The 60,592-nt window shown below is 42.0% G+C and overlaps 1 protein-coding gene and 1 non-coding gene across 2 annotated transcripts; one reads left to right on the forward strand and one right to left on the reverse strand.

The window, feature by feature from the left end:
• The first annotated feature begins 9,522 nt into the window (after positions 1-9,522).
• Positions 9,523-9,595, forward strand: trnav-uac (transfer RNA valine (anticodon UAC)). Its single transcript has one exon. It is a non-coding gene; the product is annotated as a tRNA-Val (tRNA).
• A 7,429-nt stretch (positions 9,596-17,024) lies between these two features.
• si:dkey-251i10.3 (uncharacterized protein LOC553498 homolog) lies at positions 17,025-53,687 on the reverse strand. Its single transcript, XM_067997004.1, has 14 exons — positions 53,475-53,687; positions 49,749-49,824; positions 46,149-46,219; positions 45,535-45,599; positions 43,972-44,120; positions 43,143-43,298; positions 40,856-40,975; positions 39,062-39,156; positions 37,739-37,862; positions 34,325-34,402; positions 30,909-31,784; positions 28,174-28,364; positions 25,432-25,531; positions 17,025-21,711 (listed from the first exon to the last, which is right to left on the reverse strand). Exons 1-14 carry the CDS (start codon positions 53,531-53,533, stop codon positions 21,454-21,456), a joined length of 2,418 nt encoding a protein of 805 aa, XP_067853105.1. The 5' UTR covers positions 53,534-53,687; the 3' UTR covers positions 17,025-21,453.
• Between the last annotated feature and the right edge of the window lie 6,905 nt (positions 53,688-60,592).

Here is a 60,592-nt window from a genome sequence, read left to right on the forward strand (position 1 = left end):
AGACACCCACATCTCATGAACGAATAAAAAAAAAAAAAAATTCCCATTGAATCCATGCCGGCTCTATGCAAGAGCAATCCAGCTAGTCCCACTCCCCCGCCCTATCCCCATAGCCCTGCAATTTTTTTCTTTTCAAGTACTTATCCAGTTCCCTTTTGAAGGCCATGATTGAATCTGCCTCCACCACCCCCTCAGACAGTGCATTCCAGATCCTAACCACTCACTGTGTAAAAAAAGTTATATCTCATGTCACCTTTGGTTCTTTTGCCAATCATCTTAAATCTATGTCCTCTGGTTCTTGACCCTACTGCCAATGGGAACAGTTTCTCTCTATCTACCCTGTCTAGACACTACATGATTTTGAATACCTCTATAAAATCTCCTCTCAACTTTCTCTGTTCCAAGGAACTCCAGTCGATCCACGTAACTAAAGTCCCTCATCCCTGGAATCATTCAAGTAAATCTCTTCTAAGGCCTTCACATCCTTCCTAAAGTCCGGTGCCCAGAACTGGACTCAATACTCCAGTTGTGGCCGAACCAGTGTTTTATAAAGGTTCATCATAACTTCCTTACTTTTGTACTCTATGCCTCCATTTAGAAAGCTCAAGATCCCGTATGCTTTTTTAACCGCTTTCTCAATCTGCCCTGCCACCTTCAATGATTTGTGTACATATACCCCCAGATCTCTCTGTTCCTTTACCCCTTTTAGAATTGTGCCCTCTAGTTTATATTGCATCTCCACATTTTTCCTACCGAAATGCATCACCTCGCATTTTTCTGCATTAAATTGCATCTACCATGTGTCCGCCCATGCCACCATCCTGTCTACATCCCCTTGAAGTCTATCACTATCCTCCTCACTGTTCACAACCCTTCCAAGTTTTGTGTCATCTTCAAATTTTGAAATTGTTCCCTGTATACCCAAGTCCAAGTCATTAATATATATCAAGAAAAGCAGTGGTCCCAGCATCGTTCCCTGAGGAATACCACTATACACCTCCCTGCAGTCCAAAAAATCTGTTTCCTGTCAATTAACCAATTCTGTATCCATGTTGTTACTGCCCCCTTTATTCCATGGGCTGCATTCTTGATGACAATCCTATCACGTGGCACTTTATCAAACGCCTTTTGAAAGTCCATATATATCATAAGAACATAAGAAATAGGAGCAGGAGTAGGCCAATCGGCCCCTCGAGCCTGCTCCGCCATTCAATAAGATCATGGCTGATCTGATCCTAACCTCAAATTTAAATTCATGTCCAATTTCCTGCCCGCTCCCCGTAACCCCTAATTCCCTTTACTTCTAGGAAACTGTCTATTTCTGTTTTAAATTTATTTAATGATGTAGCTTCCACAGCTTCCTGGGGCAGCAAATTCCACAGACCTACTACCCTCTGAGTGAAGAAGTTTCTCCTCATCTCAGTTTTGAAGGAGCAGCACCTTATTCTAAGATTATGCTCCCTAGTTCTAGTTTCACCCATCTTTGGGAACATCCTCACCGCATCCACCCGATCAAGCCCCTTCACAATCTTATATGTTTCAATAAGATCGCCTCTCAATCTTCTGAACTCCAATGAGTAGAGTCCCAATCTACTCAACCTCTCCTCATATGTCCGCCCCCTCATCCCCGGGGTTAACCGAGTGAACCTTCTTTGTACTGCCTCGAGAGCAAGTATGTCTTTTCTTAAGTATGGACACCAAAACTGTATGCAGTATTCCAGGTGCGGTCTCACCAATACCTTATATAACTGCAGCAATACCTCCCTGTTTTTATATTCTATCCCCCTAGCAATAAAAGCCAACATTCCGTTGGCCTTCTTGATCACCTGCTGCACCTGCATACTAACTTTTTGATCTTCTTGCACTAGGACCCCCAGATCCCTTTGTACTGCTGTACTTTCCAGTTTCTCGCCATTAAGATAATAACTTGCTCTCTGATTTTTCCTGCCAAAGTGCATAACCTCACATTTTCCAATATTGTATTGCATCTGCCAAATCTCTGCCCACTCACCCAGCCTGTCTATATCCCCTTGTAGGTTTTTTATGTCCTCCTCACTCTCTACTTTCTCTCCCATCTTTGTATCATCTGCAAACTTTGCTATGTTACACTCGGTCCCCTCCTCCAAATCGTTAATATAGATTGTAAAGAGTTGGGGACCCAGCACTGACCCCCTGCGGAACACCACTGGCTACTGGTTGCCAGTCTGAGAATGAACCATTTATCCCAACTCTCTGCTCCCTGTTAGATAACCAATCCTCCACCCATGCCAGAATATTACCCCCAATCCAGTGATTCTTTATCTTGAGCAATAATCTTTTACGTGGCACCTTGTCGAATGCCTTCTGGAAGTCTAAATATACTACGTCCACTGGTTCCCCTTTATCCACCCTGTACGTTATGTCCTCAAAGAACTCAAGCAAATTTGTCAGACATGACTTCCCCTTCATAAAGCCATGCTGACTTTGTCCTATTAAATTATGTTTATCCAAATGTTCCGCTACTGTCTCCTTAATAATAGACTCCAAAATTTTACCCACCACAGATGTTAGGCTAACTGGTCTATAATTTCCAGCCTTCTGCCTACTACCCTTTTTAAATAAGAGTGTTACATTAGCAGTTTTCCAATCTGCCGGGACCTTTGCCGAGTCCAGAGAATTTTGGAAAATTACTACCAAAGCATCCACAATCCCTACTGCCACTTCCCTCAAGACCCTAGGATGTAAGCCATCAGGTCCAGGGGATTTATCCGCCTTGAGTCCCATTAATTTACTGAGTACCAATTCCTTAGTGATTTTAATCGTATTAAGCTCCTCCCCCACTAGAGCCCCCTGTTTGTCCAGTGTTGGGATATTCTTAGTGTCCTCTACCGTAAAGACTGAAACAAAATATTTGTTCAGCATTTTTGCCATCTCCATGTTTCCCACCATTAATTTCCCGGTCTCATCCTCTAAGGGACCTACGTTTGCCTTAGCCACCCTTTTTCTTTTTATATAACTATAGAAACTCTTGCTATCTGTTTTTATATTTTTTGCTAATTTATTTTCATAATCTATTATGATATATTTTCATATCACATCAACTGCATTGCCCTCATCTACCCACTCTGTTACCTCATTAATAAACTCTATCAGGTTAGTTAAACACGATTTGCCTTTAACAAATCCGTACTGGCTTCCCCCAAATCAATCAACATTCGTCCAAGTGACTGTTAATTCTGACCCGGATTATCGTTTCTAAAAGTTTCCCCACCGCCGAGGTTAAACAGACTGGCCTATAGTTGCTGGGTTTATCCTTATGAGAATCCCTACGTGGTCAGTTTTCGGTAAAATATTAAGATGCCTACGTGGCAAAGAAGCAGAATGCAAAATGGTTAGAAAGGGTTAATTAGTTAGTAACTGAGATTGGTACAGGTGGCCTGGCCTCCTGCTGGGCCATATGTTTGCGTAGTCAGCAGGTTTGCATGGTCTTAGCAATGTAGAGTCTTTGATGTGATTCAAGGACTGGTCTGAATGTCTCCATGTTTATGGCAGATCAATATAGGTAACGAGCTTAGCCAAAGTTGAAAGACATTCCAGGTTGGGAGATAAGGAACAGAAGGGACAGGGAAGAACATTCCAAGTTGGAAGGTGAGGAAGTATCCCCTTTGATGTCTAACAGCAGCATGATCAGCACATGGACGATTTATGATTGCCCGGAAATAATGTAACCTCGCATGGCAACCTATGCCCGGCTTATGATTGGTGTTGAACCTCGTTAAGTATGTTCCAACCCTATTGATTTGTATAAAAACGTGTGGATTTCTGTATGTTTCTTGTTCTTGCTCTGCCAGCATAGAGGGACTCTATCAGGAGTCCAAATCAATGCTGCAGACTAAGAACTCTGCTATTAAAGTTGTGCTGAACTTTAAAATGTATTCGACTTCAGTTTTTACTGAACCAGACTGAGGGGAAAGAATCCGGATCGTCACTTACACCCTTTTTTGAACAAGGGAGTAACATTTGCAATTCTCCAGTCCTCTAGCACCACTCCCATATCTAAGGATGTTTGGAAGATTATGGCCAGTACCTCCGTAATTTCCACCCTTAATTCCCTCAGCAACTTAGGATGCATTCCATCCAGACCGGATGACTTATCGACATTAAGTACAGCTAGCCTTTCCAGTACCTCTTCTTTATCAATTTTTAGTCTGTCCAGTATCTCAACTATATCTTCCTTTACTGAGACTCTGACAGCATCTTCTTCCTTGGTAAAGGCAGAAGCAAAGTATTCATTTAGTACTTCGGCCATGCCCTCTGCCTCCATGAATAGATTACCTTTTCAGTCCCTAATCAGCTCCACCCCTCATTTTACTACCCGTTTACTGTTTACATGTCTGTAGAAGACTTTTGGATTGCCTTTTATGTTGGCTTCCAGTCTATTCTCATACTCTCTCTTTGCCCCTCTTATTTCCATTTTCACTTCTCCTTTAAACTTTCTATATTCTGCCTGGTTCTCACTTGTGTTATAGAGCTGATAACTGTCATATGTCCCTTTTTTCTGCTTCATCTTACTTTCTATCTTTTTTGTCATCTAGGGAGCTCTGGCTTTAGTTGCCCTACCTTTCTCCCTCATAGGAATGTACCTAGTCTGTATCCGAACCATCTCCTCTTTAAAGGCTGCCCACTGTTTAATTACAGTTTTGCCTGCCAATCTTTGATTCCAATTTACCCAGGCCAGATCTGTTCTCATCCCACTGAAATTGGCCCTCCTCCAATTGAGTATTTTTACTTCAGATTGGTCCGTGTCATTTTCCATAGCTATTCTAAACCCTATGATACTATGATCACTGCTCCCCAATTATTCCCCCACTGACACTTGCGCCACTTGGCCCGCCTCATTCTCTAGAACCAACTCCAGCAATGCCTCCTTCCTCGTTGGGCTGGAAACATACTGGTCAAGAACGTTATCCTGAACAAATTTCAAAAATTCCTTCCCCTTCTTTGCCCCTTATTTTATTATTATCCCAGTCTATATTAGGATAGTTGAAGTCCCCCGTTATCACTACTCTATAGCTTTTGAACCTCTCTGTAATTTCCCTGCAAATTTGCTCCTCTGTCTCCTTCCCACTAGTTGGTGGCCTATGGATTACATCCAGTAGTGTAAAGGCACCCCTATTGTTTCTTAACTCTAATCAAATAGATTCTGTCCTTGACTCCTCCAGGACATTCTCTCTCTCCAGCACTGCAATATTCTCCTTAATCAATACTGCCATCCCCCCACTTTCCTTTCCTACCTTTCCTCAACACCTTGTATCCAGGAATATTTAGTACCTATATCGCCCTTTTTTGAGCCAAGTCTCTGTTATCGCCACATCGTCGTATTCCCATGTGGCTACTGGCGCCTGCAGCTCACCAACCTTGTTAACCACGCTTCATGCGTTTACACACATGCGCTGCAAACCAGTCTTAGACTTTCTTGTACTCTCTCTTAATACCGTACTATTTCTTGCTCTAGTGCTATCTTTCTCTCCCGATCCTTCGTGCCCCTTGTTTCTCCTTTCCAATGCTACAACTTGGTGCCCACCCCTGCCAAATTAGTTTAACCCCCACCCCCCCCACAGCACTAGCGAACCTCCCCGCAAGGACATTGGTCCCAGCTCCGTTGAGGTGCAACCCGTCCGGCCCTGTACAGGTCCCACTTCCCCCAGAACTGGTCCCAATGCCCCAGGAATCTAAAGCCCTCCCTCCTGCACCATATCTCCAGCTACGCATTCATCTGCTCTATCCTCCTATTTCTATACTCTGATTTTAGAATTCACCTTACCGTGTTTGGTGAGGTGAGGAGAAGGAGGTTGTTCAGTTCGCCTCACAAATCTGACTTAAATTCACCTACTGGAACTTGGTCATTCTGACACTGCTTTTAGTGCTATCAGCAACAGTCCCTGCATTGTGGCAGTAAAAGAAACAAGGTGGTCTCCAGAGAATCCAAGACTCTCCAAAAGAAATGGTTTCTGTGGCACATGTGGAGGCAGCGCCAACACTGTTGTTTGAGGTGGATTGATGCCAGGTGCGAATTGAGAGTACCGGGCACGAGGAGCTTAAGTGCAAACTTTTACTCCCAGGTTCCCAGCAGCAGCGCCCCGGGAGATCAGTTATGAATTCCTGGAGACTCCCAGACAATCCGGAAGGGCTGGCAATCCTAATGTCGAAGGACATGGTTTGTTGTGGAAAAGAGGAGTTTGGGGTTCCTCTTTGTCTTCTATTCTCTAGTAAAAGGAGGGAGGTGGAGAGGCAATAGTGCTGGAGGTGACCAGTCAGATCTGGAAGTGGACACATTTTACTAATACTGAAAGATGCAGACTATATCACAGATATCACAGATAAAACTGTTTACTTACCACTTGACAAAATTTGCTTAAGATGCAAGAAACTTTCTTTGTTTCTCCCTCCCCAAAGCTTCTTATTCCCAGATATTTGTCCTTGGTGTTGAAACTACCCAGAGAGATGAAACCATTTTCAAGTCTCCAATGACCAGGAACTCAACAGTTGCCATGGTATGGGCCAGGCTGAATGATTAACTGGGCCACGATATCTAAGTTCAACATTAAAGCAACTTATAAACTCTGGCCCTGGTGCAAACATCAACCCCACCCCCTGCCCCATGATCCCAAACAACACCGTTACCACAGAATTTTTAATTAATATTTAAACTGTATGTATGTTGAAAAAGCTGAAATCTTTTTATTGGGTTTTTTCTGGCATTTGAGTTGCAAAGTTGTGATTTTAAATTTTCTGATTAGTTTCAGTACACCTTGAGTATTGCATTTTCACAGTAACAAGATGCATAGCACAGCTCCTTTGCCTTTCCACCTCCTATTGGATGAACTTCATTAACCTCAGCATAAACGACCCTCCATTTATACAGTTATTGCCAACATGAGAGATTGTTTCCCCTGGCTAGAGAGTCTAGAAATAGGGGGCATAATCGCAGGATAGGGGGTTGGTCATTCAAGACTGAGATGAGAAGGAATTTCTTCATGCAGAGGGTTGTGAATCTTAGGAATTCTCTACCCCAAAGGGCTGTGGATGCTGAGTCACTGAATATATTCAAGGCTGAGATGGATAGATATTTTGACTCTAGGGGGATCAAGGAATAAGGGGATCGGGCAGGGAAGTGGAGTTGAGGCTCGAGGGGCCATATTTTTTTTATTCGTTCATGGGATGTGAGCGTCGCTTTTGACCCAGCGATGATGAAGGAACGGCGATATATTTCCAAGTTGGGATGGTGTGTGACTTGGAGGGGAACGTGCAGGTGGTGTTGTTCCCATGTGCCTGCTGCCCTTGTCCTTCTAGGTGGTAGAGGTACTGGGCTTGGGAGGTGCTGTCGAAGAAGCCTTGGCGAGTTGCTGCAGTGCATCCTGTGGATGGTACACACTGCAGCCACTGTGCGCCGGTGGTGAAGGGAGTGAATGTTTAGGGTGGAGGATGGGTGCCAATCAAGCGGGCTGCTTTATCCTGGATGGTGTCAAGCTTCTTGAGTGTTGTTGGAGCTGCACTCATCCAAGCAAGTGGAGAGTATTCCATCACACTCCCGACTTGTGCCTTGTAGATGGTGGAAAGGCTTTGGGGAGTCAGGTGAGTCACTCGCCGCAGAATACCCAGCCTCTGACCTGCTCTTATAGCTACAGTATTTATGTGGCTGGTCCATTAAGTTTCTGGTCAATGGTGACCCCCAGGATGTTGATGGTGGGAGATTCGGTGAAGGTAATGCCGTTGAATGTCAAGGGGAGGTGATTAGATTCTCTCTTGTTGGAGATGGTAATTGCCTGGCACTTGTCTGGCGCAAATGTTACTTCCACATCAGCCCAAGCCTGGATGTTGTCCAGGTCTTGCTGCATGCCATCAGCGAACCTCCCCATTTCTGATCTTAAGATGGAGGGAAGGTCATTGATGAAGCAGCTGAAGATGGTTGCACCTAGGACACTGCCCTGAAGAGCTCCTGCAGCAATATCCTGGGGCTGAGATGATTGGCCTCCAACAACCACTACCATCTTCCTTTGTGCTAGGTATGACTCCGGCCACTGGAGAGCTTTCCCCGATTCCCATTGACTTCAATTTTACTAGGGCTCCTTGGTGCCACACTCGGTCAAATGCTGCCTTGATGTCAAGGGCAGTCACTCTCACCTCACCTCTGGAATTCAGCTCTTTTGTCCATGTTTGGACCAAGGCTGTAATGAGGTCTGGAGCCGAGTGGTCCTGGCGTAACCCAAACTGAGCATCGGTGAGCAGGTTATTGGTGAGTAAGTGCCGCTTGATAGCTCTGTCGACGACACCTTCTATCACTTTGCTGATGATTGAGAGTAGACCGATGGGGCGGTAATTGGCTGGATTGGATTTGTCCTGTTTTTTGTGGACAGGACATAACTGGGCAATTTTCCACATTGCCGGGTAGATGCCAGTATTGTAGCTGAACTGGAACAGCTTGGCTAGAGGCGCGGATAGTTCTGGAGCACAAGTCTTCAGCACTACAGCCAGGATGTTGTCGGGGCCCATAGCCTTTGTTGTATCCAGTGCACTCAGCCGTTTCTTGATATCACGTGGAGTGAATCGAATTGGCTGAAGACTGGCTTCAGTGATGGTGGGGCTATCGGGAGGTGGCCGAGATGGATCATCCACTCGGCACTTCTGGCTGAAGATGGTTGCAAACGCTTCAGCCTTGTGTTTTGGAATCACATGCTGGACTCTGCCATCATTAAGGATGGGGATGTTTGCAGAGCCTGCTCCTCCTTTAGTTGTTTAATTGTCCACCATCATTCACGACTGGATGTGGCAGGACTGCAGAGCTTTGATCTGATCCGTTGGTTGTGGAATCGCTTAGCTCTGTCTATAGCATGTTGCTTCCTCTGTTTAGCATGCATGTAGTCCTGAGTTGTAGCTTCACCAGGTTGGCACCTCATTTTTAGGTACGCCTGGTGCTGCTCCTGGTATGCTCTTCTACACTCCTCATTGAACCAGGGTTGATCTCCTGGCTTGTTGGTAATGGTAGAGTGAGGAATATGCCGGGCCATGAGGTTTCATGGCCTACTCCCGCTCCTATTTCTTATATAGGCCCACCCACCTCCCTACCCATATGCTCCTCAACTTTTGCCCACACCATACTCTGTTGTGTTTGTCATTCTCTGGGGACAGGTGTGTTTCCGATAATTGCCCTATAACAACCCCCACAGCAGTTCCGGCATCTTATTCCTAAGGCTTCTAATGTTCCTGTTAAAGACATTTTATTCTAGGTATGCCTCAACTCCTTGACGTTGAGCGCCCGTTCACGTACGTACCCGTTCTCCCCCCCCCCCCCCCCCCCAGTACCCTGACCTCTCTCTCGGTTTCTCCGCCATATTGTGACCGCTTGTTGACCATCTCCTAATCTGCTCCCATCTGCGATGTCCCCACGCAGCCTCAGTAGCTGCTGTGCGTCCTCAGTCATCGCGGTGACGCTCAGCTCCCTGACGGGTGGAAGTTCCTCTCTGGCGGGTGGTGTCCGTGACTGGTTCCATAGTGTAGTGGTTATCACGTCTGCTTTACACGCAGAAGGTCCTGGGTTCGAGCCCCAGTGGAACCATGTTTACTTTTGTCTTACGAAAATGCAAATAAAATAGGTTAAAAATCCTTGAAATGCACCAACAGCTTTAATATTTTCGGGATACTTCGACGATTCAATATTCAGGATGAATTTATGTTCCGCCCAGTTCTGTATAACTGCACAGCTTCTTGTGCCATTACCTATAAACGCGGCTCAATAATGTAACAGGAAACGGGGATCGGTGCGTTTGGAGGAGTTTGAAATTGGACTTGAAACATAGCACCCGGACAGTCAGCATTTTTCAGGGTTTAAACTGCACGGCAAGTGTGACGGGGACTGGCTGTGGGACTTGGGCTAGTTTATAACCCGCTCTAATGCACAAAGATCAATGCAAAACTCAAACGGAACACCAGCCCTGTGAAGGCGGCGCTGCGTTTTTTTTTGCTGCTGACAGAAACATTTACCACTCTGCATCGGTCCCGGGGTTTGTCTCTCTCCCCAAATTAAGAAAGGGTGTGCTTGGTGTTGCCTTCTACCCCCACTACCAGTGTATGAAGGGAGGGGCTGGGTTGCCCCTTCCTCCCAATGTTTGGAGTGTGGTGCTGGCTCCCTCCCCCAATGTTTGGAGTGTGGTGCTGGCTCCCTCCCCCAATGTTTGGAGGGTGGTGCTGGGCTCCCTCCCCCCAATGTTTGGAGGGTGGTGCTGGGCTCCCTCCCCCCAATGTTTGGAGGGTGGTGCTGGGCTCCCTCCCCCCAATGTTTGGAGGGTGGTGCTGGACTCCCCCCAATGTTTGGAGGGTGGTGCTGGGCTCCCTCCCCCCAATGTTTGGAGGGTGGTGCTGGGCTCCCTCCCCCCAATGTTTGGAGGGTGGTGCTGGACTCCCCCCAATGTTTGGAGGGTGGTGCTGGGCTTCCCCCCAATGTTTGGAGGGTGGTGCTGGGCTCCCCCTCAATGTTTGGAGGGTGGTGCTGGGCTCCCCCCAATGTTTGGAGGGTGGTGCTGGGCTCCCCCTCAATGTTTGGAGGGTGGTGCTGGGCTCCCCCTCAATGTTTGGAGGGTGGTGCTGGGCTCCCTCCCTCAATGTTTGGAGGGTGGTGCTGGGCTCCCTCCCTCAATGTTTGGAGGGTGGTGCTGGGCTCCCCCTCAATGTTTGGAGGGTGGTGCTGGGCTCCCCCTCAATGTTTGGAGGGTGGTGCTGGGCTCCCCCTCAATGTTTGGAGGGTGGTGCTGGGCTCCCCCTCAATGTTTGGAGGGTGGTGCTGGGCTCCCTCCCTCAATGTTTGGAGGGTGGTGCTGGGCTTCCCCTCAATGTTTGGAGGGTGGTGCTGGGCTCCCCCTCAATGTTTGGAGGGTGGTGCTGGGCTCCCCCTCAATGTATGGAGGGTGGTGCTGGGCTCCCCCTCAATGTTTGGAGGGTGGTGCTGGGCTTCCCCTCAATGTTTGGAGGGTGGTGCTGGGCTCCCCCTCAATGTTTGGAGGGTGGTGCTGGGCTACCCCTCAATGTTTGGAGGGTGGTGCTGGGCTCCCCCTCAATGTTTGGAGGGTGGTGCTGGGCTTCCCCTCAATGTTTGGAGGGTGGTGCTGGGCTTCCCCTCAATGTTTGGAGGGTGGTGCTGGGCTTCCCCTCAATGTTTGGAGGGTGGTGCTGGGCTCCCCCTCAATGTTTGGAGGGTGGTGCTGGGCTTCCCCTCAATGTTTGGAGGGTGGTGCTGGGCTTCCCCTCAATGTTTGGAGGGTGGTGCTGGGCTCCCCCTCAATGTTTGGAGGGTGGTGCTGGGCTTCCCCTCAATGTTTGGAGGGTGGTGCTGGGCTTCCCCTCAATGTTTGGAGGGTGGTGCTGGGCTTCCCCTCAATGTTTGGAGGGTGGTGCTGGGCTTCCCCTCAATGTTTGGAGGGTGGTGCTGGGCTTCCCCTCAATGTTTGGAGGGTGGTGCTGGGCTCCCCCTCAATGTTTGGAGGGTGGTGCTGGGCTGATGGCTCCAATTAGTTTTACAGGATTCCTCAATCTGTATTCCTTCGTTTTCGGGCAATGCTCCAGCGCCTCCCACTGGTTGTCCACTGACAGTGCACGCTGGTCCCCCGCGCAGTCGTGGAGTTTCCCGATGCCACAATCCTGCATTCTTTGCCGTTTCATATATTGTGCTGGAGGTTCTGCATTATTATTCGTGGGGAAATGTGATATCACTGAATCTTTTTCTGCAGAATATGTGAAAAAAGTAATACAACATCTTTTAATTTTAATGCAGAACTGCTCTTGTAAATATCACCAGGATCCATGTATAGAACTGTCACTCTCCATTCTGTTTTCTCTTGTGTTGTATTTATTGTGCATTATATAACAGGACGCTTTAGGAACTAATTAGCAATAGAAATGATTGTTCCAACAGATCAGGTAGTAAAGACTGCTTGCTCGGGGAAGTAGAGGAAGGCTGCAGATGAGAAGCATGTTTGTGTCTGTGCTTTGCGTTATTGAATAATGACTGCATAAACAATGACTTTTTAGCGGGGCTGAGATAGTTAAATGTCTTAGGCTTTGTCCTAGGGTTGAGGGAGTTAAAAAGAAGTTAAATGAGGGCCCAGAAAAGAGGTGAGGTGTTCTCCAAACTTGAGGGAAAATATGCAGAATGAAGGATGGACCCAACCTAGTAACTGCCAATCGCAACAAGCATTTCAAACTGCCCATGGTCTGACTGTGCTCGGTACAAATGAGCTTCCGAACGAACAGAGATGTTTTGTTTGTGGTGGTGAGCAATTGGGACTTAATGTAACATTTATTATATATGTATGTCCTACAGAAGATTTAATTCCATACATTTAAAGAGTACGTAGTTGGAATACTATGTGGAGTTCTGGACTCTATATTACAAAAAGGATATTGATGCACTGGAAAAAATGCAGAAATGATTTACAAGGATGTTACTAGAATTGAGAGGGTGCAGCTATCAGGAAAGATTGAGCAGGATGGGACTCTTTTCTCTAGACCCGATAAAGGACTTTAAAATTATGAAGGGGTTTGATAGGTTGGATGTGGAGAAATTATTTCTGCTTGTGGGTGAGTCCAGAACAAGAGGGCATAAATATAAGATAGCCATTAACAGATCAAATAAAGAATGTAGGAGGAATTTATTTAGAGAGTGGTGAGAATGTGGAACTCGCTGCCACAAGGAGTAGTTGAAACAGATAACATTGGTGCGTTTAAGCAAAGGCTTGATGTGTACATGAGGGAGAGGGGAATAGAGGGATATAGGGGCAGGGTGGGAAGAGGTAATTAGAGTGGACCCAATTCCAAGATGGTGGTCCTGCTGCAAAGAGACACGGTACTCTGTTATTTTCATTTTTTGGTGATAGTGTGTGCTACCTTTTATTATTTTTGTAATTTAATTATTATTTTGCTGCACCATATACCTTCCCAGACCAAGAAAGCATATGTTAAAAGTCATTTGGGAGAATCCCATATCACCAGTGCTGGTTTCTAATGCAGATGTTACAGGCAAACCCACCAAATCCACTGCTACAGACAAGGTAATGCAGCTGTGTCATCATGAGTTTTGCCAGCATAGGTGGTCCAGCTTCTCGCAGATAGATTAAGAGACTTGGAAGGTGTACAGGAGTACTGGTCTCTTCTAATTGCCACTCCAGGACTAGAAAATGCACAAGAGTGACTCAGTATAACAGGTTCTATGACTTTTCCTTCTTCTGTTCTTGTGGAGAAACACTTCAGCTCTGCCCACATCAGCATTACTAAGATAACAAATTAACTGCAGAAAATGTCTTGTGAGTCACTGTAGTTTAAAGCTCTAATGCACCGTGCCATTCTGCCACTTTGTCGAACTGTGGTACTTTTAAAAAATGGCTCCCCTGATGGCCAAATGAATAAAGGCACTAACTGGTGTAGCAAGAAGCTTTTCAGACAGGAAGGTCCATGGTCCAGTTGCTATTTTACTCTCTGGCCTTTCTATCTGTGTCTGCGAAGTAACTGATGTTTCTCTAGCTGGCATAGAAGGTTTTGTGCCTCATCCCTTTCTATCATATCTGGTATTATATCTTGATTCAATCAGGCCTATTGTTCTACAGTCCCTCATAAAAACTCTGCCCCTCATGCCTGGCATCATGATAAGTCTATAGCATTCTGAGCCAACTTGATCTCTGCTTGTAACTTCTGTAAATCTACCATTAGAGCTGCTAAAAACTTTATTGAAATTAAGCATCAACTGCTGTCTTCCTGCTCCTTACACAGCTATCTCTCATAACTTCTGTGAATTGTTTTTTCCAACCCTCTTTCATCCTAATGAATTGGGAAAGAAAAATAACTTACAAGTTGTGTTAAATAATATCGCCTCTTAAAATAAAAACACAAAATGCTGGAAATACTCAGCAAGTCAGGCAGCATCCGTGAAGAAAGAAACAGAGTTAACATTTCAGGTCAATGACCCTTCGTCAGAACCTTTAAAGTATATTTACATTATTAATGTTGAATATAATGGAAGAAGAGAAATGCACATATCATACCCCAACAAGAGTCAGTTTCTTCAGGAAAAGAGGGAAGAAAAGATGGAGAAGAATAGAAAATTGCTCAATTGAAAGTAGTCAAAATTATTTTTAAAAAAGATATTTTTGACTGGAACATAAACAATAGATGCGGGTTACGAAAAGTAAAAGTTAATGTGAGTGTAAAGTTAGTGATTGAAGAAACTCCATTACACTCTCTCACAGGGAATGTATCAGTTAGGTAGCAAATTTCAAATTGATTTATGCCCAGGGACCAGACATGATGTTATGCAAATACAGATACACTGGCATCTACTGTGGAGCCTCATTACTGCTTTGATCAAAATGATCAGTACCATTTCACACTATTCACACACACATTTCTATTCACACTTTGTAGGTCAGAACCAGTCAAATCAGAACTACTTTCATTCTGGTTTGGGAGAGTAAAGATTATAACCTCAGGAATACATGAACTAAATGTCAGAATTACATAAATTCAGTTTTTGTACTGTACTTTATGATTGCAGGAAGCTCTGAATTTGGAGCAAAAAGGGATGTAGGCATGGTTCTCCTCATATGTACAGCGGTGAGCAGGGAAATGAAGGGCCAAAAGATACCAATTTTCTGTTTCTTAACTTCTGCAGAAATATTCTCTGTACCCGTAATAATGCCATAAAATTATCCAAAATCATGAAACATTTCTTGGTTTACACTATTCTTCAAATGAACAATAAGACTGTAATCAGTAACAGATTTGTGTTCACATTCTCCTTCATTAGTCCAAAGGTAACGGAGAGGTTATGGGGGTGAAATTCTATTGGCAGTCCATTTTATATCACGCCTGATTTTCTTTGCAGATTCACTATCGTCTGCTTGTGCTACCGCCAATGTCGAATTTCACCCCCTATATATTAACACCTTGCGACTGGTGGTTGTAATGAAATCGGTACCAACCACTTTTAAATTAGACTTAAGTTGCTTTTTATAGCAGGGCAGAGATGTTCCAATGTTTTGTGACACATGACCGTACCTGTGATTTCTAACATGATGAATTTCTGAAGTTATGCGGTCATGGAGGGACCAAGAACCTAACTGCGCTAACTTGCCAATGTCCTGCAGAGAGGCTACAAAAGGCAGAGGGAAAATGTCATACTGCTGCAGTAGAGGGTGCTCTTCTGATGTTGGGGCTGAGATACAGGAAAGGGAGCTTTAATCTGGACCTAACTGTGCTGTACCTGCCTTGGGAGTGTTCGGCCTTGAAACTGAGTATGCAAAATGGAAAGTGTTGCCCCAGCAATATCATCCCTCACTTTGATGATTCACAAAATTCACAAACACAAGAAAAGACTAAGAAGTTCCTCAAGCAGAAAAAAAAAGGTCAAGTCACCAGGTCATTCTCACCTTAGCAGAAGGATCCAAGATACCATTGGTCACTGGTAGTCAGGGGTACAGTGGTTGGTGTAGCAAAAAAACATAAAATCCTTTACAGATAGGTTCAAGTCCAAATGATTCACTTATTGTTGGGACTGACGTGATACGGTCATTATAGACTGATTTCACTGTACAATTTGGTGCTTAATACCATGGGCAAAGTAGGAACTTAAATCATCACGCCAACCCTCAAATTTCTCCATTTAGTTCTCGCTTCTCTTGAAAGCACTGATTCTTGCTGGGGGTGCAGATCCACAGACACATGCAGCCCCTCCACTAGTTCACTCAGATGAGCCTCAACAGAGTATCAAAAAGCTATTTAACTATTAAAGGCATCACAACCACAATGAATCCTTTCCTCATCCATCGATATCTACATGTGCATTTTGCAGCAGTAACCTCTAGATGCAATTTCTCTAAGGCTGTCTTGCTAGCCTACCATCCACCATCCTCTATGTACACCAACATGTTCAAAACTCACCTGGCCATATCCTGCACCACACTAAGACCCACTTGCACATCACCTTATCCTTGCTGACCTGTTAGCTCCCTATCCCTCAGAACATTAAAATTAAAATCCTCATCTTCAAATTCCTCTACAGCCTCAGCCCACTATATCTCTGCAACCTCCTTATATCCCCTTCCGCATGCTTTAATCTTCCAACTCTGTTTTTTTGTGCATCCCATCCTCCCTTTTCCTTACCATCGGTGGCAGAGCTTTCAGCCACCTCAGCCCTTTTCTGGGATTCCTCCCTACCCTCAAAAGCCATATTTTTGACCAAGCTTTCAGTCACCCCTTCATCCATGGCTGGAAATCCATTATTTTATTTAGTTCTTCCCCTTTTGTAAAGCACCATGAGACATTTTCTACCTTAAACTTACTATATAAATGTAAGTTTTTGTTGATAACAATTAGGAGCAGGAACTCCCATTGACTTTCTCTCCCTAACCAAAGGGGCACTGAGGGTAATTATGATACGACTCTGGACAAATTGGGGATTAAACCTGGGGCCTCCTTGTCTGTACAATTCAGTACCACACAGAGTAAATGAACATTTAACAAGGAGTTATATATCCCATGGCCATGTTATTAGTAACAAAGTATTGTGCCAGGTAACCAGGACAGTGCATAACATACGAATAATGATGCACAGGAAAAGACCCTCTGGTCCATCCAGCATGTCCCACATAATTGTGATACATTGGGCCAGAATTTAGTGCAGCCGGTGAACAAACAGCAGGACTTGCCCTTGCCTATTTGATGGAAATAGTGCGGTGCCCTCTACAGGACATCTGGGACCTGAGTGAACAGGGCAAGCAACTGTGTACCTCCTTAACCAATCAGATTGGAGGATTGTGAAATGAACAGTGCAGAGTCTGAACCACCAAGTTACAATAGTGAATTCAATGTCAAATCGGGTACAGAAAGCAAAATAAAGAGAGGGAAAGAAAGATTGGATTGAGAGAGAAAAAAAAGACAAAGAAGTTAAAAAAATTAAATTACATTTAAAAAAAATTAAAACATGAAGGAATGAGACTCCACACTTGTAATAGTTAATTTTTAATGCCAGAGAGGTTGTTTGACAGTACTTAAGACTTATCACACCGTTAAAAAGAGTACTTAGACTGAAATGGACAAGCCCTAACTTTCTGTGGCGAGTTTAGTTCGTATCTACTCTGCAAGTACAGGAACTTTACGCCGTTCAATGCATTTGGTGAGGCAAACAGCGAGATGCTGTTTTCGCTAAGCTAACAGCGGAGCGGCATATCTCGGACAGCAACTTCTGGATTTTCGTGTTTAAGCTCGCATCTGCCCTCGCCTGAAATTACTGTGATTTGTGCATAAATAACAGTGAGCACCGTTAGCCTTGCCTTTATTTTGACAGCAAATTCTGGGCCCTTGTGCATCACTATACACTTTCCACCCCACCCAAAACCATGTGATCTCCTGGGAGGGGTGAAAAACCAGATAAAAACCCAGGCCAATTTGGGAGGAAAGAAATCTAGGAAATTCCTCTCCGACCACCTCCGCCCTCCCCTCCCCCTCCCAAGCGATCAAGGCTAGTCCAGGAGATCACGTAACTATAATGATACAATGCATGATATTCCAGTGTACCTACAAAACTAGGAATGAACTTCCAGCACCTTTCAGAAGGGGAAGCTACACAGTGATCCATAACTCTGAAAATGGGACCACTTATTAGATTGGTTCACTCCGAGTCTTTTGTGCGCAATAATGGAGTTGTGTTTAGTTTTTTTCTTTCAGAAGGCCACAATACAGAAAACAATTGGCACAATGCAGTCTTGCTGTGTAACCTTTGACTTATGCAGGATACATGCCTGTATCTGTCTAGCTGTGAATATGCTGGTTACATTAATTTGATAGATATCCTGTAGGAATATGTAACATCTCTCACCTGCAATTTAATTATTGTTTCTGGCTGATAAAATGATTTAAATGGGACACAAACTGAACAATTTGGGATCCTTTGCAGTACCTAAACACATTCGACAAATAGAGATAAAAGGAAAACCATAAAAGCTGAAATCTGAAATTAAACTGAAAATGCTGTTTAATTCTGGTCACCATGCCACAAACATACACAAGCATTGGACAGAGTACTGAGTGAAGCAATAGGAGTGATCAAGCATACATGGGGGTGAGCATTGAAGAAAGACAAGAGAAGCTGAAGCTTTAGTTTGGGCTGTTGACAGTTAGGGGGAACACCTCACTGAGGTATATAAAATATTAAATGGTGGTGTAAAATTGAACCCAGAACATTAGTTCAAATTAAACAAGGAAAGACATACAGCCATTGTAGAACTTAAACATGCCAGTTTAGGTCTAGATGCTGGCAGACCTACTATGTATTTCCAGTGTTCTTTTGTTTTACAATTCCTCCTGTTGTGCATGCTATTTATCTTATGGAGGTGGCTGAAATGTATTAGTTACCCAACAATTGTATGAGGAGAGAATTAATTGGTTAAGACATGGCTCTATGGAGAGATACAGAATTTTTTTGTGTAAAACTATTATTGTTTAAAAAACACATACCAAATATCATCTTAAATACCGCTGTTACTTATGTCACAAAGTACCACTGAATAAAATCAGTTCTAGAAAAACCTCTTCTAGCAAAGATAAAAGAAAAACTTGCATTTAAGTAGCACTTTATCACATCTCAAGTGCTTTGTATACAGCAAGTTACTTTGAATTTCAGTGACTATTATACAGATAAAACCTAAAACTGGTTTGTAGATAAAGCTAACTATTCAATATCCAAAAATTTGTACTTTAGAGACGAGCCAGAAATGAACAGTTCACTTCTCCAACTGGAAGCTGCACCATCCATTGTCAACCATACCAGGCCAGATAGTATTAGTCAATAGGTGATAATGTCATGCTTTTTACACTCTGTAGCTGCCTATATAGATAATTAATTACATACAAGCAGTTGTAGGAATCTGAACTCAACAAGTGAGGTCTCCCAAATATCACAGAAATTCTGGTGTGCACTTGAAGATGTTGCTTTACCACCCAGTCCAGATCGGACCTCTCTCAGTAGCTGCAGGACAGCAACTCATTGCAATAGCTGCACAAAGTGTGAAAAAGGTGGGACTCAATTTATGAGCAAGCCGAGTCAGATGTACAAGTTGAAGAGGCATTCTCAATATTTGCTTTTTTTCCCCCCCAGAATTTTGTCCACAAGTAATGATAGAGACAGAGATCAACTATTTATCAAAGATTTTGTACCAAATTCAAAGTCAATCTGAGCTGAGATTATTTTATTTTTCTCTTCCTTCATTTTTCTCCCTTTTCCTCCTCTTTGTTGGGGTACAATTCCATTGGTGTCGTAATTCCATTACTTCCGTAATGTTTACATGGATGAACCTGGACAATAAGTGTTGGCAGACTATTCAATCATGGGGGACATAACAGCCAAGCTTACTCCAGGGCTGCTGAGGTTTATTGTAGCATACATTGCTGCACAGATCAGGGATCAGCACAGAGCAAGGATTGAACTTGGAATTTTCCTAGTCTGTAGGGCTGAGCTACTCACTGGGTGAAATATCTTACCTATCAGGGAAGCTCAGTTTTTTTTTTAACATTAATTCAACATTGATATGAGCATCACAATATAAAGTGAATACAGCAAACCTCAGATAAAATAGGGGCCACACTCCAATAATATATTAATCATTTACTGTGAAATAAGCAATTTTTCATAGGACAATATTTCTAGTGGATAGAGCCTCACTCATTTTAATATTTAAGGTAGGTTTTAAGGAGGATATGGAGGTGGACAGGAATTTCAGAGTTTGGGGCCTAGGCATCTGAAGGCACAGCTGCTGTTGGTGCAGTAAAGGAGGGGAGGCTGCACAAGAGGCCAGAGTCGGAGGAATGGAGAGTTCAGGAAGAGTCATAGCTCTGAAGGAGGTTAGAGAGAGTGAGAACACAGAGGATTTAAACATAAGAATGAGAATTTTCAACTTGAGGCATTGGAGGTGCTATTTAGTGACCTTCGTTATGAAGCCTGCTGACATTCACTGTCTACGCACATGCATGAAGAACGTCACTTAGGTGAGATGCCAGAGGGCTGCTGGTTCCTGTTGCATTATGATGACCCGGTAGACTAATAGCCTGCCGACACTCTATCTAGGTTCAAACATCTAGAATGGCCACTTTGGCAGGTGCCAAAGGGCTGCTGATTCCCTTTGAACTACATACTAGCCAAAAAGAATAACTAATATATATATACACCACAGAGCTGTAAACTGATAACAGTTTTAGCTTTTAAACTGGCCACAAACTTTCTATACCTTCTATACTACAGGTACATGCCCCAGGGCTGTTCATCAGTCAGGAAAAGGGACACATTAGACTAATTATTTATGTCATATATACATGGTGTAATAATGTATGCAGTCCTGTAGGTGGTGCTGCTACCACAGAGAGAAAAAAAACAGGGTTTGAATTTACCCGATTACAAAACCAATAGAGGGCACTCCACAAGTGCTCACCCTAAATGTAATTTTTAACAAATGTCTTTCATATGATTGGCTTTCATCAACCATAGTTTTTTGTTCAAACAATGTAACTCAGATGTTTATTCTTTCAACGCCCAGTTATATAAAAAGATAGCATACAAATCTGCAACACTAACATATGACTTGTAAGATATAAACTCTGCAAACAACTATCTGCAAAGCATCCAGTAAGACAAAAGCTGCTCTTATCATGACATGTGACCTTATCATAGAGATTTACTAGAATGGTACCAGGGATGAGGAACTTCAGTTATGTGGAGACACTGGAGAAGCCGGAGTTGTTTTCCTTAGAACAAAGATTAAGGGGAGATTTGATAGAGGTGTTCAAAATCATGAGCGGTTTTGACAGAGTAAATAAGGAGAAACTATTTCCAGTGGCAGAAGGGTCGGTAACCAGAGGACACAGATTTAAGGTGATCGGCAAAAGAGCCAGAGGTGACATGAGGAAACATTTTTTACGCAGTGAGTATTAATGATCTGGGATGCAGATTCAATAGTAACTTTCAAAGGGGTACTGGATAAATACTTGAAGGGAAAAAATTTACAGGGCTATGGGGAAACAGCAGGGGAATGGAGCTAAATGGATAGCTCTTTCAAAGAGCTGGCACATCACAATGGGCCGAATGGCCTCTTCCTGTGCTGTAACTACTGTGATACTATGAACACAGTTTCTATCTCTTCTTTCCCCATCCCACAAAATGTGAAAGATAGTCACAGGTCATCTCAGCACATAATGCCACAGCCAAGATTGGACAAAACTGAGGTCTGGCTGGCAGATTTAAGTGGCCAACAAACTGGGGCCTTTGATGAACCCACAACCAGAAAGGGCATGACAAAAATCCATTATTATATAAGCAGGTCAATGGTGTCCTGTACACCCCAGAAGCTAGTAGCTTTGTGGTGTAAGTAACAATGCTTTCTGCTATCAGTGAGCTGGGTTCTCCTGCTGTACTTTTCTGTTTTTATGGGGATTCTGTTTCACTTTTGGCTTCACACTTTTCTTCTTATCTTGAAACAGATCCTCCTCAGAGATTGGTTCAATTATTGCCCCCAACTTTGTTACGATTTTTGGCAAAGTCAATTTCTGCGTTGCTCTCTCGGTATTCCACGTAGTCCCAACAGGGGCACAGATACTTTTCTCAAACTGCTTCCGATGGGCAAATGGGAAAGGTAGTTCATTTACCTGTATCAAAACAAAGAATTCAGTGCTTAGTGCCCAGAAAGACAATTTATAATGCACACACAAGTAGCAAAGTGATAAAGAGTCAGTTCCCATTAAATAAATCATTTGTATAAATTTAAAAGAATTTAGCATGGAAATATTGCATGCATTTTATTACAGTTCTTAGTTTCTGTCTTAGTTCCTGACGGCTCAGATGGTAGTTTTACTGCCCAGTATAGAATGGAGCCATACAGATCAGAAATGTCCCAAGTTCAACCTCCATTAAATGCTAAATTAGTAGACCCCAGCCAGAATGGTGGTAGGAGTGTTACACTTGAACTCAGCATTCATAAGCTAGGGAAAAAATTTTAAAATCCAGCATTCCCACTCCTCCAGTAACTGTGCTGGAAAGTGTGCATATGTTGACATAAGGAACTGCATGATGCCCTCTGAACTTGAATAGCCTGCCAACACTTGTTGACTAGGCTCAGACATGAAGAATGTTCATTCCAGGTGAGGTACCGTAGGACGGATTGTAATGGGAGATTCATTGACCGCAGTGATCACTTACATGATTAATACACAAGCAGAAAATGAAGCAGTTACTTAGGGGTCATTCACTATTATTTCATAGCCGTAAAAGTGCACTGTGAAAGGCAGAAGGAGAGGAGAGAGATACAAATGTTCAATGTATTTAGTTTAAAAAAATGCTGTAAAAATCTGGATTTTCCTTGTCCAATTTCCATCATTTATTTACCATCCCCTAGTGGGAGGGAGGGATCAGTGACAATACACTTGTGAAGGTGACAGCTGCGTACAGCATAGCAATCACAATAATCCTGCACCCTTTCACCACAAGCTCCATTTCAGAGTATGGACACTGTGCACAGAACTGTCACTGACTTGAGAACACCATAGCAGCAGGAATTTTGACTTCTGCTAACACAAATTTCCCTGCTGGCACCTCAGCAGCAACTGAGTGAAAGAAATGGTCAAAAGGGGGTTCTCTCATAAGCTTAATTTGCTGCATTTTATTGGAACGTATAATGTCCTTTTTGCAGTAAAATACAGGATGTGACTGTAAACAAAATAAAATCAGCATAAAAAATGGATTCCTAAGATATTCACTAAGAAATACCCGCTTAGCCCCAAAACACTGCACTATTCCCCCTACTTGTTAATTTTTCCTTTTTCAAATAATTATTTGCTTCCGTTTTAAAAGCTTTTACAGATTCTGCTTCTACTGTTTTTGATAGGGAAGTACATGTCCTTGGAACCATGTGCATAAAAAAAATCTCCTAACCTCTTCTGATAATTATCTTACATTTATAGCCTCTAGTTAAGTTAGGTGGCACAGTAAAAAGTGTAAATGGGAGCAGAAGTTTGCAAAGGACATTGCTGGATTAGGTGAGTGGGCAAAACTGTGGCAGATGGAGTTTAATGTGGGAAAGTGTGAGGTCATCCACTTTTGGCCTAAAAAAGATAAATCAGAGTATTTTCTAAATGGCGAGAAGCTAGGAACTGTGGATGAGCAGAGAGATTTTGGGGGTCCAAGAACAGAAATCACTAAAAGCTAGTGGACAAGTACAAAAAATAATTTAAAAGGCTATTGGGGGCTGGAATATAAAGGGGTGGAAGTTATGTTACATCTGTACAGAGCTCTGGTTAGACCCCATCTGGAGAACTGCATTCAGTTCTGGGCACTGCACCTCAGGAAGGATATATTAGTCTTGGAGGGGGTGCACTGCAGATTCACCAGAATTGTACCAGGGCTAAAAGGGTTAAATTTTGAGGACAGGTTGCATAAACTAGGCTTGCATTCCCTTGAGTATAGAAGATTAAGGGGTGATCTATTTGAGGTGTTTAAGATGATTAAAAGATTTGATAGGGTAGATAGAGAGAAACAATTTCCTCTGGTGGGAGAGTCCAGAACAAAGGGGCATAACCTTAAAATTAGAGCTAGGACGTTCAGGGGTAATGACAGGAAGCACTGCTTCACACAAAGGGTAGTGGAAATCTGGAACTCTCTCCCCAAAAAGCTATTAAGACTAGGTCAATTGAAAATGTCAAAACTGAGATTTTTGTTAGGCAAGGGTATTAAGGGTTACAGAACCAAGGTGGGTAGATGGAGTTAAGATACAGACCAGCTGTGATCTAAATGAATGGAAGAACAGGCTTGAGGGGCTGAATGGCCTACTCCTGTTCCTATGTTCCTAAGTTACCAATTCACCAACCAGAGGAAATAGTTTTCCCAATCTACTCTATCAAAACCTCTCAATTTTGAACACCTCTTTTATATGTCCTCTTAACTTTCTTTGTTCAAACAAAAAGAACCCAGTTTCTTGATAACTGAAATGGACTCCCCTGATGGCCTGGTGGGTAAAAACACTAACACTAAGCCGTACAGACCAGAGAGCCCATATTTGATTCACTTTGTGTTCAGTTAGTTGAGGCAGCAGTATGATGATCCCTGTGACCTGGGAAATCTCCTTAACTGTCCCGTAGAACCCCTAGTAATTCACCTCAGTCTCCCACCACCCATCTGAAAAATTCTAACAGACCTAGCCTGTGCAGAGAAAACAGCCACCTCCCCATCATACACTCACTGACAATAACAACTATATGCATTTATATAGTGCCTTTAACATAGAAAAAACATCCCAGGGCATTTCACCAATGAGTATGGAAGAAACCTGACATAGAGCCAAGGCAGGAAAGATTAGGTCTAAGAGGTGGGTGTAAGGAAGGTCTTAAAGGAGGAGAGGGAAATGGAGAGGTGAAAAGTTAATGCAATGTGTGCTACAGATCAAGTTTAAAGTTCATGCTGTGAGTAACTGCTATGTGCAGTTGTAATAATATACATGCTGCTGTTACTGGTAGGTGTTTTTGTTGTCACATTATTATGTTCTGAAGTATGAATTGATGGACTGACAGCTCTAGCTTAACATTCCCTTGTGCCATGTTTTAAAAGTTGAAAAGTGTAGTCGGTCTTGTTAGAATTTTTTTAAAATGATTTGTTTCCATCCAAGTGGTTGTTAACATGCCTGGGGTGTTAAATAGCAAAAGAACAACACAAACTTCTTCGACAAGTTTGTAATAATTTACAAAAAGTTTGGGTTTCGTTTTGAAACATTAATCTAAGACAGTACCTGGAAACAAAGGTTCACACTAGCAAGAGAATGCTTTATTTATTTATGGTGAATTACTGTGTTTAGCAAAGAATATAGATGTTGGGAAATAGAACATTTTTCCAGTTTTGGCAAATAGTGTCCATAAAAATCAGTTCCAGGTCAGGTATAGCATGGGTTAGATAGCGTAAAGCTCCCTCTGGCTCTGGCAACCTGCTTCAACACAAAACAGCAAAATCTGGTACGCCAGTGTGATGGCAATTTTCCCAGAGTAACTATTATTTTGGCTTCTCTGAATGAGTGCAATACTAATTGTGTTGAATTATGGGAAGTATGGGCTGTGGAGCTGCTCAACCTCGGAACAGAGTATAAACTGGCCAAACTTAATTCACATAAGGTCCTTAAAGCAGGCAGAAAGAAGAGACTTTCATCCCATTGTCAGGCCTGGATTCAAGTTCAAGTGTGAGGTAAAATGGCAGTGTGCTTATCTGCTGTATCTCCAAGCACCCCTCAGAGAATGCTTATTCATGCACTCATCTGGTATTCACTCCCATGGAATGCACCAGGGAAAATTTATCAAGCCCAGACCTTGACAGTGTGGTAGCTCCCTCACCTGATGTGCAGCAACTCCAATGTCTCGTTTCTCACTGATTATAACATTAGGCAAATTCTGGTCCTTCCTGGGTGGAGGTGGGGCAGCTTTAATACGGAACCTAGAGGGAATCAGTAACAAACAAGAGTATAATTAGGGCTAGACAAGATGATATTTTCCACAAATACTTAAACAAAATCTAAAATAATAAGTTTGACTATGCCACATTCTCTTTCAATTTTAGGTTTGTGCAAGTGAAGAAATATCGGACATAGATTGACTACATGATTGAACCTTGTGGTTAAATGACCTGTCTCAACTTCATAGCTGCCCCTGGAGGGGAAAGAAGATGTAACAAGAATAGGCCCCACCTTACATCCCCTTTCCGCTTTTCCAAAAACATGCGGAATCTGCTGCTAGGAATTCTTAGCTGCAACCTGTTACTCTAATGCTCTTTTGCTGCATTTATCTTGATGGCCCTTTGCAAGATGAGGTTACATAAAATGTACAATACAGAAACAGGCTGTTTGGCCCAATCACTCCATGTTGGTGTTTATCCTCTACATGAGCAGTGGTTCTAATCCCAAGTCCTTGCCCTGTTTCCACTTCCCTTTATCCCTCAACAATCTATCTAACTTAAAGGCTGACACAGTCTCTGCTTCAATCATTAACTCCAGTAATGCATCGCAGTCCGTGTAAAAAAGTCTCCTCTACTCTCTGTCCTAAATCTTTTACAATTAGGTCCCCTCATTCTAGACCCGTTAAACACTGAAAACAGTCCGTTTCTATCTACCCTGTCCCATCCCTTCATGATTTTAAACACCTCGATCAAATCATCCAATGAAAACGGCCCCAATGTTTCAAGTCTTTCTTTGTATTTGTTTTCCCTCATACCAGGCAGCATTCCAGTGAATCTGTGCCGTACACTCTCTATTGCCTCAACATCCTTCCTATAGTGTGCAGAACAAAACTGCACACAGTACTTAGACTGTGGTCGTACTAAGGTTTTATATAGAATGACCTTGCATCTCAATTTTAATATCTTATACCTCTTTCCATAAAACCTAGAATTCCATTAGCTTTTTATGGCCTTATCACTTGAGGTGCTGCTTTTAAATATCTTCTGTATCAGAACCCCTAAAAGCTCTCTGCTCTTCCATGTTTGAATTAGAATTGTTATTCTTTTTAAAAAAAAAATGTACCAGCTCACACATACTGACATTGAATTCCTTTGCCACTTTTTTTGCCCATTTCACCATCTTATTAATATCCCCTAGCAGCTTCCTTTAGTCCTCAGAATTATTTACAAAGACTTCCATTCTAGTATCATCTGCAATTATGGACAACATACCCTTAAGCCTTCTATCCAAATCATTGACAAACAGAAGTGGTCCCAGAACAGAACCAGTCCCAGAACAGAACCCTATAGGACACCGCTACCTCTTTCTAACCACTGAGATACTGCCCATACTTTGTTTCATCTTTTCTAATCGGTTTTTAATCCAATTTGTTACCCTTCTCTTAATTCCGTAACCCATAATCTTCTCCAATAGTCTCCTGTGTTGTACCTTGTCAGCGGCTGTCTGAAAGTCCATATATACCACATTCACTGCATTTCCCCCATCCACAATATCTGTCACCTCCTCAAAGAACTCTATCAGTAAAGTATGATCTTCTTCTCTGAAATCTGTGTTGGCTGCTTCTAATTATTTTCTCTTTATCTAGATGTTTAGTACTTTCATTAAAGATGGCAAAATTTTCCTTACCACAGATTTAAATTAACTGGTCTGTAATTACCTGGATTAGCTATGTAAAATAATCGAAGAGTACTTCTCAAAATTTTCTGTCGAGGGGATCTGCAAATATTGACACATTCCTGGAGACCCCCATACTAACTTCTGATAAACAGTGCCAGCTACTCAAATGAAATAATGCTATAATTGGACTAAATGTTTTATTTAGTATACTGCAACAGGAATAATATGGTAGTAAGTCACTAAATATAGAACACAGTTTTATTGAGACACTACATTTTCCAGTCAGTTAAGCTTGATAAAATAGTATAAAGTGAGAAGAACCAATCAGAAATATTGTGGCGATCTCCACCCATTTAACACTAGAAGTAAGTTTCTTGTTGTGTTTTCAAGAGCGTCGGAACCGCCCATAGCATCATTTAAATATCAATGTAACAAGGGGGGCTCAGGCACCTTGCTAGAATAGAATGTGCACAGATCATATTTCTATAATTTCCCCATCAGATGTTTAGTCTCTAAACTTTCTGTGCCTGTCTGAATATGCAAAATGTTTAACTATAATGACTAGTCACAATATCTGTGAAGTTGCTGCACAACTATAAAATGAAATCTATATGGCTTCTGTAAAACCATCTGCCACCTGACTGCCTAGAGAATTCTAGCAGTTCTATATAAACATAAGAAAGAGAAAAGACCATTTGCCCCATCAAGCCTGCTCTGCATGCCCCCCACCCCACACTCAAGATCTCTGTATACTATTCCTAACTCCCATGTGAATCAAACAGATCGATTAAATCTCTAACTCTCAGTGTCCCTTTGCTCGACAGGGACTGAACCAGTTCCCTATTTAAAGGTATCAATTGACCCAGAGTTAATATCTGTTCCAAATGGAGTGGACATTAAGTACTTCTTCATAGTGGAAAAAAACTGTGAGGTCTATAGTCCTAATTTAACAGGGAAAGGGCCAGAAACCTTTCCCACACCATCGCCATCCTTCCAGGAGACCTACCTCCTTCTCTTCTTTGCACTTGGATGCAGACCTTGTCCTCCCCACTCACCCCACCCTGGCAAGGTTAAGTCGATGTCTTTTGGCTTGCCAGCATCAATCTGCCTTTGCTTGTCTTTAATGAAATCATCAATGACATCATCTGATGCAAAGGCCTCCTGGATGATCATGCGTTGGTCCTCTTTTCCTTCATTCTAATGTGAAAGCATAAGTTGAAAATTCTCTCAAGACTAGAAGCTCACTGTAATTTCCCAATGCAGTGCATTTAAGTCTATAACTATTTTCCTGCAATATTTTATACCTTCATTTGGAATATATACTTGACTCCAAATGAACATATAAAATATTGCATTATACAATATTATCTTACATATATCCTGTTGTTCTATATCAATGTTACTCAGTGATTTCTTATTGAGGGCCACAATCTCAACTAATGTCTTGCTCAAGGACAACTCTGAGCAATGCTATAACACAATGCACAACTATGTGACTGCATCTGTGATTGCTTACATAGTGAGTTCCTGATTTTGGTTGTGCACTGTGGGCAGCTGCTACATGGAGGCAAGACACTTTCCCATAGGAAGAGGAAAAAAAAACTTTAGGATCAATAATTCAACTACATAGTTCTAGGGTCTCTTCATGGGTGGTAAGGAGGTTGGAATAGCCCCGCTCCCTAATTCCCCTGGTATCTTTTGTGGAGAAGCAAGAAAAAAAAAGCATTGAATCCCAGATCGGGCAATAGCCCACAACCAGACAGGTAATGAATGGAGACCCAAAAGTGCAGAAGTATCAAGTTTAATGAGGGCCACTGAGGGTGAAAGTGTGGCAGGTTGCAAATGGCCCCCAGGCCATGGTAAGAGTACCATGTTCAACATAATCAGCGTGTCCAATTTCTACTCTAATGGACCACTGTGATGAATTAAGGCACAGTCACTATGAACTGTTACAGAACACTGACATGCCTATGAATTCTGTCACAATTTCTCCACCACTTCTAATCAAAAATAATTGGAATTCTTAACACTAAGCAATTCAATTTAGAATGTTACAATACTGGGTCATTGTACTCCACTTTATACAAAGGAATTCGTTTTTGGTTAAGTAATTTCTTTCATTACTCAGCAACCCCAACGTCAGTGTTGTCACAGGTTTTTCAATGGAGTACAGTGGTGGGCAAGTGAAATTTTCATAATGTGCCCACTTGAATTGTAAATATTTTAAAGTGATGAATTAAGAACCTCATACAAGAATATCCTGAAGTACATTGGTACCAAATACAGTGACCAGACTGCATGGAGACTCCCAATTCTCTGAAGGATACTCTCTGCTTTTTGAATTATTACGACCGGACAAATCTTGGTAATTATGTCTCCAATTTAAAGTTCATCCTTAGTTCCACAACTCCTTTTGGTGCAGGCAATCAGACTGGTTTTTAAACAGGAAATTTATATTGAACATGGCACCAGAATATTATTCTGTTTAAAACTCTGATGTTGCAAAACAGGTTAGAAACCATATAATTTTTTTTGGCCTTAAAAGTTGCTTCATGGAGATAACGCAACATCAGTCATCAGTGCTCTGTTCCCTAGTAGCTTATATTTTCAAGAAATATGGGGATATTGGACATAAATATTCAACTAATCAAGTTCAATTAATGTAAAAACAGGTAAGATGTATAAATAGAATCTGAGAATCAGGCACACACACAGCAGCAGGAATCCTGTTTACAATGAAACTATTTCTTCCAATCAAATTCAAATTGACAGGCAATCTTAGATTTCATTTGCTTCTTATTACATAGTATATAAATGGTGTGAATATGGGCAAATATAGGCCTAATCCAAATTAATGGTTTATCCCTCTACCTATAGCAAATAGACCCCAGAATCCTTTCAGATCAAGCAAATGTAAATATTTGATTCAATTTCATTCTGGTCTTAATATACAGGGTGCTAAATGCCAACGTAGTTTCCTAATCCGAAGCAACCTTGGTGTATGTGGCTGGCATGGGAAGATAAGATAAAAATGAACTGGACCCTGTATATCCCAACCAGCTCTTAACTACTAGAAAGCTAATGGAGTCGAGCAATAGGCTGAAAGCTAGAATATAATGGAAGTGATGGAATTACTGCAAAATGCAACTACTTCAAAACAAAAAATCCACTGGGATGCTATTTTTAACGCTGTTACAAAATATATGATTCAAATGAATTTCTCTATTAACAGCAGCTAAAGCTCTCTCGAAATACAGGACTGTGCAGGGCATTAAACCATTGCCTAACCTGTCCCAGTATTTAGGAAATACCATATCCCATAAAATCTTTCATATACCTCCATAAATGATTCTTCAAACACTGAAGGTGCTCTGAATTTTCACAATCGTATAGAAACTTTTAGTAATTGTGCTTTCAGGATCATTTTTACGCATGAGAAAAATTGGTAAGGTAGAGCAAGAGGACCAAACAGAAAGTGTGATGTGAGAGATCTAATGCTAAACTGTGTAGTGGCTCTAGTGTTGTTGGCATTATCTCTAATGTTGCTGGGATGAGCATGGAGCTATTGATTGCTCTGTTCCTGTAATACATGTCAGATTACATGCTTAAAAAAAAACTGGCAACTGACCAATGAGTTTCTGAAGAACCAAAAATAGCAAACACAAATCCGACTTATCTCTGCCAATAATCAACTAGCCAATGTGAATTAAACTCCATAAAACCTATCACTGATTCTCTTACCTCCTCTTCTATTGCTGTTGGAACCAAAGGCGTGTCAATGGTTTTGGATACAACCATCAACACATTCTTAGGATTGATGAGGTGGTTCTTTACCACTTCCGTTTTAACATTTGATTTATTTTCTGAATCTACAGCATCTCCACTGATCTGAGGTGTGTCCAAGACTGAGGCCTCAAAAAGGTCATGGCCTTCGTCCTGACCCAAAGTCTCAAATTCCTCCATTGTCCTTTTACGCTCTAACTGTTCATCTAGTATTGGTTCCTCTCGCTCTCCTGGAATCTGTACATCCTCCTTGCTGTTCTTAGTTCTCATTTTCTTATTTTTCCTTTGATTTTTTTTAGGCTTGCTTGATGTAGGCTCTGATTTATTCTTAATCAATTTCTGAAAAAGATGATTAAACTCATTCCTATCTTCAAGATGCTCCTCTTTCTCACTTTGGTCATTAGGGACAGTGCATTCCTTTTCTTCATCATTATTTTTCAAATCTTCCACAGCCTTGGTCTCAACCATGCTAAAAGATGATCCAGCCAGTTCACCCTCACGTTCTTTACGAATTCTCCGTCGTTCCTCAAACTCCTGCAGCAACACCTCATCTTCTGATAACTTTTCCCCATCATCTGATTCTTCATTCCCATCAACCTTTATAGGAGTGACAATCTCCATTTTCTGTGCTTCAAAACTCTTAGGATCAGTACTCAATTTTCCCAACATCCAAGGATTGGCTACGGTACTTGTCTGAACATCATTCACGAAATCTGGAACAATCTCATCCCTATTCACGTCAGTTTCAACCTCATCCTCACTCTCTGATGGAAGCAGCACTTTTGTTGTGAGCATTTTGTTCTTCTCCAGCTGCTTCTGGATTGCATTGCGAGCCTAAACAAAGAAGAGAATATTAATAGAATAAATTAAATAAAATCATGTTCTGTAGATGCCTTGGATTACTCCAAATAGCCAACTAATAAATCTGAATTCCATTAAATAAACAATCAATTTGCCACCAAATTTAAGTCAGAAACCAGGTATATTTACTTAACAGTATCACACACTGAATGAAATACTAGTAGGATTTAGAAGAAAATGTCCAGCACATTGGTGAGAGGCAACCGCTACTTAGCTTAACAATTTTCACTCTTTCCATTTTCATGGTGTTAATCCACATCCTGTACTTCCAGAAGTATTCATTTAACTATAGTGTGAAAATGTTATTGTTCACAGTTAAAGTCAAATTGATTTCACCATTTGGTGCCTACGTTGTTCCATTATCACGTGCTATATATCAGAAAATGCTTAACTTCCAGTTTAGGAAATAGTCAAAAGGAACTAATGAATTTACAGGGAAAGGAAAGTCTATTGAAAAACAAACATATACAATGCTATTCTTTTTTCAAAAAGGTCAAAATCTGTACTCAAATGAAAATCGGTGGTGTAAACAATGGGGAGGAGCCCTATGCTTCCCAGAGCAGCTACAATGATTGCAATGGAGGCCTGTGACTTTGGGTATCCAGTTAGTAGATTATTTTCCTCCGGTGAAATGGCTTCAGATTGGAGGTAATAGGGGAGTACTGGAACAATCAATACTCCCACTGGGCTTTCCTTCCCCTTTAAGCAACATGTATGTATCTACGTATTTGAAGCAACATATGGTGCTTTTTTACAAGGTGCCACACAATAGGCTAATTTATAAGATATAGTCCTGTGGAATTAGAGGGCAGATCCTGGGGTGGATAAAGAATTGATTACATTCTCGTAGGCAGGGGGTTGTTATTAATGATAGTGGTTCTGTGGGAGAGCAGTTACTAGTGGAGTCCCTTGTGGATTGGTGTTAGGGCTGTTATTCCTTACTAGCTATGTTAATGATCTGGACAAAGGCGTTGAGGGAACTGGCATTAAGTTCACAGATGGCAGAAAGATGTGTGCTGGGGTTAGAAACCTGGATGAGAAAAAAAGGCCCACGTAAGGCAGATGACATTTAATGACGATAAACGTATTGTTATCCACATGGGTAGGGCTAACGCCAGGCTTGTATATACCATGAGGGCTCCGAACTAAAGTCTGTTGAGGTTGAAAAATACCTAGGTGTTACACGGCATGAATATGTAAAGGTTTATGATCTGTGCCGTGAGGATATAATAAAGGCAAATAGAGTGCCCGGATGTACTGCTAGGTCAATCAAATATAAAATTATGTCCTTGTACAAGACCTTGGTTAGTCCTCATCTAAAATACTGTGTACAGCTTTGGTCCACTCATATAGTGGGAGATATAGAAGCTCTGGAAAAGATTCAGAGGAAGGCCAATAGAATGAGACCTATTTCAAAAGCCTTTAGTTATCACAACAGGTTTGGAGATCTGGGGCTTTATACTCTAGAAAAATGTGGAGTTCAGGGAGATTTGATTGAGATATTTAAAATAATGAAGGGACTAGACTGTGTCGTGTGGATAGACTATTTGAATTAGATAGGTCAGGGAGAATCAGAGGACATGCATACAAGATACGTAAGCACAGAAATAGGTTAATGTCAAAATGTTTTTCTTTTCGTAGAGGGTCATGGACCTCTGGAACATGTTGCCAGTTTGTGCTGCGAGTACGAACTTGCTGCAAATGTTCAAATGGGAGATGGACGAGTTCTTGGCTGAGGCTGATATCACTGTATACAAAAGGTAGGTGAGATGTTGGGAGATATGCCTCATCGTCACTGATCTCCTGGAACTCATTTTGATCACCATGGGGGTGGGTTAGGGATTGGCGTGGAATTTCCCAGAATTCTTTTCTCTTGAAGCCTAGGTTTTCCTCCCAGTTTTTTTGCCTCTCCAAGGAGGTTACATGGCTGTTGGTGGGTGGGACCGTTGGGGATCATGATTCTTAATTGGAACATGACTATATGGGACAGGTTCAATGGACTAGCTGGTCTCTTCCTGTCCATAATTTTTGTATATTTCATAATACAAGGTTGTGGTGAGGGAGAATCTTCTGCACCCACAAGTGAACTGATTGGAACCGTACAAAATAAATTGTGTATTGCATTATATTGGATAAGGGTCATAAAAATACATCTCATAAACCTGCAAAAGCATCAGTCTTCAGGAAAGCTGAAGCAAACCTTCAAATAGAATTGGAGTGCTATTAAACTATGAAATACTTTAAATGGCAGCTTGGAGTGAAGAAATATTTATTGCAGCAATATTTGAGAGTATGGAGAAATTGGTCATAAACTTAGAGAAGTCTATATGCAAATATAGTCTTTGCTAACTAAACTGCTGTGCACTTCTAACAATTGTTGCTTTTAGTTACAAGACCACATCTTAGAAGAAACATTCATAACCCTATTCTGAGATTCTATTTCCTGAGATTGCACTGATAGGCAAGATTGTGTAATGCAGTGGTTAGCTGTTAATCCCAGAAGAATATCTTACCTCAATGTCATATTTTGCCATGATAACTTTAGATTTGGCCCATTTTCCACTGTTTTGGTGCCGAAGTGACATTCGTTCCTAACAATGAGAAAAAAAATAAACAGTTACTATACTTGGTCAACAACCCAGCTTGATAGCAGACTTAAATTGTCTGCAAAATACCAACTGAGCATTATGATTGCTGGCCATTTACCAATATCAAGTTCAGGTGGAAAATCCCACTGATCTCAGATTAGATTCTGCAATTATTCACCTCAGACATTCTAGTGCTGAGTTAAAACGTTGTAATGGTCAAGCTCTCCAAAGGCTTCCATAACATGCAAAGTCATTTCTAGTCTGCAGTAGTGCAATAATGATGCAACAAATCTCCATCCCCAAAGCAACCCAGTCAACTGGTTCTTTTATAAATTCTAATCTTCCTCATTTGTACCAGCAACTGATGGATTGTGCATCTGAAACTAAACAGTCTTATCAGCATGTCACTGGATATTACTGCAGACCTGTTTAATCCAGTTTTTAAAAAATCTTGTTTTGCAAAAGACAAACATTGTTTTAGTAACAAAACAATGAAGTGCTTTCTTAGGCATTACTGAATGAATGCTATTCCAGTGCAGTGGCAAGTGGAAGTCTGCATATGTGTCAACATGAACCATTACGGCCACATAAATCCCAGAACCACTGGTGTCATTACGTACAAGCAGTCTACTGGCTTGCCAATTATAGGTACAATACAGAGATTGTCTCCTTGATCATTTGTTTTCTTTCATGCAACCATCAGCTAAAATGCACTAAAAAGTGTGAAAATGGCAAATTGCTTTGATGTTCTGCTAAACAGTACAGAAATACAATGTTAATTGTCTGAAACACTTTGTCAGTACTGCATTATTTCAGTGAAGCACCCATTTCCTTCATTAGCCCAGCTCAGACACATTTTCCATGTAAAGTACAGAGAGCCCTGTAAATGTGGAAGCATCATCATCTTAACAATGTAATCTAAATGAGATGAGCATGTCAATATGTAAAGTGCTGAATGTACATTGAACAGGAAGCAGTATCATTTTACAGCTGATTCACAGACTGCTGTCATGTTCATGGAAATTCCTATATCTTTGGGCCAGCCATTTTTTAAAAAATTCAGTTTACTGATATTCATCCCATCACTACAAATATATTCAGAAATTCTGAATCCTCGCATAGCTATGTGATTTTGGCATGCTTTCTTTCAGATTATCTACTTGAAATCTGGATTGTACTCTCTAATTCCCGTCTCTCTCTTCAATCCTCTCTCCCCAGACACACAGTCATTTTCTTTCTGTATCTCTCTTCTTTACTCTCATTTTCCCCATCCTCATTCCATCTCTTACTTTTTTCCCTCATTTCCTTTCTCCACCGATAACTCGCAGTTAATAGTAGCAGCTCTTTGTCTCTTAAAACCAATCAATGCCTCCATTCCAGGGAGGACCATCTGGCTTCTCTTCTGCTGCAGAATGTGTACCACTGAAAGTATGTACTTGTGACAACAACAGAAAAGCTCCTTTGTCAGGTTCCAGATCGACTGATTAAAAACTGAATGTACAAAGCAAACCCCTTGCTGAACATGGTGGTTAAATTAGATGAATCAAAAATGATTCCAAAGACATACAAACAGATAGACAAGTTTATCTTTTAGCAATCAATTACAAAACCATTGTTAGTTAAGAAGTAAAATCAATCCATGCACATTAGTTTCTAAATGGTCCTTGTTGATAGTTGAAATTATTTACCATCAAGAACATTTGGAATTTCATCTGAGAATGATGCTTGGTTGAACAAAAAAAATCCCTTTACCATCAGCTATCATTAAAACAAGATGACTGGAACATCCCACAATTTTATGACTTGAACTGAAAAAAAATGTCTAATGCAACAACTCCAGTTAACCAAGTTTGTGTCTTGATCACTGCTAATCCAATAATAATAAGAGTAGATGTGGGTTGGCCATTTTTGCAAGAATGTCTCCAATGTTCCAAAAAATATGGACCTAATTACACCTCCTGTCATTGAAAATTATGGATTGTTTTAGTTTGTCCCCCATCCAAAAAAGTGCATAGTTTAAACAGGTGCTGCTCTTCAGACATCTCAAGATACCATGAAGCTTCTCAACCTGGAGGTTGTACATGCAGACATCAGGAGCCCTCTCAACCAGTTTAGGATTTTAGCTTGACCCCCTAAATTACCCAGAAATGCAGCAAGAAACTTTGGAAGGAAAACACAACTACCAATGCTCACGGCAACCTGGGGAGCTCTAGAATACAAGCCAGAAAGAACCACCTAAAGTTAAGCTCATGATTAAATGTTCAAGTTCAATAACAATACATTGGCTATATTAAAACTCTTATTTATTAACCTTCTCCTCAAAGGAAAGAATCATCCTAAAACAGCCATACAGTGGAGGCGAAAGACGATGGCTTTGGTCTTCACAACATTTAACTGGAGGAAATTGTGACTCATCTAACAGGACAAGCAGTCTGACAGCACAGAGCAGTGGAGGAGTCAACACAGGTGGCGGAGAGGTAGAGCTGGGATTTGTCAGAGTACGTGTAGATGCTGACCCCGTGTCTGCGGATAATGTCACAATGGGGCAGCGTGTAAATGAGGAAGAAGAGGGGGCTCAAGGATGAATCATTGGGGGACTCCGGAGGTAACAGTGTCGGGATGGGAAGAGAAGCCATTGCTGGAGATACTCTGGCTGTGATTTGACGGTTAAGAGTGGAACTGAGCAAGGGCAGTCCCATTGAGCTGGACAATATAGGGGAGGCTTTAGAGTAGGACATAGTGGTTGACCACGCCAATGGTTGCAGGTGGTCGAGGAGGGAAAATGCACCACGGTCATAGTAGCATGTCTTTTGTGACTTTGATTAGGGCCGTTTCAGTGCTGTGGCAGTGAAGCCTTAAATTACACAGTGCGATGTTAAAATAAACAAGTTAATGCCTCTTTTAGTGTCAGAAGAATTGTTATGTTAAGTACTCATAAAATCATATTATACAGCATAATGTCTAGGCTAAATATTTTACTATATTCAACATGGAACAAAAAAGAGGAAAGCTCCATAAACAATAGTGCATAAACAAAACAATAGTTAAAATTCTAAAACAGATCTTCAAGTTGTAACTAAATAGCACGCGGTGTTGTCAAATTGAGAATAGACAGGAAAATTGGTAGATTTGACCTCCCTTTAATCTATTTGCCTCTCCCACACGTGCCAACTAAGAAAAATTTTGGTTATTATTAAAGCATACTTTAAGCTTGCATTATTGCCACTATTCATTGGTGTTTGGATGTACTGAAGGAATGGTGCAAGCCTAAAGTATGCTGACTGTATATTCTAGAAGCTGGAATAATAAAAGGAAGTTAAATTGGATGCGATTTTCCACCTCCATTCGTGTTTGCTCCATTTTATTCAGTTCTTCAAGAGCTGCCTCAGGATTAGTCTTCTTTAGTTCTTCAAACTGCTTCAAAATCTCCTTCTGCTTAACCTTCTTCATCACTTTGTGGAACCTGCAAATTTAAATATTCACCATGTAATAAACAGGCAGTCAGATTAATAACAGGCATTCAAAGCACCGTACTTTATACACAAATTACAATTAACAAGCACTATACCAGGGCCATTCGGTGCTTCATCTTTGCATGTATACTGTATTTATGTGGTTCTGTACCTATGTGTGGATGATATTCAAAATATTTTTTGCATGTATCTGGTTGATGATTTTGAATAATTATTTTTGCCAAACTCTTCTATTCCACTAACATAACTATGTCAGATATAGAATTGTATTTTATTGGTAGTTGGATGGCTTACTTGTTTATATCAAATTTAGTAGCTTTGGTTTTCTCACTTCATTTACAATCCTCTAGGAAAAGGAATGAACAGAGGATCTGCTGCTGGAGCTCTGCCAATGACCCTCAATCAAAATCCCCTCGTCATTGACTCTATGAACAGCTCTTTGTGGCTCATTTCCCCCTCCTGCTCCTGCGAGGCAGGAAGAAAGGGAGGGCAATGTCTAGCCTCCATCTGACACTTTGTCTTGAGGCATAACACAAAGCAAGAACTCACGTCGAGACTTGAAAATTAGTTTCTTGCTACAGTCTGTTGCCACACCAATGCACTGTACCTATAATGCCAACAGTAATCTCTGCATGCTACTTTCTGCACATCCTGACCAGGTGAAGATCAGAACAGATGATGGTCACTTCTGAAATCTGCAACTACGTGGGTTTCATACAACTGATATGTTGGTTCTTGACACTGACCCTTTTTTTTTGTTGCTAATTTTCTCCCCTCAACTCAACACCGACTCTTGCTGGGATATGGCTCCAATGGTGCGAGGTATCTTCAGGTATCTTGCCCAAGCGACCATTCTTCAGTGCGAGTCTAGACTGTTGAATGTTGGCAGTTTATTCAATCATGGAGGGCATCACAGCTAAACCTGATCTTGTTCTCATTAGACGTTCATGTGTTGGCACTATCCAGCAGAGGTTGCTGAATAGTGATCAAGAGTGGGAAGGATATTCTCTTCCTTAACAAGGGATTCTGAGGGCAATTGCAGTACCCCAACAGCTGTCCAGCTGGGATCATCAGACTCAGCACAGACCAGGATCAAACCTACTCTACGTGGCTCTGTGATACAATGCCTTGTCAACTGAGCACCAGATTTTCTCAATTAAAAAGCTAATTCTAAAGCTGAAAATCTTACTTTTTGCTCTTGATTTTCTTTGCTCTTTTTGCTTTAGCTTCGTAGTATGACTGAAGGACTCTTGCTTTCTGCAGCTCAGCACGACGTTCTTGTGCCTAAAATAAAACAAGAGACTACAAGGTAGAAATTCGTTAACGCCCCGTTACGGACGCAAAGATGGCCACAAAGCACACCTGAACCAGGTGGCCTGAGGCTGGCCCCAAACTTGGCCTCATCTAAATAATCCGTCGCACCTCCACAGGCAGCTCATCCTTCTGCATAAATGAATGTTGGGCGACTAGCCTCGCTGGCAGCGGCCTCAGGTGAGTGCCGGGGGGTGGGGGTTGGGGAAGGACAGCTGGAGTGGGGGGGGCAATCGTGGTTAGCAGACGTGCTGTGGAGCCAGGATGAGCAATCCTGCACCTCTTGTCTCCACAAAAATTTAAATAAACGTGACTAAAACGCTTGCCAGATGAAGCTGAACGAAGCCCGCTCCGCTCCTCGGGACACTAATTCCGAAGGTTCCTAAAACAGGTGTTAGGCCTCTCATTTACAAACATAAGGGGACTAACACTTGTGTGATAAATCATCTAACCCAATTTCAGGTTGGACGTCTTTCAGGTGTCCTTGGGGTGCAGGACGTTGGTCCCCAAAATTGGGCCCCATTGCACCCGATTTATGTCTGTAAGACGGGTGCAACAAGGTTCAATTTCTCAACAATTCAAACATTCAAAGCTATCTCTTTCTGGTGTAACTAGCTGGTTCAAATCTGGCATCTTTAAACTTAACTTTGAATCTTTTTAATGTATTCCCCTCCGCTGCTTGCCACCCTATGATTTTCTGTCCATTAATTTTAATGGATGGGAAATCACAGTCAGCTGGGAGCAGAAGCAGAAAGTCCAGGTCAACAGACCCACAAATACACAACAGAATATAGTGCAGGTAAATGACAGTATAGCTAGATTCAAGTAGGTTGCGAGATTGTAACAAAGGGTGGAGGTTCAGATTACATTAAAATTTTGAAACTCAGTAAAGATTTTGAGCAATTTGTTGGGTTTTGGACAGGTTATTCTCGAAGGTAGCTTTGGAAGTACATCTAGTGAATGGAACTGATGTTGATTGGTGAACCAATCAGCTTGGTTCACCAAACAGATGATTATTTGAGTGACTCAATTTTTTCCCCCTTCAGAAACGAGATGGAAAGCAGTTAAGGTATGACGGTTTTTTGAGATGTGGTGCTTTGAACACACACTAGATACCAGATTTTTAAAATTGTGTAGATATGTATACGTTGTATTAAAAAACTTAGTGGTTGGCGAGATCTGGGTGAGGTGACTTTTTTAAAAAATTACTTTTTTGTGAATCATCGGACTTCTCAAGGTGGGAGATTTTAGTCCTGAGGACTTCAACACTTGCGAGATCAGGCATTCAGTATCAAGCATTTCTATATCAGGTGGGTATTTTCAATGCAGAATAAAGCTCCCTCCACTCTGTCCAAAACTCTGAAGATCTCCTCCCATTGCACCAGTATAACATTTTCCATTCCTCACACCAGCTATTCTTTGGTCTCTCTCAGTGAGACTGTCAATTTACTGTGGCTGTAGCCTACTGGACATTGGATTGAGAATGTCCAAGCTCATTTCATGCAGGACCTTCATAGTCAGCAGAGGAAACTTTCATCACATCAGCCTGACTGGATTTGCACTCCACTCCCAAAGATGAAAGGCCTGTGTCTATTTAGTCCACTGCATCATCCAGTAACTCAACAACTGTATGCAAGTGATATAACCTCTATACAAGGAGTGTGAAGCATACCTCCTCCAGACTCATAGCTCGGAGGGAAGCCTGTTCTGTAGCTGTCAGTATTGGCTCAGTCAGTGGCTGCTTGTTCTTGTGCAGCAAGTTAAAAATCTCCTGTTCCAGGGGTGTCCGTGCCTGGAATAAACAAATAAAATTAAGGACAAATCACCTTGTAGAGTTTATTTTAAATTTTCTCCCCTCCTCTCCTGCAGGCAGTGACTCATGCTGGTGTAGTTTCATGGTGCATTAGTAGACGTGGCACCTCACCAGTCGAATTAAAGGGAATGTGGTCACATGGATAGAGAAGTTTAGGGGGGCATTTAATAAAGTGTTGAGATAAAATGAAGTTCTCAGACTGAAAAAAAAATCAGCGAGTGGTGTTCCACAGGGTCGACGTTGGGGCTGATCTTATTCACTAAATACATAAATCTTCAGACTTCGGAATAATATTGAAATTTGCTAATGACACCTAATGGAAGTATGGAAATTGTGACAAGGATTATGAAAAACTACGAGAGGACATAGATGAGTTAGTAGATAGGCAAATAGGTAGTAGATACAATTCAAATGTAGAGAAAAATGAAATAATACAGTATAGAAGAATAGGGAAAGGAAATTTACTCTTAAGTGGTAAGATTTTAAGCAGAGAGACTTTGGCATGCATATACATAAGCCATTAAAGGTGACCATGCAAGTAAATAAGGCCCTAAAGTAGGCAAACGGAATCCATGGTTTTATATCTAGAAGCATTGAATATAAAAGCAAGAAGGAAATGTTGAACTTGTACAAGATCTTGGTTCGGCTGCAGTTGGAGTATTGTGTACTGTTTTGGGCATCCTATTATAGGAAGTTTTTAAAAGCAATGGAAAAGGTATGGGGTAAATTCATTAGGATGTTACCAGGGATGAGGGTTATAGTCATGGAGAGACTTGAGAAGTTAGGGCTTTTTTTCCCCCACTGAGAAGTTCTTCAAAATTATGAAGTCTTATGATAAGGTAAATAGTGATAGATGGTTTCCACTGATGATAATGAGCGGGTACACATTTAAGATAATCATAAAAAGAATTAAGGAAGAGTTAGAAAAAATGTCTTTACATGGTTAGAATGTGAAATTGTTGAAAAAGTCAAAAAATTATTTTAAAAAAGAACTAGATAGCTGCTTGAAAAAGAATAATTATCAAAAGGGGAGTGAGCAAGAGAATGAGATTGGACTAGGTAGCTCATATGGAGAAAAACATTGATGTAGATTTGATGGAACGAATGGTTTGTTTCTGTGCATTTTATGATTCCTAATGTTTCCATTGTTTATGCATAAGTCTACACAGTGAGTGTCAACAGGCTATTTTACCACAGGGCATCACAGACAAGACCAATCCTGTCCTCACCCAACATCTACACGCGCGCTTCGTCGCCGGAGTGTGGGGGGGTCTGGTCACGGGAAACCCATTAGAGGTAAAACCCTAGCTGATTTTTCCCTCTCTTTGGTCTGAGCCGTTGAAACCAGTTGCAACATCCTATCTGCTGGCGCTGGTGAGATCAACTAAGTAAGCATCAGGCTTTGAAGCTAGAGCCTTCTTGATCTGTATGGCTCAGCTACTCACTGCCTTAACTAGATTTTTTTTTTAAAAATCGAGGGAGCCACAAATCTTATTTCTACTCAGCTGTAATACATATATTGCACACAAAGGATATATACATAAGACAGAAGGTTCCACAGAGCAATGGGACATTGGCTCATGTCAATGATTTTCTGCATGCTGAGTTCCTGGTCTGAATCATACTGGTATAGGAAGATGCTGATCCAAGGACAGGTACTGTCTTATAGGGGCAGAGCCTCAACCCTGCACGATTCCTAGAAGACAAGTTTTCTGACACAGACCTACGTAACTCAATCGAGTCTTCGGTGCTTGTGGGTAATGAGAGCTGTCTCACTGGTGTTGGCTCGTGTGGTTAAATGGATTTTTCATTCAGGATTCCTGTTAAGATACTCCCAAGCTCCAAAGGTTTCTATATGAGCAACTCCTTTTGAACAAAGGACTTACCAAAAGTGGTTTTCTACTCTTTGCAGCTGCTAAATGAGGATCAGCATCAACAGGAGTATGAATGCCTGGTCCACATCCCCACAGCAATTGTGCACACCTGGCCTTGGGCTTAGGAAAGGGAGATGGGCATTCCCCCTGTGGCCATCCTTTGATTAAGGGCTCACTGTGGGAAATTTCACTTTTGGCTTGTTGATGTAACAAGCACAGCAATGCAACTCTTCCCAAAAAGTATCCTCCATGTACCGTGAGCTGCACCATACCTTCCAGCCTGCTATTATTTCCTCCACTGGTTTGACAGTAAGTGGTTCCTCATTTAGTGGAAAGATGAGCTGCTCCGCTTTCCGGTTCTGTAGCACGGTGCGGTCCCATTTTGTAACCGCCTTTGACGTTTTCTCATATGCCAATGACCTTTGAATCTATCGAGAGAAGCAAACAGTCATTATCTACTTTCAAAATGTTCCAATAATCAACTATTAATAGCAAATTGGTACCAAGCTAAACCCATTTCAGTCTTATCGGGGTACTTAGTTTATTCAATAGAAACTGTGTGTTGCTAATATGAAAGACTGTTTTGTAAGTGTGATGGAGTTGGAATTTCTATATCTGGGCTGCAGCCAGTCTTATACCTATCACCTACCAATTCTGAGAAATGGCCTCAATCTGAAATGTTAACCTGTATTTTTTCTTTCAGATACTGATGAACATGCAGTGTATACAGAGCATTTTATGTTCTTATTATAGCTATCATACAGATCTAGTGTCATTACATGCATTACACTACTAAAATAATAAAACTGACCAGCATATCAGACATTACGAGCTGATCGGTGTAATCAGGAAAACATCAACAATGAAATTGAATGGTGTCAACACTTTTTTTGTTTTATTTTCATTAATATCTCAAGAGTCAAATGGTTTCAACTTCACAAAATTTGGGCCACTTTATCTGAAACATTTTAATGTTTTCTTCCTTTGTGATGCATTAATTTATTTCTGAGAGCAAGTGGTCAGCAAACACAAAATTATCACAATTCAAAAGATAGCCCGTAGCCATTTCCTATGCACTATATGAAAGCTAAAATAATTCACCTTTTCACTTTGCTGTTTGCTGAGGGGTAAACCTAGGGTCTTGTTTGTCTTCCCAAATTTCTTGAGCTGTTTTTTCACACTGTTCAGTGAGGAAGAGGATGGTTGGATGGTTCCCAGCAAATCTGATAGCTTAATCTTCTCATTAGCACCTAGAACAAAGAGTGGGAGTTGATTAAATCAATTAAAAATCTGAAGTGACAGAAAATTAAACAGTAAATAATTAACTAACCTAACTTGTCATCCAGCTAGGCAAAATGGATATGATGCCCGTGCATACACTGTATTCGGAGATTTATATTTTATTCTAAAAGACAGCAGACATTCTTACCCCAGCCTACTTTTGTCGCAAATTTTCTCCCCTTGTCCTCTTGTGCAAGTGTTGACTCCTTGCTGCAGCTGGGCTCCAGGTACTCTCTGGTATCTTGCCCAAATGGCCATTCTTCACCTATGAGCCTTGACAAGTGCCAGCAGGCTACTTGAGCACATGGGGTGATGGGGGAAATCATAGCTGAGGCCAATCTTTTCTCACCCAATGTCCAAACGCATACCCCTCCAGCAAGCAATGTTGAATAGTGACCAAGAACAGTAAAGTCATTGGAATATCATCTCCAAGTCACACACCATCTTCAATGTGTACTGCCATTCCGCAATCATTGTTGGGTCTAAATCCTAGATTTCTCTACCTAACGTTACCATGGGAGCAGCATCTCCACAACACTGCAGTGATCCAAGAAGAAGGTACACCACTACCTTCTCAGGGTTCCAAATGTGGCCGTGCCAGCATCGCTCATGTCCAGATAACAAGTTTTTTAAAAACTGCAGCTAATTTTTTTCTCCCCAGACCAAATCAGCTAATTTTGGGACATTTGTAATCTCATGATCCAGAAATAACAATTCTTTAAGGGTCCAGGCACTTAGAGAGGCATTTATTTGCCAACATTGATGGAGCACATTATTCCAATGTTATTAAGATGGCTTCTTGTGGCAAATCTATTGAGATGCTGAACTGGATGCATAAACTTCTCAGAGGAATTAAATATTGAATCATGATAAATGGACACTCGTGTTCTCATCACAACATTTGTACACGGTGACATGTCTACACTGACAATTCTAATCATTCCTAACTTGGACTAGACTTCCTAGCAAGGTCCATCGTTATAGAGAGGGAGGGAAAGATTAGTAGGTTAATAAACCTAGGCCAGTCTCACCCACGTCAGAGGGATTGGTTTTAAGGCAACCTGGGAGCAAGCTTTTTGTCTGGCCTCTCAGTTAGCGAATGTATCATGCACAGAACTACTACTTAAAAACAAAGAGGTTTTAAAAATTGTGTTGGTTCGTATTGTTGGCCTAAGCAAATGAAAGCTGTTGGGTAATCATATGAGTGGGTACAGACAAGGAAACAAGGAAAGAATTTGAAAAAAGAACAAGAGGCAAAGGAGACCGACAAACAAAGACAAAGAAAAATAGAAGTGTGAGTGCATAATACATTGAGGCCAATGCTACAGACATTCTTGCTGGCTTTACAGGTTATTTGAGCAAAAAATCTCCTCGGTACCGTACCTTCTGAACTGACAGTGAACTCTGAAACCTGCAAGCTGGCCTCTGTCCTCTCTGCCAACTTCTTCCTGGAATCAAGACGAAAATGAGGAACATAGTGTAATTGTTTATTACAGTAGGACAATGTTTATCCCAGTTGGGAAAACACTGTCCAAAGAAGTGATTCATTTGGATAATTGATTGTATATTAATTATAATGTGCTGCATTAGAGGATATTAATTCAGCATAGAAGCAGATATATAGAATGATGAAATAATTATTTCCAATGCTGAAAATTATAAAATGGAATTATGCAAATACATGGAACATTTCTTTACATAGAATGTACAGCACAGAAACAGGCCATTCAGCCCAACAGGTCTACACTCGGTACTTTCAAAACACTGCAGTCCTACTACAGAAAATTAATTTTGATGTTGCGCGGAATGAGTTAACAATCCTACTTTTGATTCTCTCACAAAATGCTTCCCAGTCACATAAGCAGTTACACTATTTATTGCTGGTTGCCTGTCAGAACTATTAATTGTTCAGTGATGTAAACCACTGCACCATGTGGCACACACAAAAGGTCACGTCAGTTCTCACTGTCACTTGTAAGGACCCTGGATATCATTACCTTTTCTTGTCACTGAGGGAGCTAATCGCCTCCAGCAGCTTTTGGTGCTTCCTCTCATCATCGCTGCCATCCTACAAAATGTAAAATTAAAAAAAGTCAGTGACTCCACAAAAGGAAGAATCTAATAATAGATAGCCAATACTACTGGTGCAGATTCAAGTCTTTCAACTGTTTTAATCCTAAATGTCTTTGTCCACCAGGAAACATCATCACTATTATGAAAGCTATGACTTATTCATACTGTACATCAGTGCAGCTCAGCTAATATCAAATCCTACTTCTAATAATTCTTTTCAGACATAAATCTCTCAAGCAAGATGAGGATCTAGTGGTGCAGAAGATGTACTTCAAATGGCACAGTCATTTGGCCTCCTAAAATCAGCACTAAATTGTTTGCATAGGTGCAGAGCCCTTCTAAAATGTTCAAGCTTTTCAAACCCAAGCTTTGCATCATCTGATTCAGTGTTTTTCAAACCTATGTCGAAATATACAGATCTGAACATACGCCTGGATACCCCTTATCCTAAAGGAAAACAGCGCAAAATTTTATTCTTTTATTATTGATATATACACACAGCAAGAAGTTCAACAAGTAGAGAATAAAGAAATCTGATGACAGACAAGACAGAAATCTGCTGGCTTCTTCGATCCCTCGAGATCCCTTATGAGCCTTGAGCATTCAGGGATTCCAATTTGAAAATGTATGACCTGATCATTAATTCCTGATTTATCTCAGCTTTTTTATTTCTGTCAACCTGGTTGGCGCACTTCGCCATGGACCTTGTTTTCTCAATAATCATAAAAATAATCCTGCAACAAGGGTTAACTTTATAAGCCTTCTGCACTTCCAAGATGTCGATGCCTATAATCCTTTCAAAGCTGATGAAAACAAATGGAGATAAATGCAAAGCATCATCTGCTCTCCAACATCCACCACCCATTCAAAAAGGAAGGCCTCTGTACAACAAACTGCCCTTTACCCAGAAAATACCCTGAAAAACTATTGACATAGACTTAATTTAACATTTATACATCATTTAGGTGCTACTGATATCATTTAAGATTGATTCTTAAACTACCACCTAACTTCAGATCTTGCTCGTTTAGAATTAAATTTCCTGCCATGGTTTCATACAGCAAGGATTGCTAGCAGCTGCATATTAAAGCTGTATGACCTGGAAGTCTTATAAATGTGTTTCCAATTCTAAAAATTAAAAAATAAATTTAGAAAATAAAAATATATATTTCAAAATGTCTTTTCCTGATTGTAGGGCAACATGTTGCTGATGTACACACAGTATAAATTTAGAAAAACAAAAAAAAAACCAAAATACTACCCAGCATTATGGAATGACTTAATTACAGAATAGAACAATTCAAGTTGTCATCATCTCAAATTTTAAAAACCTAGCAGAACTCATTTCACTTTGTTTATACTTTTGGTTATGACATTGCTACAATGTGTTATAATGTTGTTACAAATAGTGAATGTGACACAAATTCATTATAGAATAACGAGCACTTGAGTGAAGCTGCAAAACTAAAATGGGGGCGGGGTGGGGGTTGGAGTGAGTGTGATCTGATATATAAAAGGAGAAAGTTCAAGTTTTGGTGTTTAACTCTATGGACCAAACCATGGTCTTTTATTTTCCGAATACCTGTAGATTTATACATCTATGTATTTATATAATTAAAAGTCTTGTACATAGCATGTCACACAAAAAACAATTTTCCAAGTTTCTTCATACCAGGCAGCATCCCAGTGAATATACGCTGTACCCTTTCTATCGCCTCAACATCATACAGCATGGAGCCCGAAGCTGCACACAGTATGCCAACTGTGGTCTTACTAAGGTTTTATATAGGTTGACCATTACATCTTAGGTTTTATATTCTATATCTTTCTCCATTAAACCCAGTAGTGCAATAGTTTTTTTTAAAAAATGGTCTTATCCACTTCAAATGCTGCTTTTAATGGCCTTGTGGATCTGAAACCCCAAATCCTTCTGCTGTTCTTCCACACCACTCAGCCTTTACCTATTCAAGGTATAATTATTACTCTTCTTAAAAAAAAAACCAAAATGTACCACCTCACATTTACTGACATTGAATTCCATCCACTACATTTTTGTCCAATCCACCATCTTATCAATATCCCCATGCAACTTCCTTTGGTCTCCAAAGAACCTCGGCTGCATCCCATCAGGTCCCAACACTTTGTCCTCTTTTGGCTTAATTAACTTTTCCAATAGTTTTCTTTTATTTATTATAATACTTGTAAAAGCACATTCTACTTAAAGGGAAAGCACCTTCTTGAAATGTATGACAATCCTTTATTGCTTTGTTTACAAATGCATGCACTATGATTCAAATTGTGTTGAAATATAGTATTACAATTTGGGTTTCTTCCCAATACAAAAGACAGATTTCAGTGGTAAGCTTGAAACTCCCATATTAAAAGTTTAAGCTCACAACAGGTGCATATTTCTAAAACATATAGTTGTAAGAATTCTGATAAAAGTACTCTTTAAGAATCTTGAAATGACATGTTGTGTTGGACTCAGAAAACTGGTTAAAGTTTTGATGTAATGTAAATAATGTATTGCTTTAAATCCACTTTTACTTCTGTATAATTTTGCTTCTTAACAAACTTGCTTTTTAGTTTTTAGCCTGAGGTACATAGTCTGGTATTGTGGTGTTTTCTGGTGCTTATGAGAGATCTGAACACACAGTGGATAAGCTATGTTATCCAAACCTTGATCTTACCCTCAAAAAATCTTGGATAGCTTTGCCAATGAACTCTTGCATCACTGGGATATGCGCCCCTATAACAATGTAGCTTATCCACTGTGTGTCCAGATCTCTCGTAACCACCAGAAAACACACTACCAGATTATATACCTCAGGCTAAAAACTAAAAAGCAAGTTTGTTAAGAAGCAAAATTATACAGAAGTGAAAGTATATTTAAAGTAATACATTACATCAAAACTTTAACCAGTTTTCTGAGTCCAACACAACATGTCATTTCAAGATTCTTAAAGAGTACTTTTATCAGAATTCTTACAACTATATGTTTTAGAAATACGCACCTGTTGTGAGCTTAAACTTTTGGTATGGGAGTTTCAAAGCACAACCTTCTGACCCAGGGAGAGTGCCACCAACTGAGCAAAGCTGATACACAAATCATTACCATTACTGTAAGGTGGGGTTTCCAAGCATTTTTGTCTTTGGGCCATATAAATGCTATCACTAAGCCTCGGGGGCCTAACAGAGTTTAAGATCAAGGTTCCCATTAATTTATATTACCACTGATACTAACAGATCTTGTTCTAATTTATGGTTTATCACCAATGAGACAGCAGCACTAGGAAGAACCCTTCCCAAATCGCCAAAAACCTCCAGGATCACAAAATTCAACAGGACAAAATCAGTGAATAAGAAACACGAGCACAAATAGGAATTAGTCACATGGGCTTTAATGTCCATTTTCCCAAAGTTTAGGGGCTGCATGAGACTAGTGGGATGCAGTTTGATCATCTCTGCTTTTCAGTAACAAAAGTGACAATTTAAAAAAAAACACTTCAGAGAGAATATATTACCTCATCCTCACTTGCAGTCAAGACATGTTCAGTCTTAAACAAATCTTCCTCTTCCGCTCCAAGGGAAAGTAAATTTCTGAGAAACAGAAAAATACAAGGTCATTCACAATTCATACAGATTTGAATAAACCAAAGCCAAAACATTTTGCAAAACAACAGATTGATTTGACAAAAGCTGGGTAGCAGTGACCTACCTCAACTAAATTATTTCAAAAATGATACTGAAATTATGCCAGTCAACTGAGAATTTGATTGTAAGCAAGCCAAGAACAGCAGAAACCGATTCCTGACCCCACCCTATTCACACCATGGTGCTGCTTCCAGAGACAGGGAACACCACCTCAAGAGCAAAATGCCGCCAGCAACAAACGTTGGATGCTGGCCGTCATTTTGCTCTGCTACAGGCTCAGCTCTTAATCCACCCATATGGGCCAGCAAAATGTAAAGTGCAGTGCTGGCCTGAACATACCTTCCCTGATAGTATCTTACATTATAAAAGTGCAGCTGAAGGCAAATGCATGGTTCTTTCACTGTTAGCTGCAGAGAGAAATATAAATTGCATATAAACATGTTCTGGTGACAGCAGAGTCCTTCTTTATCTCTAGATTTGCCAGGTCTATTTCTGCCTCGCATCTCATGGAGAACAACATTTGGTGGAAATGTAAATTGGGGAGGAAGGAGAACACACCGCTGGGCACAGCATCATTGGTCTCTCCCCTAAGCGGACCTCACATACCTATAATCCAGAATGTACCTTTCACTGCCCAATACCTAGTTAAACAGCAGCATGACTTAGAGATTGCAAGAGATCCCTTATTTTGTATACCGGATATTCAAATATTGCATATGCATTCTCCTCTCTTTGCAGAAGGCAGACTGAAAGAAAAAAAAGTCTTTGAGGTCTGGGTTCCCACACAGGCAGTAATCAAAGAGTGCTACAGTGTAAAAGTATCACAGTTGTTCAGGTATTGCCACTGGTCTCAGAATCTGACTCAGTACAGAAAGTCAAATGAGCAACCAGATCACATAACAAAACTGCATTAGCTGGAAGTTCTGCAATATAAATGGTGTTTGAGGATTCTTACTACTAATCTGATTTTATGTGTACAAGAAAAGGAACATCACCATGAGACATGCAGAAATTGATGCAGTTAACAGGTGAATTACTGTACCATGTCTTTATGTCATTCCAATACACTCGGACCTGCTATCATGTATTATATTAATCTACATATAACAGTGTATTTTGATGAATGATCTAGGCTTTTGAGTGGACGAGTTCTACTGATGCAAAGAAACACTGCAGAACAATATACATGTGAAGAACACACTACACGTGGCAATGAGTTTAAAAGAAACTTTTTCCCCCTCTTGCAAAAACTGCACTTATGTTTAAAGATTTGATGAAATATTCCCATTTTTAAAGCTGGAGTACTATATATTGGCAGGTTGTTAATAAATCAGTTTAGTTTGAGAACTACAGTAAGCCAGTATCAAAATATTTTCCACAACAGGGAGCCTGTATTTACCTATAATCATACAACTTGCAAATACATAGTGCCATTATTTTTAAAAAAAAATTATTCAGTCTCGTGATATGGGCGATATTGGTCAATGAAGACATGGGTGATGGGCGAGTGGGACTTAGTGTGGTACAGGATAATGGCAAACGAGTGTTGCACAATTTGGAGCATGTGGATAGCGGAGAAAGGAAGGAAGACAAATCCACTGCTCAAAGACATGCATTAAGAGTTTAAGCGATGGACGAGCAGAGGTATGAGTAGAAAAAGACGGTGCTGCACAGGTGGTCTTTGTGGTGAAGAATACATGAGGTCTGAAACTCAGTTCGCCGTTGAAAAGGACGCCACGGTTAGGAAAGGTCTGGTTGAGCCTAAGACCATGCTGGAAGGGTGGGGGGGGGGGTGGAGAAATCCTTAGCAAGGGAACAGAGTTTGTGGCAGAGGCCGAAGCCTTTGAGTTTCCCAATGTTGAAGTGGAGGAAGTTGTGACTCATCCAAGACTGAATACAGAAATAAATACTGGAACAACAGATATTTGAAATGGGGAGGACTAGTTACACTGATGCACACATTGTCATTGAAATTTGAAAGGTAGTTTGCTCCTGAATTGATTTGTTACTGCTGGAACGTGATAATCAAGATATGAATCAAAATAGGAAAACTCACAAAGAACACCTTATAACTTTTAAACACATGACTAGGAGTGCACTATGGAATGCAAGAAAAAATACATGTACTTACATAGTACCATATCATTAAATCATCAAAACAATTAGTTACTTTTTGGAGTGGAATGACTTTTACTATGTAGGCAAACACAACAGCCATTCTGCTCCAACAATAACCCACAAACAAATAACTAGAGAGTTTGTTTTAGGTGGTACTGTAATTATTGAGGGAGCAATCTTGGCCAGGTACAAAGAGAACTCCCACTCTTCTTCCAATAGTGCAAGAAGATGTTAATATCCACCTGAACAGAACCTTATTTTAATGTCTTATCCAAAGGTTGGCACCTTCAACAAAACAGTGCTCCTTCAGTACTGCAATGGAGTGCCTGCCTATTGTATTGTCTCAAGTCCTGATGTGGCAGTCAACCATATAGTCCAGAAAGAGATTGCTAGCAACTAAGTCCAGCTGTCACAGAAGATATAGTCAATATTCTGATGTATGTTTGGTGTCTTCCAGAAAATAAAAAACACCAAATGGTCCAATCACATAATTCACACAAGTACCACAGGCTTAAGTGTGCCAAATCTGTTGCAACAACTGCAGTTTATTTTCTGTTTCTGTGAATCATCATGAAAATGCCAAACTTCTATTTCAAATACATATTTATGGTGTTGATATAACACCTTAGGAACGTTCTGAATGGCCTGCTCAAAAATCATTTTATCCTATCTGAAATTAGACAGGTGGCAACCCTAAATGTACATCATAATATTTCTTTTTTAAACAAAATGAGAGATAGGTGTAGGTCAATAATATAGAATTTTACAACACAGGAGAGATCATCTGGCCCATTATATCAGATCTCTGAAAGAGCTATCCATTCAGTCCATTCCCCATAACTATCTTTTTCAACTTCTGGGAAAAATAAAACAAAACTGCTGGAAATACGCAGCAAGTCTGTCAGCATCGGAAAGGCAGGTTAACTTTTTGATGGGAGTTAGAAAAATTACATACCCTGGAAAATAGTCTATCAGCCGCCAGCAGATGTAATTTTCTTTTTGAAGATATTAACAGTCAGCAATTTCACTGCATAAATCACCAATAAAGCATTTGACATTAGTCCCAGAGATCTGAACTGTTTTTTGTGGGAGTGCGGCACATTTCCTGCACCTTGGCCCCAACAATCTGTTTAAATCACTCCTGGGCTTAGGCAACACCGTGACACCTTATTCCTTGTAAAACTCCTGCTTCCATAAATATGTAAGGAATCTTACAACACCAGGTTATAGTCCAACAGTTTTATTTGAAAATCACAAGCTTTCGGAGGCTTTCTCCTTCGTCAGGTGTGAGTGAGCCTCCGAAAGCTTGTGATTTTCAAATAAAACAGTTGGACTATAACCTGGTGTTGTAAGATTCCTTACATTTGTCCACCCCAGTCCATCACCGGCATCTCCACATCATGGCTACTATCCGTAAATATGGTGCAGGATCGTCCACAGACCCCAACCTGAGCTGCAAGCCCCCTGCTCCTTCTCACCTAGTTAAACCCTTCTCCTTCTCCTTCTCCTTCTCCTTCTGCCCGATCCTCGTTGCCATCTTTCAGCCCCGGCACATGGATCCAGGCAACACACACTGCCGTCAACCGCCACACATCCGGGTAACAACCAACTGTCGCAAATCCCACCAACTCCTCTCCTGAACAGACAGACTGCCGTAAATCCGGTGGCGAGGGTTGCAGCAGTAGTAACCATGGTAACAGGCAGGGAGCTCGGCCCAGGGGACTTCCGCAACCCGGGTATTCTATAAGATCAAAGAACAATATTAAGATAAATATAACAATAATATAAACGTAACAACAATGACACAAATATAATGAAAACATAATAATAATCCTTTCAGGCCTCCTGCTGATGCACATTCGAACAAAGTGTGGACACTTTGCTACCGCCTGAGGAAGGGGAAAGCCCCCGAAAGCTTGTGGGATTAAAAATAAAATCGTTGGACTATAACTTGGTGTTGTAAAATTGTTTACAATTGTTAACCCCAGTCCATCACCGGCATCTCCACATCTCGTTTATAACAAGTAGTGTTTATTTCTTTTTAAATTGCAAACAAATGTACTTACTTTAAAAACTATTTATTATGAAGACAAACTTACAATAAACAATAACTAGAGTTACAATAGACATGTATCGCCCGTAACTATAAAGCGCTACTTGAATGTGTATATAAAGGCCAAGTGGTAATTTAAAAAACATAGGGAAGCACTATCAATGACATTGGAGTGGAAGGAGCAGCCCATTTAATAACCAACAATCACCTCCTGAGAGTAAATTCCTGCAGCAAATTCAAATGGCCAAGCACCCTGCTGTGTGTGGCCTCCAGCCTCTCCATCTCCAACACTAAGTGTCCATTGTAAACAATTTTACAACACCAAGTTATAGTCCAGCAATTTTATTTTAAATTCACAAGCTTTCGGAGATTTTCTCCTTCCTCAGGCAAATGTTTCAAGAGCTCCTTGAAGCCTACGCATTTATACATATTGAACAATACATGGTGTTTACAGACTGCCCCTGCAACTGCCCGTTGCCAAGGCAATCACCGTGTTCAGACAGAGAGGTGTCACCTGCAGAACCCCCGAATACACATTCAACAAAAAAACAAACAGGGAAAAAAAACAGAAAAAAAACACAGAGAGGCAGAAACATCCGGAAGGCAGAGAGAGCCAGCAAATGACCCATTATATTAAAAATAGATAACATTTGTTCGCTGGTGGGGTAACGTGTAGCGTGACATGAACCCAAGATCCCGGTTGAGGCCGTCCTCATGGGTGCGGAACTTGGCTATCAATTTCTGCTCGACGATTTTGCGTTGTCGTGTGTCTCGAAGGCCGCCTTGGAGTACGCTTACCCGAAGGTCGGTGGATGAATGTCCATGACTGCTGAAGTGTTCCCCGACTGGGAGGGAACCCTCCTGTTTGGCGATTGTTGCGCTGTGTCCGTTCATCCGTTGTCGCAGCGTCTGCATGGTCTCGCCAATGTACCATGCTCTGGGGCATCCTTTCCTGCAACGTATGAGGTAGACAACGTTGGCCGAGTCACAGGAGTATGAACCATGCACCTGGTGGGTGGTGTCATCTCGTGTGATGGTGGTATCTGTGTCGATGATCTGGCATGTCTTGCAGAGGTTACCGTGGCAGGGTTGTGTGGCGTCGTGGACGCTGTTCTCTTGAAAGCTAGGTAGTTTGCTGCGAACGATGGTCTGTTTGAGGTTGGGTGGCTGTTTAAAGGCGAGTAGTGGAGGTGTGGGGATGGCCATAGCGAGGTGTTTGTCCTCATTGATGACATGTTGAAGGCTGCGGAGAACATGGCGTAGTTTCTCCGCTCCGGGGAAGTACTGGACGACAAAGGGTACTCTGTTGGTTGCGTCCCGTGTTAGTCTCCTGAGGAGGTCTATGCGATTTTTTGCTGTGGCCCGTCGGAACTGTCGATCGATGAGTCGAGCGTCATATCCCGTTCTTACTAGGGCGTCTTTCAGCGTCTGTAGGTGTCCATCGCGTTCCTCCTCGTCTGAGCAGACCCTGTGTATTCGCAGGGCCTGTCCATAGGGGATGGCCTCTTTGACGTGGTTAGGGTGGAAGCTGGAAAAGTGGAGCATCGTGAGGTTGTCCGTGGGCTTGCGGTAGAGTGAGGTGCTGAGGTGCCCGTCTTTGATGGAGATTCGTGTGTCCAAGAAAGAAACTGATTCTGAGGAGTAGTCCATGGTGAGCTTGATGGTGGGATGGAACTTGTTGATGTTATCGTGTAGTCTCTTTAGTGATTCCTTGCCGTGGGTCCATAGAAAGAAAATGTCGTCGATGTATCTGGTGTATAGTGTTGGTTGGAGGTCTTGTGCAGTGAAGAAGTCCTGCTCGAACTTGTGCATGAAAATGTTGGCGTATTGGGGTGCGAATTTGGTCCCCATGGCTGTTCCGTGTGTTTGGGTAAAGAACTGGTTATCGAAGGTGAAGACATTGTGATCCAGGATGAAGCGGATGAGTTGTAGGATGGCTTCCGGAGATTGGCTGTTGTTGGTGTTGAGTATTGATGCTGTCGCAGCGATGCCGTCATCGTGGGGGATACTGGTGTATAGTGCCGAGACGTCCATCGTGGTGAGAAGTGTTCCTGGTTCAACTGGTCCGTGGGTACTGAGTTTTTGTAGGAAGTCTGTAGTGTCACGACAGAAGCTGGGGGTTCCCTGTACGATGGGTTTCAGGATGCCCTCGATGTATCCAGAGAGGTTCTCACACAGGGTTCCGTTGCCTGATACGATGGGACGTCCGGGTGTGTTGGCTTTGTGTATCTTTGGGAGGCAGTAGAAGTCTCCCACGCGGGGATTACGTGGGATGAGAATGCGTAGGATGCTTTGAAGGTCTGGATCGAAGGTCTTGATCAGTTTGTTGAGCTGGTGGGTGTGTTCTTTGGTCGGATCTGCGGGTAACCGTCTGTAGTGTTCCTGGTTGTCCAGTTGTCGGTATGCTTCTTTGCAATAGTCTGTTCTGTTCTGTATGACTATGGCTCCTCCTTTGTCCGCTGGTTTGATGACGATGTTGCGGTTGGTCTTGAGAGCGTTGATGGCGTTGCGTTGTGCTCGGGTGACATTCTGGACTGTCTTCTGAGTGCGGCTGATGAATCTGGCATTGACGCATTTCCTGACAGCTTGAGCATACATGTCCAGCTGAGGGCAGCGACCCTCCGGAGGAGTCCAGTTTGACTCTTTCCTCTTCGGTTGCTGTACCGCGGATCCCTCTGTCTGCTGTTCCGGATCGTCGATTGTCTCATTGGGTTCGCTGCTGAAATCTTGGGGTTTGTGGTAGAATTCCCGGAGCCTCATTCTCCTGATGAATTCCTCTGTGTCCGCCGCGAGACTAGTGGGGTCCATTTTGGTAGTGGGGCAGAAATTGAGCCCTCGGCTGAGAACTTCGATTTCGTCTGGTTGAAGGGTGTGGTCGGATAAATTGACAATAGACTTCCCTGTGGTTGCAACCGTGGTACCAGGGGAAGCTTGGTCGTTGCTGGTGGTGATGCCGAGTTTCTCAAGCTTCCTGCTCTTGGTTTTCATGTAGGCAGCGTAGTTCCGTTGCCTCGTCTGTGTCATTTAGACACAGACATCAAGTTTTTACAGAGCTGCAAGAAAGCAGACAAGATCCCGAAAGGACTCCAGATCACGAACCCACTCAAGTCCACATACAACTCGGATTACGCTGAGAGACTCTGCCGCCGTACCTCTCGCACACTCCGCAACCATCTCATACACCAACTCTACAGCAGACGCCACAACCTCGAAACCAAGATAGAGTCCATACTCTCAACCTGTACTCAGGACACAGCAGATCAGCTACGTTATACCGCCAAACAGACGAGGCAACGGAACTACGCTGCCTACATGAAAACCAAGAGCAGGAAGCTTGAGAAACTCGGCATCACCACCAGCAACGACCAAGCTTCCCCTGGTACCACGGTTGCAACCACAGGGAAGTCTATTGTCAATTTATCCGACCACACCCTTCAACCAGACGAAATCGAAGTTCTCAGCCGAGGGCTCAATTTCTGCCCCACTACCAAAATGGACCCCACTAGTCTCGCGGCGGACACAGAGGAATTCATCAGGAGAATGAGGCTCCGGGAATTCTACCACAAACCCCAAGATTTCAGCAGCGAACCCAATGAGACAATCGACGATCCGGAACAGCAGACAGAGGGATCCGCGGTACAGCAACCGAAGAGGAAAGAGTCAAACTGGACTCCTCCGGAGGGTCGCTGCCCTCAGCTGGACATGTATGCTCAAGCTGTCAGGAAATGCGTCAATGCCAGATTCATCAGCCGCACTCAGAAGACAGTCCAGAATGTCACCCGAGCACAACGCAACGCCATCAACGCTCTCAAGACCAACCGCAACATCGTCATCAAACCAGCGGACAAAGGAGGAGCCATAGTCATACAGAACAGAACAGACTATTGCAAAGAAGCATACCGACAACTGGACAACCAGGAACACTACAGACGGTTACCCGCAGATCCGACCAAAGAACACACCCACCAGCTCAACAAACTGATCAAGACCTTCGATCCAGACCTTCAAAGCATCCTACGCATTCTCATCCCACGTAATCCCCGCGTGGGAGACTTCTACTGCCTCCCAAAGATACACAAAGCCAACACACCCGGACGTCCCATCGTATCAGGCAACGGAACCCTGTGTGAGAACCTCTCTGGATACATCGAGGGCATCCTGAAACCCATCGTACAGGGAACACCCAGCTTCTGTCGCGACACTACAGACTTCCTACAAAAACTCAGTACCCACGGACCAGTTGAACCAGGAACACTTCTCACCACGATGGACGTCTCGGCACTATACACCAGTATCCCCCACGATGACGGCATCGCTGCGACAGCATCAATACTCAACACCAACAACAGCCAATCTCCGGAAGCCATCCTACAACTCATCCGCTTCATCCTGGATCACAATGTCTTCACCTTCGATAACCAGTTCTTTACCCAAACACACGGAACAGCCATGGGGACCAAATTCGCACCCCAATACGCCAACATTTTCATGCACAAGTTCGAGCAGGACTTCTTCACTGCACAAGACCTCCAACCAACACTATACACCAGATACATCGACGACATTTTCTTTCTATGGACCCACGGCAAGGAATCACTAAAGAGACTACACGATAACATCAACAAGTTCCATCCCACCATCAAGCTCACCATGGACTACTCCTCAGAATCAGTTTCTTTCTTGGACACACGAATCTCCATCAAAGACGGGCACCTCAGCACCTCACTCTACCGCAAGCCCACGGACAACCTCACGATGCTCCACTTTTCCAGCTTCCACCCTAACCACGTCAAAGAGGCCATCCCCTATGGACAGGCCCTGCGAATACACAGGGTCTGCTCAGACGAGGAGGAACGCGATGGACACCTACAGACGCTGAAAGACGCCCTAGTAAGAACGGGATATGACGCTCGACTCATCGATCGACAGTTCCGACGGGCCACAGCAAAAAATCGCATAGACCTCCTCAGGAGACTAACACGGGACGCAACCAACAGAGTACCCTTTGTCGTCCAGTACTTCCCCGGAGCGGAGAAACTACGCCATGTTCTCCGCAGCCTTCAACATGTCATCAATGAGGACAAACACCTCGCTATGGCCATCCCCACACCTCCACTACTCGCCTTTAAACAGCCACCCAACCTCAAACAGACCATCGTTCGCAGCAAACTACCTAGCTTTCAAGAGAACAGCGTCCACAACGCCACACAACCCTGCCACGGTAACCTCTGCAAGACATGCCAGATCATCGACACAGATACCACCATCACACGAGATGACACCACCCACCAGGTGCATGGTTCATACTCCTGTGACTCGGCCAACGTTGTCGACCTCATACGTTGCAGGAAAGGATGCCCCAGAGCATGGTACATTGGCGAGACCATGCAGACGCTGCGACAACGGATGAACGGACACCGCGCAACAATCGCCAAACAGGAGGGTTCCCTCCCAGTCGGGGAACACTTCAGCAGTCATGGACATTCATCCACCGACCTTCGGGTAAGCGTACTCCAAGGCGGCCTTCGAGACACACGACAACGCAAAATCGTCGAGCAGAAATTGATAGCCAAGTTCCGCACCCATGAGGACGGCCTCAACCGGGATCTTGGATTCATGTCACGCTACACGTTACCCCACCAGCGAACAAATGTTATCTATTTTTAATATAATGGGTCATTTGCTGGCTCTCTCTGCCTTCCGGATGTTTCTGCCTCTCTCTGTGTTTTTTTTCTCTGTTTTTTTTCCCTGTTTGTTTTTTTGTTGAATGTGTATTCGGGGGTTCTGCAGGTGACACCTCTCTGTCTGAACACGGTGATTGCCTTGGCAACGGGCAGTTGCAGGGGCAGTCTGTAAACACCATGTATTGTTCAATATGTATAAATGCGTAGGCTTCAAGGAGCTCTTGAAACATTTGCCTGAGGAAGGAGAAAATCTCCGAAAGCTTGTGAATTTAAAATAAAATTGCTGGACTATAACTTGGTGTTGTAAAATTGTTTACAATTGTCAACCCCAGTCCATCACCGGCATCTCCACATCATGACTAAGTGTCCAGTAATGTCAATGGCAGCGTCCTTCATTGGAATGAGAGTTAGCAAGGTGGCTGCAACTCCCCCAGTTCTTGCAGCCTCCCTTCTATTATGTGCCAGCTTGTCCTGCGAGAAGAGTGGGAGTGGCTTAGTGTATGCCCTGTGAAAGGGTTATAAGGATGCGTAAGGTAACTTAGCATAGTGTGCATGCTAAGAGGAAGAAGCAGCAAGTGTGTGCAAGAAGGGAAATCACTGGTTGAAAGGAAGTGTATACAATGTGAAGTATCAAAGAATTTAACAGAAATGTGAAATTTATTCAAGTTCAAACAATAAAAGCGGAAAGAAAGAAGAAAACTGCATTTATACAGAGCCTTTCACCGCCTCTGGAATTCCCGAAGTGCTTGACAACCAATGAGGTGCTTTTGAAGTGTAGACCCTGTTGCAATGTAGGGAAACGCAGCAGCCAATTTGTGCACAGCACGGTCCCACTAACAGCAATGGGATCATTTGTTTT

The sequence above is a fragment of the Heptranchias perlo genome, chromosome 15 (assembly GCF_035084215.1).
Source record: "Heptranchias perlo isolate sHepPer1 chromosome 15, sHepPer1.hap1, whole genome shotgun sequence".
NCBI lineage: Eukaryota > Metazoa > Chordata > Chondrichthyes > Hexanchiformes > Hexanchidae > Heptranchias > Heptranchias perlo.

Coding starts and splice junctions, on each gene's coding strand:
- si:dkey-251i10.3 (XM_067997004.1), bottom strand. CDS start 53,533: ATGGCAACGAGGATCGGGCAGAAGGAGAAGGAGAAGGAGAAGGAGAAG. Junction 37,863..39,061: donor AAGAAAATCAAGAGCAAAAA/GTAAGATTTTCA, acceptor TTAAATTTGCAG/GTTCCACAAAGTGATGAAGA. Junction 21,712..25,431: donor TTGGAGTTGCTGCACATCAG/GTGAGGGAGCTA, acceptor GTTTTGATACAG/GTAAATGAACTACCTTTCCC.